The 72,089-nt window shown below is 44.6% G+C and overlaps 3 protein-coding genes across 3 annotated transcripts in view; 1 reads left to right on the forward strand and 2 right to left on the reverse strand.

Annotated features, from left to right (window-relative positions):
- LOC311148649 (tripartite motif-containing protein 16-like) overlaps nt 1–3,789 on the forward strand; it is a gene marked incomplete at its 3' end in the record, with an annotated part of 27,278 nt that extends 23,489 nt beyond the window's left edge. Inside the window, exons 2-5 of the mRNA XM_084185636.1 lie at nt 2,308–2,475; nt 2,680–2,839; nt 2,965–3,024; nt 3,266–3,789. Of these exons, the coding sequence (XP_084041762.1) occupies nt 2,308–2,475; nt 2,680–2,839; nt 2,965–3,024; nt 3,266–3,789 (912 nt within the window). The remainder of the gene's footprint in view (nt 1–2,307; nt 2,476–2,679; nt 2,840–2,964; nt 3,025–3,265) is intronic.
- Nucleotides 3,790–34,271: 30,482 nt separating this feature from the next.
- LOC311148650 (E3 ubiquitin-protein ligase TRIM47-like) lies at nt 34,272–49,372 on the reverse strand (the record flags this gene model as incomplete). Its single annotated transcript, XM_084185637.1, has 3 exons — nt 48,730–49,372; nt 48,209–48,304; nt 34,272–34,523 (listed from the first exon to the last, which is right to left on the reverse strand). The coding sequence occupies exons 1-3, from the start codon at nt 49,324–49,326 to the stop codon at nt 34,272–34,274; spliced, it is 945 nt and encodes a 314-aa protein (XP_084041763.1). The 5' UTR covers nt 49,327–49,372.
- A 19,097-nt stretch (nt 49,373–68,469) lies between these two features.
- The window catches only part of LOC311148959 (tripartite motif-containing protein 16-like), an 11,195-nt gene continuing 7,575 nt past the window's right edge, over nt 68,470–72,089 (reverse strand). The window contains exons 3-6 of the mRNA XM_084186009.1: nt 70,457–70,690; nt 70,086–70,245; nt 69,901–69,960; nt 68,470–69,664 (exon numbers count right to left, since the gene is read on the reverse strand). Coding sequence (XP_084042135.1) covers nt 69,150–69,664; nt 69,901–69,960; nt 70,086–70,245; nt 70,457–70,690 — 969 coding nt within the window. The 3' untranslated portion in view covers nt 68,470–69,149. The remainder of the gene's footprint in view (nt 69,665–69,900; nt 69,961–70,085; nt 70,246–70,456; nt 70,691–72,089) is intronic.

Below are 72,089 nucleotides of genomic sequence, written 5' to 3' on the forward strand. Positions count from 1 at the left end.
TGGAGTTGTACTCTGATTTATAGAGGGCATAACTCTGTGATCCTGGGTGTTCTCAGGTTCTGCTCACAGACCTTTCCAAACTCTCTCTGTCACAGAGAATTGACATTTCCCTGGCCTTTCACAAACTCTCAGCTGCCGTCTCTCAGACGGTCTGCCTCTGATGTTTTTTTTAAAAGGTCTGGGAAATTATTGGACAGGACGTGTGTTGCGTGAGTGCGTCGGGGTGGGGGATCTGTCGCTAAGCTGTAGACAGGAGGCTTTGACTCTCCTGCCCAAAAAAGGGGATTTGAGCGACATAAGGAACTGGAGGCCTGTGGCATTGCTCTGTGTGGACTATAAGATGGATGGGTAACTGTGTATCAGGACACCTAATCACAGACAATCTGTTCATAATCAGGAGAAAGCCTTTGATAGGGTGGACCATGAATATCTGTTCAATGTATTGTTTTGGTTGTGGGGAGAATTTTGTGGCCTGTGTTCAAATGTTGTACGCTGGGGCTTCATGTATGGTCAAGGTGTGGGGAGGGCTCAGTAGGACAGTCTGGGTAGGGAGGGGCATTCACCAGGGATGCCCTCTGTCAGGGCAGCTATACACTCTTGTTATTGAGCCCTTTCTGGGCCTGCTACGCAGGAGGCTACAGGGAGTGTGGGAGACAGGCATAGGGTTGGGGACAGGCATAGCAGTGTCAGCATACGCTGATGACGTCTGTGTTGGTTAGGGTTGAGCAGAACCTACAGGCCCTGGAGAATAGTTTGAGGGTGTACGAGGGGGCGTCTTCTGCTTAGGTAAACTGGGGCAACAGTGAGGCTCTGTTATGTGGGGCATGGAGGGACAGGGCACCTCCGCAGCTTCCAGTGGGGTTGCAGTGGGGCTGTGAGTGGCTCAAGATGCTTGGGGTGTATCTGGGCTCGGAGGGTTGGGATAGGAAGAACTGGGAAGGAGTGTCACAAGCGGTGGTGTCGAGGCTGACGAAGTGGAGGTGGCTCATCTCCCAAGTGGCATACAGAGGGACGGTGCTGATCATCAACAACTTGGTGGCATCCTCTCTATGGCTTAAATTGGCCATTCTCAACGCCCCCGGTGGTCTGCTTGTGGACCTGCAGCGCAAGTTAGTGAATTTTTTCTGGTCAGGGTGGCAGCGTTCTGACTCAGCAGCACAGAGGCTACTGTACCGTACAGAGGTGGGCTGGAGGGAACCAGCATGTGCTCTGTTGAGGAGGGCTGGTGGTTTGGGGCTGGATCAGCAGCTCTTCATCATGCGGCTGGAGAGACTCAATACAGCAGGGGTCTCTGATTTCTATGCTGCAGTACTGAGGGCTGGAGCAGCCTGAGGAGGGGCCACCACCGTTTTCACCAGGGACAGTTCCATCTATTGCAGGTATTCCTTAAAGAGGTGGGGTTTCAAGTGTCTCCGGAAGGTGGTCAGTGACTCCGCTGTCCTGGCGTCGTGGGGGAGCTTGTTCCACCATTGGGGTGCCAGAGCAGCGAATAGCTTTGACTGGGCTTAGCGGGAACTGTGCTTCCGTAGAGGTAGGGGGGCTAGCAGGCCAGAGGTGGATGAACGTAGTGCCCTCGTTTGGGTGTAGGGTCTGACCAGAGCCTGAAGGTAAGGAGGTGCCGTTCCCCTCACAGCTCCGTTGGCAAGCACCATGGTTTTGTAGTTGACGCGAGCTTCAACTGGAAGCCTGTGGAATGTGCAGAGGAGCGGGGTGACATGAGAGAACTTGGGAAGGTTGAACACCAGACGGGCTGCAGCGTTCTGGATAAGTTGCAGGGGTTTAATGGCACAGGCAGGGAGCCCAGCCAACAGCGAGTTGCAGTAATCCAGACGGGAGATGACAAGTGCCTGGATTAGGACCTGTGTCGCTTTCTGTGTAAGGTAGGGTCGTACTCTGTGAATGTTGTAGAGCATGTACCTGCAGGATCGGGTCACCGCTTTGATGTTAGCAGAGAATGACAGGGTGTTGTCCAGGGTCACGCCAAGGTTCTTTGCACTCTGGGAGGAGGACACAATGGAGTTGTCAACCGTGATGGCGAGATCATGTTGCGGGCAGTCCTTCCCCGGGAGGAAGAGCAGCTCCGTCTTGCCGAGGTTCAGCTTGAGGTGGGGATCCGACATCCACACTGATTTTGTGGAGGTTGTGGTGGCACACAATGTGTTTTTAGGAGGGGGGGGTGTTAGTGTAATGAGGATGGCTCATTAAAGTAAGACAAGTCAATCTCTCTCTCTCTCTTAACAGCGCTCTGCACAGGCAGCAGTGGAGAACAGTGATAAGATCTTTACTGAGCTGATCCGTTCCATTGAGAGTAGGCGCTCTGAGGTGAAGGACCTGATCAGAGCCCAAGAGAAGGCTCAAGTGAGTCAAGCTGAAGGACTCCTGGAGCAACTGGAGCAGGAGATAGCTGAGCTGAGGAAGAGAAGCACTGAGCTGGAGCAGCTCTCACACACAGAGGATCACATCCATTTCCTCCAGGTAACTAAACTGCCTTGATACATGTGATATGAAACTAAAACTCAAATTGAAACTCTCAATCATTTGGTTCTGTTCTCTCTCTCTCTCTCTCTCTCTCTCTCTCTCTCTCTCTCTCTCTCTCTCTCTCTCTCTCTCTCTCTCTCTCTCTCTCTCTCTCTCTCTCTCTCTCTCTCTCTCTCTCTCTCTCTCTCTCTCTCTCTCCAGAGTTATCAGTCTCTCTCCGGTACCAGTGTATCTTCAGACTTACCCAGCATCGTTGTCCGTCCTCTTCAGTACTTTGGAGATGTGAGTAAGACTGTGTCTGAACTGAGAGAGAAACTAGAAGACGTCCTTAAAGGAGAATGGACCAAGATCTCCACTACAGGTGTGTTGAAAATAATAAGAACATCAACTTTAGACCATTGAAAGTTCCCTACTAGTCATATACATGTGGAATATGGTATGATGATAACATTCCCTCTCTCTGTGAATGTGTTTGTGTGTCTGTAGTGAATATAGTGGATGTTGTACTGCCTCCAGAGCCCAAGACCAGAGAACAGTTCTTACAATGTGAGTGTCTTTATTCTGAAGTAACTAACATTCTCTTTTTACTGACACTCCTAACAATCCCTCTAGAAATATATAGCAATAGTAGATCTAATCAAAGACTGGGTATCTATCTGACTCCTCATATTTCTCTGATTTGATCTCTGCTGTGCTCTAATCAAAGACAGGGTAGATACAGTATCTGACTTAACTTATTGTTCTAACTCCCCTCATTGGTCTCTGCTCTGCTCTGCTCTTCTCCCAGATTCCTGTCAGCTCACACTGGACCCAAACACAGCAGACAAACGCCTCTCTCTGTCTAAAGGGAACAGAAAGGTGACCTATACAGACCAAGTCCAACCATATCCTGATCATCCAGACAGATTCACCGACTGCTGTATGGTTCTGTGTAGAGAGGGTCTGTCAGGATGCTGTTACTGGGAGGTGGAGTGGTGTGGGGGGGGTGTTGAAACAGCAGTGTCATATAAAGACATCAGCAGAACAGGGACAGATGGTGGATTTGGAGAGAATGACAAGTCCTGGAGTTTAGAGTACTTTATTGGTAGTTTTTGGTTCAGTCACAATAATGTTGAGACTGAAGTATCAGTCCGTCAGTCCTCCAGAGTAGGAGTGTACCTGGATCACAAGGCAGGTAGTCTGTCCTTCTACAGTGTCTCTGACACAATGACCCTCCTCCACAGAGTCCAGACCACATTCACTCAGCCCCTCTATCCTGGGTTTCGTTTACAATGTTTTTTCTCTGGGACTGCTGAGCTGGTTAAACTGTAGTAGGGTCCACATAGATACTAGTCATGCTGGTGTAGTCTATAGCTGAGCTGGTTAAACTGTAGTAGGGTCCACATAGATACTAGTCATGCTGGTGTAGTCTATAGCTGAGCTGGTTAAACTGTAGTAGGGTCCACATAGATACTAGTCATGCTGGTGTAGTCTATAGCTGAGCTGGTTAAACTGTAGTAGGGTCCACATAGATACTAGTCATGCTGGTGGTGATGGTCCCCAGATGTGATGATTCATTCTGCTCTGTTTTTATGTACAATGATTTGATTGATTTGATCTTCAGAAGATGTTATGAATTACAATTCAATGCATTCATATTGTTTGAAAGTGCAATGTTTTAATCTTATACATTTACATTAATCATGATGTATGCTGTTAATGTATGTTGGTTGTCATTCAGAACCATTGAAATGTTTTCTCAATTGGTTCTCTGTCTCAATGTAATTTTCCTCAGTATCATGGAACAGGTAGTGTTACTTACTTGCTAATTGAACTATATGGGCCGGTTTCCCGGACACAGATGAAGCCTCGTCCTAGACTAAAAAGCATGTTCAATGGAGATGTCCGGGAAACCGGCCCTAAGTTTGGTATAATTTATTCTCCCATACTGCTCAGTCAAGCAACATTAAACCTGTCCAGCAGGTGGTGCTGTTAACCCAACAATAAAAACAGCAGATATCTTGACTTGCCACTCAGTATATCAGTAATGTTCAGAATTGTACTTTAATATCATTGGAGATTGATGGTCTTTTTAATCCACTATCCAGAGTCAGGAACAGATGAAGTTAGGTCTGCTACTGTTCAGTTATTAAATATGATTCATGGTGATGGGAAATAAAAAATACATCTAGTAGTAGTTTTCCTTTGCTATTTATTCCAAGGTGTGTCTTTAACTTGTAAATGGATTGTGTTGAAGCTGGCATGTGGTGTGGATGATAGAATAGAGTGAATAGAGGAGAGAAGAGAGGAGGAGAGGAGAACATAATATAGAAGACAGATAAGATAGAGAGAGAATTCATACCCAGGGGAGTTACTGACTCTGTCCCAAATGACACCCTGTTCCCTATGTAGTGCACTAGGCTACTTCTGACCAGATCTAAAGTAGTGCACTACATAGGGAATAGGGTGGAGATTGGAGATTTGCTCACTGGCATTACAATATTAGACTATCATACTGTAATGTTAGTGGTTGCCTCATTAGAATATTATACTGTAATGTTAGTGGTTGCCTCATTAGAATATCATACTGGAATGTTAGTGGTTGCCTCGTTAGAATATCATACTAGAATGTTAGTGGTTGCCTCATTAGAATATCATACTGTAATGTTAGTGGTTGCCTCGTTAGAATATCATACTGTAATGTTAGTGGTTGCCTCATTAGAATATCATACTGTAATGTTAGTGGTTGCCTCGTTAGAATATTAGACTATCATACTGCAGTGTTAGTGGTTGCCTCATTAGAATATCATACTGGAATGTTAGTGGTTGCCTCATTAGAATATTATACTGTAATGTTAGTGGTTGCCTCATTAGAATATCATACTGGAATGTTAGTGGTTGCCTCGTTAGAATATCATAATGTAATGTTAGTGGTTGCCTCATTAGAATATTAGGAAATCATACTGTAATGTTAGTGGTTGCCTCATTAGAATATTAGAAAATCATACTGTAATGTTAGTGGTTGCTGCATTAGAATATCATAATGTAATGTTAGTGGTTGCCTCATTAGAATATTAGAAAATCATACTGTAATGTTAGTGGTTGCCGCATTAGAATATCATAATGTAATGTTAGTGGTTGCCTCATTAGAATATTAGAAAATCATACTGTAATGTTAGTGGTTATCTCGTTAGAATATTAGAACATCATACTGTAATGCTAGTGGTTGCCTCATTAGAATATCATACTGTAATGTTAGTGGTTGCCTCATTAGAATATTAGAATATCATACTGTAATGTTAGTGGTTGCCTCATTAGAATATCATAATGTAATGTTAGTAGTTGCCTCATTAGAATACCATACTGTAATGTTAGTGGTTGCCTCATTAGAATATTAGAAAATCATACTGTAATGTTATTGGTTGCCGCATTAGAATATCTTAATGTAATGTTAGTGGTTGCCTCATTAGAATAATTGAATATCATACTGTAATGTTAGTGGTTGCCTCATTAGAATATTAGAATATCATACTGTAATGTTAGTGGTTGCCTCATTAGAATATCATACTTTAATGTTAGGGGTTGCCTCATTAGAATAGTATACTGTAATGTTAGTGGTTGCCTCATTAGAATATCATACTGTAATGTTAGTGGTCGCCTCATTAGAATATCATACTGTAATGTTAGTGGTTGCCTCATTAGAATATCATACTGTAATGTTAGTGGTTGCCTCATTAGAAAACCATACTGTAATGTTAGTGGTTGCCTCATTAGAATATCATACTGTAATGTTAGTGGTTGCCTCATTAGAATATCATACTGTAATGTTAGTGGTTGCCTCATTAGAATATCATACTGTAATGTTAGTGGTTGCCTCATTAGAATATCATACTGTAATGTTAGTGGTCGCCTCATTAGAATATCATACTGTAATGTTAGTGGTTGCCTCATTAGAATATCATACTGTAATGTTAGTGGTTGCCTCATTAGAATATCATACTGTAATGTTAGTGGTTGCCTCATTAGAATATCATACTGTAATGTTAGTGGTTGCCTCATTAGAATACCATACTGTAATGTTAGTGGTTGCCTCATTAGAATACATACTGTAATGTTAGTGGTTGCCTCATTAGAATATCATACTGTAATGTTAGTGGTTGCCTCATTAGAATATCATACTGTAATGTTAGTGGTTGCCTCATTAGAATATCATACTGTAATGTTAGTGGTTGCCTCATTAGAATATCATACTGTAATGTTAGTGGTTGCCTCGTTAAAATGTTATACTGTAATGTTACAGTGAGGGAAAAAAGTATTTTTATCCCCTGCTGATTTTGTACGTTTGCAAACTGACAAAGAAATGATCAGTCTATAATTTTAATGGTAGGGTTATTTGAACAGTGAGAGACAGAATAACAAAACAAAAATCCAGAAAAACGCATTTCAAAAATGTTATAAATTGATTTGTATTTTAATGAGGGGAATAAGTATTTGACCCCTCTGCAAAACATGACTTAGTACTTAGTGGCAAAACCCTTGTTGGCAATCAGAGGTCAGACGTTTCTTGTAGTTGGCCTCCAGGTTTGCACACATCTCAGGAGGGATTTTGTCCCACTCCTCTTTGCAGATCTTCTCCAAGTCATTAAGGTTTCGAGGCTGACGTTTGGCAACTCGAACCTTCAGCTCCCTCCACAGATTTTCTATGGGATTAAGGTCTGGAGACTGGGTAGGCCACTCCAGGACCTTAATGTGCTTCTTCTTGAGCCACTCCTTTGTTGCCTTGGCCGTGTGTTTTGGGTCATTGTCATGCTGGAATACCCATCCACGACCCATTTTCAATGCCCTGGTTGAGGGAAGGAGGTTCTCACCCAAGATTTGACGGTACATGGCCCCGTCCATCGTCCCTTTGATGCGGTGAAGTTGTCCTGTCCCCTTAGCAGAAAAACACCCCCAAAGCATAATGTTTCCACCTCCATGTTTGACGGTGGGGATGGTGTTCTTGGGGTCATAGGCAGCATTCCTCCTCCAAACACGGCGAGTTGAGTTGATGCCAAAGAGCTCCATTTTGGTCTCATATGACCACAACACTTTCACCCAGTTCTCCTCTGAATCATTCAGATGTTCATTGGCAAACTTCAGACGGGCCTGTATATGTGCTTTCTTGAGCAGGGGGACCTTACAGGCGCTGCAGGATTTCAATCCTTCACGGCGTAGTGTGTTACCAATAGTTTTCTTGGTGACTATGGTCCCAGCTGCCTTGAGATCATTGACAAGATCCTCCCGTGTAGTTCTGGGCTGATTCCTCACCGTTCTCATGATCATTGCAACTCCACGAGGTGAGATCTTGCATGGAGCCCCAGGCCGAGGGAGATTGACAGTTATTTTGTGTTTCTTCCATTTGCGAATAATTGCACCAACTGTTGTCACCTTCTCACCAAGCTGCTTGGCGATGGTCTTGTAGCCCATTCCAGCCTTGTGTAGGTCTACAATCTTGTCCCTGACATCCTTGGAGAGCTCTTTGGTCTTGGCCATGGTGGAGAGTTTGGAATCTGATTGATTGTTTGCTTCTGTGGACAGGTGTCTTTTATACAGGTAACAAGCTGAGATTAGGAGCTCTCCCTTTAAGAGTGTGCTCCTAATCTCAACTCGTTACCTGTATAAAAGACACCTGGGAGCCAGAAATCTTTCTGATTGAGAGGGGGTCAAATACTTATTTCCCTCACTGTAGTGGTTGGGTCCCCCCTTTTTCTTCTGTTGTGTTTTCCCTCAGTGTTCCTTATTGAAAATTAATTAACAATTCATCCCCGCCCAAAAAATCCTATTACGGTTTCTTTTTAATCACTTTGGTACTATTTTCACAAGCAGGTGGTACATTTTCACAACTCTTAGTATAAAACTCCAAGCTGGTCACGCTTGTTAAGCAGCCAGTCTTTCATTCAAAACCTGTCATTGTCCATTCATTTGGATTGGAAACATCTCTCACCACACAACCATTGATTCAAAATATAAATGTAATGAGAGCATTGGTTTAATCACCAAAACAACTTAAAACTACTCAATTGAAAATATATCATTAACTACCAGTTAATCCAATAGCAATAACTGCAAGATAATTGTTTCAAATAACCCTTAGAAGTGCTGAAAGTAATATGCTACAGTACTGTAGATTACAGATTACATTAGGCAATACACTTACATTACCCAACAACATTGACAATCTATCATTTCCATGATATCTATCCAATGTGTAATCAAAGGTGTGATCAATGATGACATCCTCTACAATCATTCATGGGGAATTTTTTTTATTTTTCTGATATAATTGCAACATACAGTACTGTCTGTAATTAGATGTAAGACATTTAAATGAAACATTACATGAATGAAAATAAAATAATGTTTAGCACGCATTAATTAGCATCAAGCCTATCTAGAGCATTTGGCCATAAATTCTCATCCACATCAGTAAATGTCCTCATTGTTCATGCACCGCTGGAGAAACCTTTCGGCATGTTGAATCAAAGCTTGACATTGTTCTGCATTGATGTCATCACATGCCTCTTCCATGGCCAGAAGTTGTATGAAATTAAATCAGATGTGAAAAATAGGCTATGCCTCAGCCCAATAGGGAATGTCCTCTTGGTGTAACGGTCAAGCTGTTGCTTTCTCCCGCGGTAGACCTGGTTCATATCCCGTCGGTTACATTAAGCAGTCTATTCTCTGAAAATAGTCCAGACAGCATGTACCCAACAGTGAGGTCAGTGGGATTGGAGAGAGTCCCCTCTCCCTCTCTCTGTCTCCTCCCGAGTATCATTTCTTACTCGGCAGGATCCACCACGTTTTCGGAGGGCTCCTGGCAAGCGGGGAGTCGCCGACCCGCGTTCAATGTGCCGGTCCGCTTAGCGAGTGCGTCCCGCACGCCCCCATGTCTTCTTTTTTTTCATTTTCATATTTTTGAAAATCTCCAGGTCCAGCATAGCACAGAGCAGGAGGGGGAGCAGCCTGGAGTCCTGTCTTCTTCAGTTTCTCCACCAACTCAGCCAACATGTTATTTTTCCTCAGATTAGGCCTTGGAGTGAAGGTCTGTCTACACTGAGGACAGCTATAGACCCCTTTCAGAACATCCTGATCCCAGCAGCCCTCAATACAGCTCCTACAGTAAGTGTGTCCACAGGGAATAACCACCGGTTCCTTCAGTAGATCCAGACAGACAGAACAACAGAACTGGTCCTGGTCCAGCAGTACTCCCTGCTGAGCCATTTGGACGGTTGTTCACTCTCACACAGACAGACGACACAGAGACTCAGATCAGTTTCGTTTCCTCAGAAGAGAGTTTGTGGGAGGGGGAGGGACTTCCTGGTTCTGCCAGAGGGGTGGGGTTAGAAGGAGGGAGGGGTTAGAAGAAGGGAGGAAGAGAGAGAGGAACTGCATGCAACAGGAAGAGGGAGACAAATAGTTTTGTTCCTAGGTTACAGTCCTTAACATGGAACAAATGAAATAATGAATCTTAAAATGTGAGTTGTTAGAATATATAAAGGATAACAGTTTCTATGAAGTACATATGTATAATTATTTGAATGACCTTTATAATGCCTTATAATACATTAATGTTTTATACTTAAGCAATAAGGCCTGAGGAGGTGTGGTATATGGCCAATATACAGTACCACAGCTAAGGGCTGTTCTTAGCCACAACGCAACGTGGATTGAGAATGATGTAACACTTTCAAAAATCAAATCAAATTATTGGTCGCATACACATATTTAGCAGATGTTATTGCAGGTGTAGCGAAATGCTTGTGTTCCTGGCTCCAACAGTGCAGTAATAACTAACAATACACACATCTAAAAGTAAAGGAATGGAATTAAGAAATATATAAATATTAGGACGAGCAATGTAGGAGTCTGGAGTGTAAATATATTTATAAACTGGGTAGTTCAAGCCCTGAATGCTGATTGGCCAACAGCCGTGGTATATCAGACCGTATACAAAACATTTATTTTACTGCTCTAATTACGTTGGTATGTTAATAGCAATAAGGCAGTTTTAGAACACCTACTCATTCAAGGGTTTTTCTTTATTTGTACTATTTTCTACATTGTAGAATAACAGTGAAGACATCGAAACTATGAAATAACACATATGGAATCATGTAGTAACCAAATAAGTGTTAAACAAATCAAAATATATTTTATATTTGAGATTCTTCAAATAGCCACCCTTTGCCTTGATGATAGATTTGCACACTCTTGGCATTCTCTCAACCAGCTTCATGAGTTAGTCACCTGGAATGCATTTCAAATAACAGGTGTTCCTTCTTAAAAGTTAATTTGTGGAATTTCTTTCCTTCTTAATGCGTTTGAGCCAATCAGTTGTGTTGTGACAAGGGAGGGGTGGTATACAGAAGATAGCCCTATTTGGTAAAAGACCAAGTCCATATTATGGCAAGAAGAGCTCAAATAAGCAAAGAGCAACGACAGTCCATCATTACTTTAAGACATGGTCAGTCAATACGGAACATTTCAAGAACTTTGAAAGTTTCTTCAAGTGCAGTCGCAAAAACCATCAAGCGCTATGATGAAACTGGCTCTCATGAGGACCGCCAAAGGAAAGGAAGACCCAGAGTTACCTCTGCTGCGGAGGATAAGTTCATTAGAGTTAACTGCACCTCAGATTGCAGCCCAAATAAATGCTTCACAGAGTTCAAGTAACAGACACATCCCAACATCAACTGTTCAGAGGAGAATCAGGCCTTCATGGTCAAATTGCTGCAAAGAAACCACTACTAAAGGACACCAATAAGAAGAAGAGACTTGCTTGGGCCAAGAAACACAAGCAATGGACATTAGACCGGTGGAAATCTGTCCTTTGGTCTGATGAGTCCAAATTTGATATTTTGGGTTCCAACCGCAGTGTCTTTGTGAGACACAGAGTAGGTGAACGGATGATCTCCACATGTGTGGTTCCCACCGTGAAGCATGGAGTAAAAAAAAAAAAGGTATTCACTAACTATAAGTCGCTCTGGATAAGAGCGTCTGCTAAATGACTAAAATGTAAAAATGTAAATGTAGATGGTGTGATGGTGTGGGGGTACTTTACTTATGACACTGTCTGTGATTTCTTTAGAATTCAAGGCACACTTAACCAGCATGGCTACCACAGCATTCTGCAGCGATATGCCATCCCATCTGGTTTGCACTTAGTAGGACTATCATTTGTTTTTCAACAGGACAATGACCCAACACACCTCCAGGCTGTGTAAGGGCTATTTTACCAAGAAGGAGAGTGATTGAGTGCTGCATCAGATGACCTGGCCATAGTAACTTAAGGTTGATGATCTGTTTCAGCCCACACTGTTTTACCACAGATAAACACACTGCATTTCTCACATGCATATGACAGTGCCAATGCCTCTTTCTCAATCTGAGCATAGTTACACTCAGAAGTTGTCAGAGCCCTGGAGGCATATGCAACTGGGCGCCATCTAGTGCCATACTGCTGTAACGACACTGCACCTAAACCTGCTTTAGAGGCATCTGCTGAGATTGAGGTTTTGAGCTTTTTATCATAGAACCTCAGTAGTGGAGCATGCATGATGTAGTGGACATTCTAATCAATAATGAGGAGAGACAGGGTCAATCACCAATCAGGATATTACTTTATTCAAAACTTATCAATAAGGTAATAAGTTGAGGCTGGTCGACCCAACAGTCTTGACACAAAGAATACTAAATATCTTTTATAGCAAAGATACACCCTCTTAGTCTACATGACAAATAACAGATGTATGGAATGAGTCAAAAGGTGAAACTTGATATATGAGAAAGGAGTATGCCCAAGCCAGAAAGCATTTGCTATGAAGACTGTTCTTACTGTATGGAAATCAGAGTTTAGCCTCCAAAACAAGCTTCCTCTCATCATTATCCATAGCCCAGCCATCTCTCCCTGGTACCTCATTACACCAACTCATTCTATGGAATGCGTTCTGTAGGTTTTATCACCAAAGGCATCGTTAATCTACTGTCATTGTTAACACAGACACATGAGAGTTCTAAGAACCCTTTTCTACTGCAGAAAACAACCATTTGATGCAATAACAGTATTAGAACATCATCTAGTCATTGTTGTCCTCACAATGATCAATGCCTTGAGCTCCTCAAAACTCTTTCTGATGATTACTGTTCCAACACCACTCTGTAGTTTTACACAGTAGACTTCTCATCTGACTAGTGTGAGTTGCCAGATTAGGTACACATTAGCCCACATAGTTAACCATCCCTAAGAACCTTTGTACGTCCTCTTGATCGGTAGGCGGTGGCATGTTCTTGATGGCGGTCACTTTGCTCTGGTCTATCGGAACACCTTCACATGTTAGTTTTTCACCCAAGAAGGTTATTTCTGTCTTTCTGAACTCCCATTTGTCTGCATTTAGCTTTAGCCTATTATCTCTGACTAGATCAAGTGCTGCTTTCAACCTGGTGTTGTGCTCTTCAAGAGTCTGAGCCCATATTAGCACATCATCAATGGACACTGTGGTGCCTGACACACTCTCAGATATCTGTTGGACTGTCCTGTGAAAGTCTTCTGGTGCTGAAGTGAGACCAAACGGGAGCCTTTGAAATGACTACCTACCAAAAGGAGGCTTGAAAGTACAAAGCCTTGTACTCTCCTTGTCTAGCCTGATCTGCCAAAACCCTGATGAGGCGTCTAGCTTTGAGAAGTATTTAGCCCCTGCTATGTCCCTGAATATCTCCCCTCTGGTAGGCAGCTGAAAGTGTTCCCTTTTTACATGCTTGTTTAGCTCTTTTGGATCCATACACAGTCTGAGCGAGCTGTCTTCCTTCTCAACTATTACTAGTGAGTGGACCCATTCAGTAGGCTCTTCTACTTTGTCTAGGATATCTAAGGACTCTAGCCTCAGCAGCTCTGCTTTTAGCTAGTCTCTTGGTGATAATGGTACCTTTCTAGGTGCATGGATCACTGGTCTATTTGGCTGATCTAACACCATTTTGTACTGCACCTTGAGTTTTCCTATTCCCTGAAAAACATCAGCATATGCATCCTCAACATTAGTCATTTCACCATATGAACCCATTTCACTAGACCCTGTAAGTTACATGACTTTAACCCAATGATGGGTGTTGTTTCTCCCTTTACTATGACAAACGGAACCTTGTGAGATTCATCATCTACCTCCAGCACCAACCTGCATGTCCCTGAAGACCACTGGTTTTACCTGTAACCGTAACAATTCAGTCTCTGGAATGATGTTGACCTGTGCTCCAGTGTCAAGTTTGAACACAATATCAGTTCCATTAGTCTTGTAGGTAGCAGTCCTCGTCTAGTCCTGCAAGTGCGACTGTTCCCACAAAGAGGTCACCCAAAGACCCATCACTGTACTCATTGTCACCACTGTTGTCCTGGTCCTCGTTGACACAGTGTACTGTATTTTGTTGTCTCCGCTGCCTGCATTTGAGTGAGAAGGGGTTCTTCATGCCACAGTTGTAACACTCTTTTCTATATGCTGGGCACTGGCAAGGTCTGTGCTCTCCTCCACAGCTGCTGCAGGAACGCTGGTTCCCTGAAGTGGGCTGCTGTCCTTTGAAGTTAGCCGTTTAGCTGTAGCTCTTCCTTCGCTAACGTACTCCACTTTGCATACGGTGTCACTAAGAACACCGCTGTCCATTGGCCATATGCAACTCTGAGTCACCTCTCTAGCTTGACACATTTGTATCGCTCTTTCTAGTGTCAATTCATTCTCACCAAATAACTTCTCTCAGCCCCTTGTCTCTCACCCCCATGACAATTCTCTCATATCAGAAAGTCTGCAATTTGACTGAAATTACACCACTGACATTTCAGATTCAAGTCCATAATAATTTATTCTGGGAGTTCAAAAAGACAGAAATTTGACTTATACGAGTTCATAATCTGCTTGCTCTTCATCCATTAGCTGAAAGCTGTTGTAGACATCAATGGTGTCCTAGACTGTGAGAAACAGTGCGACCTTCTGTGCGTCGTCTTTTCCAGCCGCTCCTATCGCCGTCAGATAGAGGGTGAAACGCTGCTTGAACCGCTTCCATTGCTCTTCAACGTTGCCGTTCAGTTTCAGTTCTGTTGGAGGCTTTAGCTGCTCCATGTCGTTAGCCAGCTAGCACTGCAAAACGACTAGCTACATGCACTGCACGCTCCGTTAGCTCCGGCGTGGTTATTTTTTACTCAGTCTCATTAGCCCAGTGGGTAGTTAGCTAACGTTAGTCAAGTTAGCTAGCTAGTTGACGTGAAGCCTCTTGGCGGCGTTCAGCATTTTCGACCAAAACTCGATGATGGATGAGTCAAATCGAGTTATTTCACTCCTGGTACCATGTTGTATCTTCTTGTCTAAGAAATACTAAAGAAAACAACTGTTCTTTAAAACATAAGTACTTCTTTATTCAAGTTAACCGGAGCCGTACAAGTATCATGCATTAAGCTGAGATCTCCCACTCTTTGTTTGAATGTTAAATGGCGAGACAGAGACATTGATGCGAGTAACCAGTCTTGTTCAGTATATTGCAATACATCCGGGTATCTCAAGTACACCGGTAAAACACTGGAGTTACAGTAATTAACATTTACCAACAGATGGCATCATTGTGCCATCTGCCACCCATAACATCTTCCCTTTTATAAAATAGGACAGGAACTGTCAATTCACTAACAAAACAAACCTAGTAGTAATTTCCAACATGAACAGTTTAGTTTTTTAGTTTTTTTCAGTTAACCACAACACATTTTGATACTCACTTCACTTTTATCTCTGTCTGTCAACAATCCCTAATGGGAAACCTACAGATTAAGTATTTTTGGTGGCTGGGACAGACGCCCGCAGCGTGAAAAGACAGGGGACTTGTCTGCGTGGACTGCGGGCTCCCGCACAGGCGTGTCACCTGACTGTCTAAGGGGAGTATTGATGGGCGAGGGAGTGGCCGACCTGTGATCCCCTGGCACTTCGCCCAGTGCCTCAGGACCCATGTGACTTACTGGGGTTCCGTCTTTTGTCATCTATGACCATCAGAGTTCTGAGTAGATGCTGGCTCAGCAATCCGAAGGTCAACCCTGTTACGACGGTCCAGTGATCCATTCACTTCGACCAAGTAGGAGCGTGGTGCCACTTTCTGTACACAGGATCCGAGTCTCCAGAGGCCCGTCCGGTCGCCGGGTAGTGGCTTCATTTGCACCGTTTCACCCACCCTGAGCTCAGGTAAGTCTTTTGCTGATTTGTCATAGATAAACTTGGAGCCCTGTCTTCTGTGACGTAGCTTCACCAGCACGTCTGTCACCACACATGGCTCCAGGAGAGTGCTTGCTACTGGCAGAGCTGCTTTTAAACGCTGTGCCATGAGGCGCTGGGCCGGGCTGCTAATCATGCCTTCTGTCGGGGTATTGCGCCACTGCAGGATTGCTTTCCAGGCAATTTTCGGAACTCACTTCCTGAGAATTGGGGTCCATTATCTGAAATTACCCTATCTGGCTGGCCATAGCAGACAAACTGAGCCTTGCAGCGTTTGATCATTGTCTCTGCTGAGAGGTCGGGGAGGAGGTCAATCTCCCAGAAGTCTGAGTAATGATCAACTACCAGCAGAAAGTCTTTGCCACTGTGCTGGAAGAGATCTAGACTTACTATCTGCCAGGGGCGCATTGTTGCTCAATGGCATATTCATTGCAGATTGTGCATTTACTTACATAGTCTTTGATTTCACTCTGCATTCCTGGCCAATACAGTGTGTCACGTGCTTGTCTGTAACAGGCCTCACCTCCAATGTGACCTGAGTGCACGCGCGCCAACATCTCAGGGCGCAGAGACCGGGGAATAACGACTCTCTGACCCTTGAATATTACTCCGTTTTGAACACTGAGCTCTTCTTTGACTGGCCAATATTCTCTGGTGGCTAAAGCAGATTCTTCCTTGCAGTCAGGCCAGCCCATCAGAATCACAGACCTCAATGCCTGGAGTTTGCTCGTCCCTGTCTGTGTGCTGTCTGATTTGTATAAGGCGCTGGTCCGTAACATTGAGGTAGTCAGCCTGGTTGATGTGTTCAACATCCACTTGCTCTGTTTGTAAGCTGCACACTGCGTGTTGTTCATGCATGGAGCGTGTGTGAGTGCCTGATGCAGTAGCCCTGCTGAGCGTGTCACTCACATACATCTCTGGCCCTGGCTTATACACCACCTTGAGGTTGTAGTTTTGTAGGGCCAGTAGCATGCTCTGCAGTCGTTTCAGGGCATTCAGGAGAGGCTTGCTGAATATAGCAATAAGGGGCTTGTGATCTGTCTCTGCGGTAATATTGTCACGCCCGTACAGGTAGTGGTGGAAGCGTTGGCATGCAAACACAATGCTGAGGCACTCCTTCTCTGTCTGGGCATAGTTCTGCTCTGTTGGAGTGAGTGCCCTAGAGGCGAATGCCACAGGCTGGCCCTCTTGCATGAGGCAACAGACCCAGTCCATACTGGCTTGAGTCACTCTGAATCGTGACAGGTTTTGACACATGGTAGTATCGCAGTACAGGTGTCTGGGTGACCAGTTGTTTTATTTCCCTCACCGCTGTGTCATGTTTTGGGAGCCAATGCCAGATGGTGTCATTGTCCATGAGCCTCCTTAGTGGTTCACACACTTCAGAGAGCCGCGGTAGGAATGTAACCAAGAATAACAGTCACCCCTTTTAACTTTATTTTTCAGAAAGATTGTCTAATAGGCAGTCTAATAGATTGTCCTCCTTCCTATGATATTATCTTTTCAAGCAAATATGATTCCCCAAAACCCCTACTCCTTTATAATCTTCTACCAGACAGCCGTCTAGTGTACATCTTATTGTACAGTTCAACTTACACAATGCATCTCTTCCCAACAATGCAATAGGTTTATGTTCTGATACCAGTATGGGTATTTTAATTTTCTTTTCATAGCAGATCTCAATTGGTTCCTTAAGAGTAATCAACTGTTTTACTCCCTCAAATCCCTATCCTAATTAGTTAATTTTACATAGTGAGATGTGTAACCTCTTCAGGCTGAACACAGATAAAAGCTTTTCCACTATCCACCTCTCCATAGTCCTTTGTTTTCACTTCAATTGTTAGAATTTTTCCCTAATTGGTGCTACCAGCTGACACCCCCCTTCGGATCTTCTAGGCACTCTAGAATCCTTGCTCCTTTAAGGTTCACCTGTCCTCCAGATGATCTTCACTTGCTCCTGTATCTTCCTCTGAAATTCTCTCTCTCCAGAAACTATCTATGGATATGAAACAACTTTTACCACTAGTTGTGGCTGGTACAATTGCATTTGACCTTGTTCAGTTGAAGCTATGGCAGTGATTGTTGATTTGGTTCACCCTGATTCTTCATAACCAAAGCTTTTCTTCTCCTTCTTCTTCTCACCAGTTGTTTTTGATTTAGTTTTCTGAGAGTTTCTTGGTCCTGTTCTTTCTTGTTGTTGATATATCAGTATTCTTCAAAAGGTTATATTCTAAGTTCTGTCCTGGAAATATCATCTTCCATCATCTTCTTACTTTTCTCTCTTTCCTTGGCCTCAATGTATTCTTCTCCTCCAATTCTTGGGATCCTTTTCTCAGCAGTTTCTTCTTCTGTATCTTCAGCTTCTTGAGTTGTTCCTCCAGTTCTTTTACTTCTCCTAAATCATTCGCTTTATCCAGGCATGATACGCATCGATCTATCTCTCTTTCTATTTCTTCTTTGCTAGTCATTGTTGGATAAAATCCTCTTGAATTTGAAGCACCTTTAATCTCCAAGTCTTCATCTTTGTCTTCATCTTTCCGAACCTCATTCTTCTCTTAGTTTCCAGACATCTCAGTTTTTTCTTACTTCTGGAGTTTTGGATTAATCTTTCTGGTCGTCTCTGCTTCTCCTCTCTCTATTATTCTCTCTATCACTTTCATCATGTTGATGACGTCAGGGTTAAAATTCCCTCCACTGGCCATGGTTGTTCAATGTCAGGCCAACTTTTGTTCCCTTTTCCAGATAACCTTTAGTTAATAGTATTGCAATGTTTACTATTTTCAACTATATCAACAGGTGTAATTACTTTCATAGTCTTGATGTCCTTTTTCCCCATTGTAACAACTCTTTTATATTCCTTTATTGTGAATTATTTTATTTTAGACTATATAGCCTATGGCTTCCTCCCTATTTTCCTCTTAATTTTTTTTATCCCCCAAATTAATTAATTAATCAATTAATTTATTAATTTATTCATCAATTTATTTATTTATTTATTTTACTAATTTATCAAATTATTGATTAGTGGCAATCTTACCACATCCAATCAGGAAAGTAAATGCAAGTAATCAACTTCAGAGCAATCCAAAAATAAAATACCTATAATCCAGCAACACTACAATACTCATAAACCCCATTGCTTAATAAGCATCCAATTATCTTAATTTTACAGAATAATGTCAGTACTCGATTCCCAACACAACTCTAATCAAACCCACTCATGCACAAAAACTCCAAAATGCAATTTCATCAATTGATCAGTCTTTTGCCAAGTCCTTGTCAAATTGTCATAACATCAAATATCCTGTAGGGGAAGGTTTTGTAAACATAACAGCACTAGCCTGATTCTCTTTTGACTTGATCCTGTCGCAGCAGACTCTTGTCGCGTCACACCCTGTCACATGATGTACACGTCAGCACTTCCTCTCTTTTTCTCTCTCCTCCTACTCGTCTCTCATATGACAAAAGAACAAACAAACAGACAATAATTTAGCAGTTTATGCAGTCACTGAGTTATTTCAACCATTCAATATTCCTCTAGTCACATTCGCGCTAAGAAATAAGCAAAAACTTAACTCAGGAATATTATAAGTAACTCAATAACATTTTATTTTATTTATTTAATTATTTTTATTTTTAATCCGTCAACATCTCTCTCTCATTTATCAATTCAATAGGTAACAAGAAAACAGTTTCATCGTCAAACAGCAGCCGATGTAACAACCAAATTACACCATTAGACTCTAAATGTTCCCTTCTCTTTGTTCCTTCGTTCGTCTGCGCCTCCACGCAGAAGAGTATAGCAGAGGAGTGGCATATTTACCCCTACGTCACTCTAGTGTCGTAAAATCACACGCATGCGCAGTCCATTCATCACTACGATTTCACAGTGGAAGGAGCTCTCTCCCCCAGCTCTCTTCACTCCAGACAACAGAACGTTAGCAGTCCCGCTATACTTCCTCTCTTTTACCCTTATAGACAAACAATAACACTTAACAGAGCTCACAAAACATCAGGCACCAAGCCCAAACTATCTAAACACAATATTGGTGGCTCGACCCATTCCAATGGACCACCAAGGAAAAAATATCGAACATAACCCGCATCAAATTTGGCATGTAGCATGAATAAATTAGCATTAGCATTAGCATGTAGCATGAAGCATTATTAGCAGGCTACATTTAGCATTTCTCCCTCCGCCGTGCCGTAAAATTCTTTGTTAGCTAAATTTGTGCTACCACGAGGTCCCTCCGGAATTGTAATGAGCGGTTACATCAAACAAATGATTCGTCAACCACCAGCTGAGCGGTAACATACAATCACAATATACCACGGCCTCAAGCCCCCAGGACTCACCTGCTCCACCTAACGTGTTACAGGATTTCTTGGCCCACCTTAGAGGTCGCCTTTACGAAAAGGGCTTCCGTTGATCCACAGCGGTTCTAAGTTACATACATATGCCTAGGCCTTATTCCTCTCAATCGATTGTTCTTGAATTCTTATTCAAGCAAAATATCTCTATAGACACTCCCCCCTTTTTGCGCTGTTTACCAGTGCAAACAAATTTAGAATGGTTAGGCCAGACCCCTCGTTCGCAGCAATAAAAGCAACAGCAGCACACACCGGTCCTTTACGGTACATCTCCCCAGCGCACACACCCAAAAGCTGACGAACGAAATCACACACAAGACCGTGAGAAATCTCACCATATAAGCCGGCGTCTTGAGCGAGAGTCACCTCGTTGCTCATGAATGAAACACTGCAGAGACGCAGACCGCCTCATCCCATCCTCGTCGCCATTTGTAGTGTCGAGTCAATGTAGCTAATTATTGCTCTGAAACAAAGGAGTCCGCTGATACTGACCTTTGATCATAAGTTTTATTTATATCACAAGATTTCAGCATAAGTTTACAGATGTATATAGCATCCGGAGAACAGAGTCCCAAAAGAATAAGTCTGTTCTGATCTTCTTTGTTCAAACCCAGTACTTATAATCTTTCCCAAAATATGGGGGGTTCCCCATACTGACCAATCCCCTGTCTACAACACACAGACTCCCTCTGTTCTATGGGGTGTCCCTCTAAAACGGCTCCCTCTGAAACTGAATAAACATCCTCTCAGGTTCCACTTGAAAACATTAGCAAAGTCATAATTCATCATACACTACAAAGTGCTTCTGAAGAGCCGGGTAATTTCTCCTTTTCTGGGTCATTGTTTGGGCATGTTCAAAACCCTTTATTCTGAGGGCTCTTTGTTGCTTTTTTACCTCTGAGGCAGAACATGTTACTGTACATTCCACCCACTCCTTTGCTAGTTTCAACCCTCCAGTCTTTTCCGGGCCCAAGCTCCCTACCTTTTTGCATGTTGTACAGGCCAGCTTTGAATTTTGCTTGACAATTAGCTTGGTCTTGAACTGAGCCTCTGTCCAAATTGCACCTGCTCCGGGCACTGCCACCCCCAAGCTCCCTACCTTTTTGCATGTTGTACAGGCCAGCTTTGAATTTTGCTTGACAATTAGCTTGGTCTTGAACTGAGCCTCTGTCCAAATTGCACCTGCTCCGGGCACTGCCACCCCCAAGCTCCCTACCTTTTTGCATGTTGTACAGGCCAGCTTTGAATTTTGCTTGACAATTAGCTTGGTCTTGAACTGAGCCTCTGTCCAAATTGCACCTGCTCCGGGCACTGCCACCCCCCCCCCCCCCGTGCACTTCGTCGGTGGATGGACATATGTAGAAATAAGAGAGCAGGTCTGAAATCAGTGGGGAAGGATTAGGATGATTGCACAGAAGGATCACCGCGCTTTTACATGATGGTTTTTCTGGGAGGCTGGAGAAATAACCAGGAGGCAACTTGATTTAACTCTGATCGCTTTTTTAAATGTTTATAGTGCAAACAGTAAACCAATTGTATAAATAATGCGTGAGGTACCGGAGCCGGGCAAATAGGTGCTGGAACAAATGAGGTCAAATCTGAGAGGTGCCAGATCCGGCTCAAATTAAGCACTGGAACCCAGGTCTGGAGTGTATGACGTTGGTGTATTGGTACTGAATATACCAGAGATGGAGACAAGACTGATTGGAACAGAACCAGTGAGACCCAGACCAAGACTCAACCACTAGAGACCTCTAGACCCATGTGTCCAACCTGTAAGAAGACCTAGACCAGTTTAAATGTGTCTCACCTGTAAGGAGACCTAGACCAGTTTAAATGTGGACAAATGAGCCCCAGAGTGTGAACATGAATGCTAGTGTGATGATGATGCTGTCAGTACAGCATAGTGTGGTGAGTTTCAGAGTTGGTCATTAGTCCTCATAGGGGATGGTTTCATTCTATGGAGTAGCAGTGGTCTTCATGACATTGTGCATGTTTTAGATCAAATCCATTGCGGTGAACTGCACAGACTCACTAATCTACAAATCCACTTACATCTCAAATATTGACTCACTAAGTGGTCCAGATCAGTGATTCTGCGCCTCTCCTTGATCAGACTGATCCCCTCCAACACACTGATGACTGTTTCTCACTATAGAGCCGAGTCAAACCAAGCAGGGCCAAACTGGGCTGGCTAACACTACAGAGCTGAGTCAAGCAGGGCCAAACTGGGCTGGCTAACACTACAGAGCTGAGTCAAGCCAAGCAGGGCCAAACTGGGCTGGCTAACGCTACAGAGCTGAGTCAAGCAGGGCCAAACTGGGCTGGCTAACACTACAGAGCTGAGTCAAGCAGGGCCAAACTGGGCTGGCTAACACTACAGAGCTGAGTCAAGCAGGGCCAAACTGGGCTGGCTAACACTACAGAGCTGAGTCAAGCCAAGCAGGGCCAAACTGGGCTGGCTAACACTACAGAGCTTAGTCAAGCAGGGCCAAACTGGGCTGGCTAACACTACAGAGCTGAGTCAAGTATGGCCAAACTGGGCTGGCTAACACTACAGAGCTGAGTCAAGCCAAGCAGGGCCAAACTGGGCTGGCTAACGCTACAGAGCTGAGTCAAGCAGGGCCAAACTGGGCTGGCTAACACTACAGAGCTGAGTCAAGCCAAGCAGGGCCAAACTGGGCTGGCTAACACTACAGAGCTGAGTCAAGCAGGGCCAAACTGGGCTGGCTAACACTACAGAGCTGAGTCAAGCCAAGCAGGGCCAAACTGGGCTGGCTAACACTACAGAGCTGAGTCAAGCCAAGCAGGGCCAAACTGGGCTGGCTAACACTACAGAGCTGAGTCAAGCAGGGCCAAACTGGGCTGGCTAACACTACAGAGCTGAGTCAAGCCAAGCAGGGCCAAACTGGGCTGGCTAACACTACAGAGCTGAGTCAAGCAGGGCCAAACTGGGCTGGCTAACGCTACAGAGCTGAGTCAAGCCAATCAGGGCCAAACTGGGCTGGCTAACACTACAGAGCTGAGTCAAGCAGGGCCAAACTGGGCTGGCTAACGCTACAGAGCTGAGTCAAGCAGGGCCAAACTGGGCTGGCTAACACTACAGAGCTGAGTCAAGCAGGGCCAAACTGGGCTGGCTAACACTACAGAGCTGAGTCAAGCCAAGCAGGGCCAAACTGGGCTGGCTAACACTACAGAGCTTAGTCAAGCAGGGCCAAACTGGGCTGGCTAACACTACAGAGCTTAGTCAAGCAGGGCCAAACTGGGCTGGCTAACACTACAGAGCTGAGTCAAGCCAAGCAGGGCCAAACTGGGCTGGCTAACACTACAGAGCTGAGTCAAGCCAAGCAGGGCCAAACTGGGCTGGCTAACACTACAGAGCTGAGTCAAGCAGGGCCAAACTGGGCTGGCTAACACTACAGAGCTGAGTCAAGCAGGGCCAAACTGGGCTGGCTAATGCTACAGAGCTGAGTCAAGCAGGGACAAACTGGGCTGGCTAACGCTACAGAGCTGAGTCAAGCAGGGCCAAACTGGGCTGGCTAACGCTACAGAGCTGAGTCAAGCCAAGCAGGGCCAAACTGGGCTGGCTAACACTACAGAGCTGAGTCAAGCAGGGCCAAACTGGGCTGGCTAACACTACAGAGCTGAGTCAAGCCAAGCAGTGCCAAACTGGGCTGGCTAACACTACAGAGCTGAGTCAAGCAGGGCCAAACTGGGCTGGCTAACACTACAGAGCTGAGTCAAGCCAAGCAGGGCCAAACTGGGCTGGCTAACACTACAGAGCTGAGTCAAGCCAAGCAGGGCCAAACTGGGCTGGCTAACACTACAGAGCTCAGTCAAGCAGGGCCAAACTGGGCTGGCTAACACTACAGAGCTGAGTCAAGCCAAGCAGGGCCAAACTGGGCTGGCTAACACTACAGAGCTGAGTCAAGCAGGGCCAAACTGGGCTGGCTAACACTACAGAGCTGAGTCAAGCAGGGCAAAACTGGGCTGGCTAACACTACAGAGCTGAGTCAAGCCAAGCAGGGTCAAACTGGGCTGGCTAACGCTACAGAGCTGAGTCAAGCAGGGCCAAACTGGGCTGGCTAACACTACAGAGCTGAGTCAAGCCAAGCAGGGCCAAACTGGGCTGGCTAACGCTACAGAGCTGAGTCAAGCAGGGCCAAACTGGGCTGGCTAACGCTACAGAGCTGAGTCAAGCAGTGCCAAACTGGGCTGGCTAACACTACAGAGCTGAGTCAAGCAGGGCCAAACTGGGCTGGCTAACACTACAGAGCTGAGTCAAGCCAAGCAGGGCCAAACTGGGCTGGCTAACACTACAGAGCTGAGTCAAGCAGGGCCAAACTGGGCTGGCTAACGCTACAGAGCTGAGTCAAGCAGGGCCAAACTGGGCTGGCTAACGCTACAGAGCTGAGTCAAGCATGGCCAAACTGGGCTGGCTAACGCTACAGAGCTGAGTCATGCCAAGCAGGGCCAAACTGGGCTGGCTAACACTACAGCGCTGAGTCAAGCAGGGCCAAACTGGGCTGGCTAACGCTACAGAGCTGAGTCAAGCAGGGCCAAAAACTGGGCTGGCTAACACTACAGAGCTGAGTCAAGCCAAGCAGGGCCAAACTGGGCTGGCTAACACTACAGAGCTGAGTCAAGCAGGGCCAAACTGGGCTGGCTAACACTACAGAGCTGAGTCAAGCCAAGCAGGGCCAAACTGGGCTGGCTAACACTACAGAGCTGAGTCAAGCAGGGCCAAACTGGGCTGGCTAACACTACAGAGCTGAGTCAAGCCAAGCAGGGCAAAACTGGGCTGGCTAACACTACAGAGCTGAGTCAAGCAGGGCCAAACTGGGCTGGCTAACGCTACAGAGCTGAGTCAAGCAGGGCCAAACTGGGCTGGCTAACACTACAGAGCTGAGTCAAGCAGGGCCAAACTGGGCTGGCTAACAATACAGAGCTGAGTCAAGCCAAGCAGGGCCAAACTGGGCTGGCTAACACTACAGAGCTGAGTCAAGCAGGGCCAATCTGGGCTGGCTAACGCTACAGAGCTGAGTCAAGCAGGGCCAAACTGGGCTGGCTAACACTACAGAGCTGAGTCAAGCAGGGCCAAACTGGGCTGGCTAACACTACAGAGCTGAGTCAAGCCAAGCAGGGCCAAACTGGGCTGGCTAACACTACAGAGCTTAGTCAAGCAGGGCCAAACTGGGCTGGCTAACACTACAGAGCTGAGTCAAGCAGGGCCAAACTGGGCTGGCTAACACTACAGAGCTGAGTCAAGCAGGGCCAAACTGGGCTGGCTAACACTACAGAGCTGAGTCAATCAGGGCCAAACTGGGCTGGCTAACACTACAGAGCTGAGTCAAGTCAAGCAGGGCCAAACTGGGCTGGCTAACACTACAGAGCTGAGTCAAGCAGGGCCAAACTGGGCTGGCTAACGCTACAGAGCTGAGTCAAGCAGGGCCAAACTGGGCTGGCTAACACTACAGAGCTGAGTCAAGCAGGGCCAAACTGGGCTGGCTAATGCTACAGAGCTGAGTCAAGCAGGGCCAAACTGGGCTGGCTAACGCTACAGAGCTGAGTCAAGCAGGGCCAAACTGGGCTGGCTAACGCTACAGAGCTGAGTCAAGCCAAGCAGGGCCAAACTGGGCTGGCTAACACTACAGAGCTGAGTCAAGCAGGGCCAAACAGGGCTGGCTAACACTACAGACCTGAGTCAAGCCAAGCAGTGCCAAACTGGGCTGGCTAACACTACAGAGCTGAGTCAAGCAGGGCCAAACTGGGCTGGCTAACACTACAGAGCTGAGTCAAGCAGGGCAAAACTGGGCTGGCTAACACTACAGAGCTGAGTCAAGCCAATCAGGGTCAAACTGGGCTGGGTAACGCTACAGAGCTGAGTCAAGCAGGGCCAAACTGGGCTGGCTAACACTACAGAGCTGAGTCAAGCCAAGCAGGGCCAAACTGGGCTGGCTAACGCTACAGAGCTGAGTCAAGCAGGGCCAAACTGGGCTGGCTAACACTACAGAGCTGAGTCAAGCAGGGCCAAACTGGGCTGGCTAACACTACAGAGCTGAGTCAAGCCAAGCAGGGCCAAACTGGGCTGGCTAACGCTACAGAGCTGAGTCAAGCAGGGCCAAACTGGGCTGGCTAACGCTACAGAGCTGAGTCAAGCAGGGCCAAACTGGGCTGGCTAACACTACAGAGCTGAGTCAAGCCAAGCAGGGCCAAACTGGGCTGGCTAACGCTACAGAGCTGAGTCAAGCAGGGCCAAACTGGGCTGGCTAACGCTACAGAGCTGAGTCAAGCAGGGCCAAACTGGGCTGGCTAACGCTACAGAGCTGAGTCAAGCCAATCAGGGCCAAAATGGGATGGCTAACACTACAGAGCTGAGTCAAGCAGGGCCAAACTGGGCTGGCTAACACTACAGAGCTGAGTCAAGCCAAGTTCTGGAACCATCCTTGAAAGGACAATGTGTGGCCATTTCCGGGTGGCCATTTCATTAATTCTTCCCCCATTCGTTTGGGATTGAGACCTGCAGTCACCTTGATTTAAGACCACTTTTGAGAAGTGTTCCACAGGCAGTAAATCTATTGTAGAATAAATGGAACCTGGATCCATTTCATTCTATTAACATGGCTTGTGTGTGTTATAGCAGTAATGGGGTTAAACTGATATTAAAATGACAACTCCATAGGTGGGTACCAGGTCAGGGGAGTTCATCTCTGCTCCCAGCATCCCTGGGACAGTACTGATCAACATACCTGACCTGATGCAGAGGTGGACCAGTGATGTTTTCCTCTCAGTGGTGAGACTTGGCCTTCCATTTGACACACTGTTAACTCATAAGATCATACATGATGTTACAGGCTTATTGCATGTGGAAACAGACCTGCATTCAATTACTATTTAAAATCATGTTGAATACTTAATAAGCAGTGCTTGATTGAGTTTGCCTGTTGTAATGGAACCAATAGAAAAGTCCCAAAAGTACAAACATCAAAAACTTTTCTCGTTCAGTTAGTCCCTCCCTGTTTCAGCTAATTATCTTCAGTTTGGTGCCTAGTGAATACGACTCAGGTCTCTATGGAAACATCAATGTAAATTCACCTTAGGTTTTTACTCCTCACTTTCCCTTTCAGGTCTATAGGGTTTTGCTGCCCCCTGCTGGAGACTGGAGCACAAGGCAGTCCCTGGCTTTCTTTGGGCAGCTGGAGGATGAGGCCCTCCTCACCTGTTGTGACGGGTCCAACAAATATCCCCTGGTGAAGGCAGGGTCCTATCTCATCCAACGCTTCAATGACTCTTATGGGAGGCAGTGAGCATTTCCCATGTTAAGCTATGGAATTAATTGTACAGCATTGGATTGGTGTTGGCATGGGGTAGAGGGAGTTTACATATACCAGTCATTTCCTTTTAAATCCATGAAGGGAAGTGGACAAGTTCACACTTAGAAAGGAGATAATAGTTCCACACCCCATGTGTCCTGATAACTCCAGGAATGGAACCATATTGAGGTTGTCTGCTTTCTATACGGTTTGATGGGAGAGAGAGAGACAGAGAGACAGAGACAGAGACAGAGACAGAGACAGAGACAGAGACAGAGAGAGAGAGAGAGAGAGAGAGAGAGAGAGAGAGAGAGAGAGAGAGAGAGAGAGAGAGGGGACATCAGGTAAAGTTCTGGAGATGAGGGAATATGTGTGCAGAAAGAAACCCTCCAGTATGGTTAACCCCAGTTAGGCCCAGTATGGACTATCAATACAAGTGACCATTTAGAATGTGACCCAGTTCAATGGGTCTTAACAGAACTGGGGGATGTCAGCCATGAAGTTGTCTAAACACAACTGGAATATAATTTGTTTCTGATTCATTGTTAATGGATTTTCCATTAGGAACACAGGGGGAAAACCTAACACAACAACACACATAACACACAACCAATAAAAACAAAGGGGGAGGAAACCACTAAAGTCATTACCATATTGTCATTTTCTAACGACAGGGAGAAAACATGTAAAATCTAGAAGACTACTTTAGATCTGGTCAAAAGAAGCCTAGTGCACTACGTAGGGAACAGGGTGTCATTTGGGCCAGAGTCAGTAACTCCCCTGGGTATGAATTGTCTCTCTATCTTATCTGTCTTCTATATGATGTTCTCCTCTCCTCCTCTCTTCTCTCCTCTATTCACTCAATTCTATCATCCACACCACATGCCAGCTTCAACACAATCCATTTACAAGTTAAAGACACACCTTGGAATAAATAGCAAAGGAAAACTACTTCTAGATGGATTTTTTATTTCCCATCACCATGAATCATATTTAATAACTGAACAGTAGCAGACCTAACTTCATCTGTTCCTGACTCTGGGTAGTGGATTAAAAATACCATCAATCTCCAATGATATTAAAGTACAATTCTGAACATTACTGATATAACCTCCTGAGTGGCGCAGTGGTCTAAGGCACTGCTTTGCAGTGCTAACTGTGTCACTAGAGATCCTGGTTCGAATCCAGGCTCTGTCGCAGCCGGCCGCGACCGGGAGACTCATGGACGGCGCACAATTGGCCCAGCGTCGTCCAGGGTAGGGAAGGGAATGGCCGGCAGGGATGTAGCTCAGTTGATAGAGCACGGCGTTTGCAACGCCAGGGTTGTGGGTTCGATTCCCACGGGGGGCCAGTATAAAAAAAATAAAAAGTATTCACTAACTGTAAGTCGCTCTGGATAAGAGCGTCTGCTAAATGACTAAAATGTAAATGTAAAAATGATATACTGAGTGACAAGTCAAGATAGCTGATGTTTTTATTGTTTGGTTAATAGCACCACCTGCTGGACAGGTTTAATGTTGCTTGACTGAGCAGTATGGGAGAATAAAAGATGCCAAACTTAGGGCCGGTTTCCCGGACATCTCCATTGAACATGCTTTTTAGTCTAGGACTAGGCTTCATCTGTGTCCGGGAAACCGGCCCATATAGTTCAATTAGCAAGTAAGTAACACTACCTGTTCCATGATACTGAGGAAAATGACATTGAGACAGAGAACCAATTGAGAAAACATTTCAATGGTTCTGAATGACAACCAACATACATTAACAGCATACATCATGATTAATGTGAATATATAAGATTAAAACATTGCACTTAAAAAAATATGAATGCATTGAATTGTAATTCATAACATATTCTGAAGATCAAATCAATCAAATCATTGTACATAAAAACAGAGCAGAATGAATCATCACATCTGGGGACCATCACCACCAGCATGACTAGTATCTATGTGGACCCTACTACAGTTTAACCAGCTCAGCTATAGACTACACCAGCATGACTAGTATCTATGTGGACCCTACTACAGTTTAACCAGCTCAGCTATAGACTACACCAGCATGACTAGTATCTATGTGGACCCTACTACAGTTTAACCAGCTCAGCTATAGACTACACCAGCATGACTAGTATCTATGTGGACCCTACTACAGTTTAACCAGCTCAGCTATAGACTACACCAGCATGAATAGTATCTATGTGGACCCTACTACAGTTTAACCAGCTCAGCTATAGACTACACCAGCATGACTAGTATCTATGTGGACCCTACTACAGTTTAACCAGCTCAGCTATAGACTACACCAGCATGACTAGTATCTATGTGGACCCTACTACAGTTTAACCAGCTCAGCTATAGACTACACCAGCATGACTAGTATCTATGTGGACCCTACTACAGTTTAACCAGCTCAGCTATAGACTACACCAGCATGACTAGTATCTATGTGGACCCTACTACAGTTTAACCAGCTCAGCTATAGACTACACCAGCATGACTAGTATCTATGTGGACCCTACTACAGTTTAACCAGCTCAGCTATAGACTACACCAGCATGACTAGTATCTATGTGGACCCTACTACAGTTTAACCAGCTCAGCTATAGACTACACCAGCATGACTAGTATCTATGTGGACCCTACTACAGTTTAACCAGCTCAGCTATAGACTACACCAGCATGACTAGTATCTATGTGGACCCTACTACAGTTTAACCAGCTCAGCTATAGACTACACCAGCATGACTAGTATCTATGTGGACCCTACTACAGTTTAACCAGCTCAGCTATAGACTACACCAGCATGACTAGTATCTATGTGGACCCTACTACAGTTTAACCAGCTCAGCTATAGACTACACCAGCATGACTAGTATCTATGTGGACCCTACTACAGTTTAACCAGCTCAGCTATAGACTACACCAGCATGACTAGTATCTATGTGGACCCTACTACAGTTTAACCAGCTCAGCTATAGACTACACCAGCATGACTAGTATCTATGTGGACCCTACAATACAGTTTAACCAGCTCAGCTATAGACTACACCAGCATGACTAGTATCTATGTGGACATACTACAGTTTAAACCAGCTCAGCTATAGACTACACCAGCATGACTAGTATCTATGTGGACCCTACTACCGTTTAACCAGCTCAGCTATAGACTACACCAGCATGACTAGTATCTATGTGGACCCTACTACAGTTTAACCAGCTCAGCTATAGACTACACCAGCATGACTAGTATCTATGTGGACCCTACTACAGTTTAACCAGCTCAGCTATAGACTACACCAGCATGACTAGTATCTATGTGGACCCTACTACAGTTAACCAGCTCAGCTATAGACTACACCAGCATGACTAGTATCTATGTGGACCCTACTACAGTTTAACCAGCTCAGCTATAGACTACACCAGCATGACTAGTATCTATGTGGACCCTACTACAGTTTAACCAGCTCAGCTATAGACTACACCAGCATGACTAGTATCTATGTGGACCCTACTACAGTTTAACCAGCTCAGCTATAGACTACACCAGCATGACTAGTATCTATGTGGACCCTACTACAGTTTAACCAGCTCAGCTATAGACTACACCAGCATGACTAGTATCTATGTGGACCCTACTACAGTTTAACCAGCTCAGCTATAGACTACACCAGCATGACTAGTATCTATGTGGACCCTACTACAGTTTAACCAGCTCAGCTATAGACTACACCAGCATGACTAGTATCTATGTGGACCCTACTACAGTTTAACCAGCTCAGCTATAGACTACACCAGCATGACTAGTATCTATGTGGACCCTACTACAGTTTAACCAGCTCAGCTATAGACTACACCAGCATGACTATATCTATGTGGACCCTACTACAGTTTAACCAGCTCAGCTATAGACTACACCAGCATGACTAGTATCTATGTGGACCCTACTACAGTTTAACCAGCTCAGCTATAGACTACACCAGCATGACTAGTATCTATGTGGACCCTACTACAGTTTAACCAGCTCAGCTATAGACTACACCAGCATGACTAGTATCTATGTGGACCCTACTACAGTTTAACCAGCTCAGCTATAGACTACACCAGCATGACTAGTATCTATGTGGACCCTACTACAGTTTAACCAGCTCAGCTATAGACTACACCAGCATGACTAGTATCTATGTGGACCCTAATACAGTTTAACCAGCTCAGCTATAGACTACACCAGCATGACTAGTATCTATGTGGACCCTACTACAGTTTAACCAGCTCAGCTATAGACTACACCAGCATGACTAGTATCTATGTGGACCCTACTACAGTTTAACCAGCTCAGCTATAGACTACACCAGCATGACTAGTATCTATGTGGACCCTACTACAGTTTAACCAGCTCAGCTATAGACTACACCAGCATGACTAGTATCTATGTGGACCCTACTACAGTTTAACCAGCTCAGCTATAGACTACACCAGCATGACTAGTATCTATGTGGACCCTACTACAGTTTAACCAGCTCAGCTATAGACTACACCAGCATGACTAGTATCTATGTGGACCCTACTACAGTTTAACCAGCTCAGCTATAGACTACACCAGCATGACTAGTATCTATGTGGACCCTACTACAGTTTAACCAGCTCAGCTATAGACTACACCAGTATGACTAGTATCTATGTGGACCCTACTACAGTTTAACCAGCTCAGCTATAGACTACACCAGCATGACTAGTATCTATGTGGACCCTACTACAGTTTAACCAGCTCAGCTATAGACTACACCAGCATGACTAGTATCTATGTGGACCCTACTACAGTTTAACCAGCTCAGCTATAGACTAAACCAGCATGACTAGTATCTATGTGGACCCTACTACAGTTTAACCAGCTCAGCTATAGACTACACCAGCATGACTAGTATCTATGTGGACCCTACTACAGTTTAACCAGCTCAGCTATAGACTACACCAGCATGACTAGTATCTATGTGGACCCTACTACAGTTTAACCAGCTCAGCTATAGACTACACCAGCATGACTAGTATCTATGTGGACCGTACTACAGTTTAACCAGCTCAGCTATAGACTACACCAGCATGACTAGTATCTATGTGGACCCTACTACAGTTTAACCAGCTCAGCTATAGACTACACCAGCATGACTAGTATCTATGTGGACCCTACTACAGTTTAACCAGCTCAGCTATAGACTACACCAGCATTACTAGTATCTATGTGGACCCTACTACAGTTTAACCAGCTCAGCTATAGACTACACCAGCATGACTAGTATCTATGTGGACCCTACTACAGTTTAACCAGCTCAGCTATAGACTACACCAGCATGACTAGTATCTATGTGGACCCTACTACAGTTTAACCAGCTCAGCTATAGACTACACCAGCATTACTAGTATCTATGTGGACCCTACTACAGTTTAACCAGCTCAGCTATAGACTACACCAGCATGACTAGTATATATGTGGACCCTACTACAGTTTAACCAGCTCAGCTATAGACTACACCAGCATGACTAGTATCTATGTGGACCCTACTACAGTTTAACCAGCTCAGCTATAGACTACACCAGCATGACTAGTATCTATGTGAACCCTACTACAGTTTAACCAGCTCAGCTATAGACTACACCAGCATGACTAGTATCTATGTGGACCCTACTACAGTTTAACCAGCTCAGCAGTACCATAGACCCTAAACCCAGGATAGAGGGGCTGAGTGAATGTGGTCTGGACTCTGTGGAGGAGGGTCATTGTGTCAGAGACACTGTAGAAGGACAGAGTACCTGCCTTGTGATCCAGGTCCACTCCTACTCTGGAGGACTGAGGGCCTGATACTTTAGTCACAACTTTATTGTGTCTGAAACAATAACCACCTCTATAACACTCTAAACTCCAGGACTTGTTATTGTATCCAAATCCACCATCTCTCCCTTTTCTGCTGATGTCTTTATATGAGACTGCTGTAACACACTCCTCACTCCACTCCACCTCCCAGTAACAGCGTCCAGACAGACCCTCTCTACACAGAACCATCAAGTTGTTTGTGAATCTGTCTGGATGAACAGGATATGGTTGGACTTGGCCTGTACGTTTCACCTTTCTGTTCCCTTCAGACAGAGAGAGGAGTGTGTCGGCTGTGTTTGGGTCCAGTGTGAGCTGACTGGAATCTGGGAGAAGAGCAGAGCAGAGACCAATGAGAGGAGTTAGAACAATAAGTGAAGTCAGATACTGTATCTACCCTGTCTTTGATTAGAGCACAGCAGAGATCAAATCAGAGAAATATGAGGAGTCAGATAGATACCCAGTCTTTGATTAGATCTACTATTGCTATATATTTCTAGAGGGATTGTTAGGAGTGTCAGTAAAAAGAGACTGTTAGTTACTTCAGAATAAAGAGACTCACATTGTAAGAACTGTTCTCTGGTCTTGGGAACTGGAGGCAGTACAACATCCACTATATTCACTACAGACACACAAACACATTCACAGAGAGAGGGAATGTTATCATCACACCATATTCCACATGTATATGACTAGTAGGGAACTTTCAATGGTCTAAAGTTGATGTTCTTATTATTTTCAACACACCTGTAGTGGAGATCTTGGTCCATTCTCCTTTAAGGACGTCTTCTAGTTTCTCTCTCAGTTCAGACACAGTCTTACTCACATCTCCAAAGTACTGAAGAGGACGGACAACGATGCTGGGTAAGTCTGAAGATACACTGGTACTGGAGAGAGACTGATAACTCTGGAGAGAGAGAGAGAGAGAGGGAGAGAGAGCAGAACCAAATGATTGAGAGTTTCACATTAAGTTAATTTCATATCACATGTATCAAGGCAGTTGAGTTACCTGGAGGAAATGGATGTGATCCTCTGTGTGTGAGAGCTGCTCCAGCTCAGTGCTTCTCTTCCTCAGCTCAGCTATCTCCTGCTCCAGTTGCTCCAGGAGTCCTTCAGCTTGACTCACTTGAGCCTTCTCTTGGGCTCTGATCAGATCCTTCACCTCAGAGCGTCTTCTCTCAATGGAGCGGATCAGCTCAGTAAAGATCTTATCACTGTCCTCCACTGCTGCCTGTGCAGAGCGCTGTTAAGAGAGAGAGAGAGAGACTTGTCTTACTTTAATGAGCCATCCTCATTACACTAACACCCCCACCCCTAAAAGCACATTGCGTGCCACCACAACCTCCACACAATCACATTATCCAGTACCCAACACCACAGTACAATACACCAACCAGCACCACATTCCAACCGTCCATCCAACCCCTCCTCTCCAGCCGTACAGACAGCCCCCCTGAGCCCCCATACCTCCTGAAACATCTCCACACTGTTGATCATTTTGTACAACTCAAACTCAACCCTAAGGCGTCAACAGTAATGGCATTACCCTGGCAACACAGAAAAAACATGATGAACAGTCTGTCATTGCAGAAAACGGACACCCCTCCCCAACTCCCAGGTCAACCCGAGCCAACCAGCTATTGGTGTCCAGGGCTCCATGTAATACCCTCCACTGGACGACCCCTGACCTTTCCAGCACTGGGAGCTTATAGAGCCCCTCCACCTATACCCTGCCATGCTCTCAGCCCCCACAACCCCCTGCCACTGATGCCCCTTCACTCCCACTAAGCTCAGAGTGTTAAAAGTCAGTAAGTCCTCCGGACTCTCCTGCCAGTCCCCAGTCTCTGCTGTCACTTGCAGTGGTGGAAACGGTGGTGGCCCCTCCTCAGGCTGCTCCAGCCCTCAGTACTGCAGCATAGAAATCAGAGACCCCTGCTGTATGGAGTCTCTCCTGCCGCATGATGAAGAGCTGCTGATCCAGCCCCAAACCACCAGCCCTCCTCAACAGAGCACATGCTGGTTCCCTCCAGCCCACCTCCGTACGGTACAGTAGCCTCTGTGCTGCTGAGTCAGAACGCTGCCACCCCGACCAGAAAAAATTCACTAACTTGCGCTGCAGGTCCACAAGCAGACCACCGGGGGGCGTTGAGAATGGCCAATTTAAGCCATAGAGAGGATGCCACCAAGTTGTTGATGATCAGCACCGCCCCTCTGTATGCCACTTGGGAGATGAGCCACCTCCACTTCGTCAGCCTCGACACCACCGCTTGTGACACTCCTTCCCAGTTCTTCCTATCCCAACCCTCCGAGCCCAGATACACCCCAAGCATCTTGAGCCACTCACTGCCCCACTGCAACCCCCCTGGAAGCTGCGGAGGTGCCCTGTCCCTCCATGCCCCACATAACAGAGCCTCACTCTTGCCCCAGTTTACCTAAGCAGAAGACGCCCCCTCGTACACCCTCAAACTATTCTCCAGGGCCTGTAGGTTCTGCTCATCCCTAACCAACACAGACGTCATCAGCGTATGCTGCCACTGCTATGCCTGTCCCCAACCCTATGCCTGGCTCCCACACTCCCTGTAGCCTCCTGCGTAGCAGGCCCAGAAAGGGCTCAATAACAAGAGTGTATAGCTGCCCTGACAGAGGGCATCCCTGGTGAATGCCCCTCCCTACCCAGACTGGCCTACTGAGCCCTCCCCACACCTTGACCATACATGAAGCCCCAGCGTACAGCATTTGAACACAGGCCACAAAATTCTCCCCACAACCAAAACAACACATTGAACAGATATTCATGGTCCACCCTATCAAATGCTTTCTCCTGATTATGAACAGATTGTCTGTGATTGAGCGTCCTGGTCCACAGTACGTTTGGTCCTTGTGTACAATAGAGTCCAGGTGGGACTTCAGTCTGTTAACGAGGACCTTGGTAAAGACCTTATAGTCCAAACAGAGCAATGCCACAGGCCTCCAGTTCTTTATGTCGCTCAAATCCCCTATTTTGGGCAGGAGAGTCAAAGCCTCCCGTCTACAGCTTAGAGACAGCTCCCCCACCCCGACGCACTCACGCAACACACGTTCTGTTCAATAATTCCCCAGAACTTTTTATAAAAATCCACAGGCAGACCGTCTGTGAGATAGCAGCTGAGAGTTTGTAAAAGGCCAGGGAAATGTCTATTTGATTTCTCTGTGACAGAGAGAGTTTGGAAAGGTCTGTGAGCAGAACCTGAGAAAACCCAGGATCACAGAGTTCTGCCCTCTATAAATCAGAGTACAACTCCACAGCCGCAGCCTCATCTCCTCACAACAGAAGTTACCCACCCATCAGGCTCCCTCATCTCCCCACAACAGAAGTTACCCAGCCATCAGGCTCCCTCATCTCCCCACAACAGAAGTTACCCACCCATCAGGCTCCCTCATCTCCCCACAACAGAAGTTACCCGCCCATCAGGCTCCCTCATCTCCCCCACAACAGAAGTTACCCACCCATCAGGCTCCCTCATCTCCCCACAACAGAAGTTACCCACCCATCAGGTTCCCTCATCTCCCCCACAACAGAAGTTACCCACCCATCAGGCTCCCTCATCTCCCCACAACAGAAGTTACCCACCCATCAGGCTCCCTCATCTCCCCACAACAGAAGTTACCCACCCATCAGGCTCCCTCATCTCCCCACAACAGAAGTTACCCACCCATCAGGCTCCCTCATCTCCCCCACAACAGAAGTTACCCACCCATCAGGCTCCCTCATCTCCCCCACAACAGAAGTTACCCACCCATCAGGCTCCCTCATCTCCCCCACAACAGAAGTTACCCACCCATCAGGCTCCCTCATCTCCCCACAACAGAAGTTACCCACCCATCAGGCTCCCTCATCTCCCCACAACAGAAGTTACCCACCCATCAGGCTCCCTCATCTCCCCACAACAGAAGTTACCCACCCATCAGGCTCCCTCATCTCCCCACAACAGAAGTTACCCACCAATCAGGCTCCCTCATCTCCCCACAACAGAAGTTACCCACCCATCAGGCTCCCTCATCTCCCCACAACAGAAGTTACCCACCCATCAGGCTCCCTCATCTCCCCACAACAGAAGTTACCCACCCATCAGGCTCCCTCCTCTCCCCCACAACAGAAGTTACCCACCCATCAGGCTCCCTCATCTCCCCACAACAGAAGTTACCCACATATCAGGCTCCCTCATCTCCCCACAACAGAAGTTACACACCCAGCAGGTTCCCTCATCTCCCCACAACAGAAGTTACCCACCCATCAGGCTCCCTCCTCTCCCCCACAACAGAAGTTACCCACCTATCAGGCTCCCTCATCTCCCCACAACAGAAGTTACCCACCCATCAGGCTCCCTCATCTCCCCACAACAGAAGTTACCCACCCATCAGGCTCCCTCATCTCCCCACAACAGAAGTTACCCACCCATCAGGCTCCCTCCTCTCCCCACAACAGAAGTTACCCACCCATCAGGCTCCCTCATCTCCCCCACAACAGAAGTTACCCACCCATCAGGCTCCCTCCTCTCCCCCACAACAGAAGTTACCCACCCATCAGGCTCCCTCATCTCCCCACAACAGAAGTTACCCACCCATCAGGCTCCCTCCTCTCCCCACAACAGAAGTTACCCACCCATCAGGCTCCCTCATCTCCCCACAACGGAAGTTACCCACCCATCAGGCTCCCTCATCTCCCCACAACAGAAGTTACCCACCCATCAGGCTCCCTCATCTCCCCACAACAGAAGTTACCCACCCATCAGGCTCCCTCATCTCCCCACAACAGAAGTTACCCACCCATCAGGCTCCCTCATCTCCCTCACAACAGAAGTTACCCACCCATCAGGCTCCCTCATCTCCCCCACAACAGAAGTTACCCACCCATCAGGCTCCCTCATCTCCCCACAACAGAAGTTACGCACCCATCAGGCTCCCTCATCTCCCCACAACAGAAGTTACCCACCCATCAGGCTCCCTCATCTCCCCACAACAGAAGTTACCCACCCATCAGGCTCCCTCATCTCCCCACAACAGAAGTTACCCACCCATCAGGCTCCCTCTTCTCCCCACAACAGAAGTTACCCACCCATCAGGATCCCTCATCTCCCCACAACAGAAGTTACCCACCCATCAGGCTCCCTCATCTCCCCACAACAGAAGTTACCCACCCATCAGGCTCCCTCCTCTCCCCACAACAGAAGTTACCCACCCATCAGGCTCCCTTATCTACTCCACAACAGAAGTTACCCACCCATCAGGCTCCCTCATCTCCCCCACAACAGAAGTTACCCACCCATCAGGCTCCCTCATCTTCCCCACAACAGAAGTTACCCACCCATCAGGCTCCCTCATCTCCCCACAACAGAAGTTACCCACCCATCAGGCTCCCTCCTCTCCCCCACAACAGAAGTTACCCACCCATCAGGCTCCCTCATCTCCCCACAACAGAAGTTACCCACCCATCAGGCTCCCTCATCTCCCACACAACAGAAGTTACCCACCCATCAGGCTCCCTCCTCTCCCCCACAACAGAAGTTACCCACCCATCAGGCTCCCTCATCTCCCCACAACAGAAGTTACCCACCCATCAGGCTCCCTCATCTCCCCACAACAGAAGTTACCCACCCATCAGGCTCCCTCATCTCCCCACAACAGAAGTTACCCACCCATCAGGCTCCCTCATCTCCCCCACAACAGAAGTTACCCACCCATCAGGCTCCCTTATCTCCCCACAACAGAAGTTACCCACCCATCAGGCTCCCTCCTCTCCCCCACAACAGAAGTTACCCACCCATCAGGCTCCCTCATCTCCCCACAACAGAAGTTACCCACCCATCAGGCTCCCTCATCTCCCCACAACAGAAGTTACCCACCCATCAGGCTCCCTCATCTCCCCCACAACAGAAGTTACCCACCCATCAGGCTCCCTCCTCTCCCCCACAACAGAAGTTACCCACCCATCAGGCTCCCTCATCTCCCCACAACAGAAGTTACCCACCCATCAGGCTCCCTCATCTCCCCACAACAGAAGTTACCCACCCATCAGGCTCCCTCATCTCCCCACAACAGAAGTTACCCACCCATCAGGCTCCCTCATCTCCCCACAACAGAAGTTACCCACCCATCAGGCTCCCTCATCTCCCCACAACAGAAGTTACCCACCCATCAGGCTCCCTCATCTCCCCCACAACAGAAGTTACCCGCCCATCAGACCAACGTAAACAATGGATTTTCTTGGTTTCCCCAGTCTGTTTCTCCAAACCTAAAGAGCTGGGAGCATCCATCTCTCTCAACATGGAAAAACTAGCTCTTACAAGTGATCCTTTTGCTTTCTCTGAAAAGAAAGCCACAAGGTCCCTGCGTAGTTCAGATAGATTATCTTGTAGCCCCACCCTACCTTGCCCCACCAGCTCAGCCTCCACCTCACTTATGAACCACTCAAGCTCCCCCAGTACTCTCCTGGCCTCTGAAGAGGAAAAATCTGTATACTGCTGACAGAAAACCTGAATATGTGCTTTCCCTACGTCCCACCACTGACTGAGAGACTCAAACTCCCCCTTCTGCTGTCCCCACCTCTCCCAAAAGCCTTGGAAGCTTGAGCAAAAAGTGGCATTTTGTAAGAGCTTTACATTGAATTTGGTGAAACAGAGAACTGAGCCCTGTACTAGGTACATACACATTTATGAAAGTAAAGACAAGGTCATTATTTGGGCTCTAACCACTAACAACCTACCCTTACACACCTCTTTTGACATTTTAATGTTTTTGTTTGACATATTCCCCCAGTCTCTGCTGCCGTTCATGTTAAGGAAGTCTAACCGTGAAATCTCCATAAGAGGTGGGAGGGAAATCACCACAATCAGAAACCAGTAGAGAAGCCCATAAAGCCGCCATGCCAGAAAAAACCATCCATTTAAGCAGATTCTGAAGACATGCCCTTAAGAACCCATGAGCCATTTTCTCAGCCTATACCGCTTCCTGGGTGAGAGGACACTAAACCCCTCATTCTTCATCACGTGTTGTACGGACCTTACAAACCTTCCAGGATCAATAAAATAAGACTCCAGCAGAACCTTCTTTTTCCCCTTTAGTCTCCATCAGGAACCTAGAAAGTTCTCTCAACGTATATACTGGGCCCTCAGCCTGACTGTCTGTCAGCTCTGGATCCAATGAGCCGTCTGAAAACGAGACCGCCTTGTCCTCCGCTCCCGCAGACTCACCTCCCCCCTCTTCCTCCTCCTCCATTGGCACGGTACCGTCCTCCTCCTCCCCAGTCTCTGCCCCCCTGCACTTCCCCCCTGATCAGAGCCTCTTCCCCAATTACAGGCAATATTTCCTGGGATGAGCCCACCAAGCCTTCGCCCACCGGAGTCTCTGTTACTACAGAAACCTGCCTCAGCTCATGTAGCCCAGCTGCAACCTCCCCACCACCGCTTTCTCCACGGCCTGCGCACCATAACTTGACCCTGCTCTACTCTCCTCCCTCCTGGTACCACCACCACTTGACCCTGGTCTACTCTCCTCCCTCCTGGACCACCACCACTTGACCCTGGTCTACTCTCCTCCCTTCCTGGTACCACCACCACTTGACCCTGCTCTACTCTCCTCCCTCCTGGTACCACCACCACTTGGCCCTGCTCTACTCTCCTCCCTCCTGGTACCACCACCACTTGACCCTGCTCTACTCTCCTTCCTCCTGGTACCTCCACCACTTGACCCTGCTCTACTCTCCTCCTTCCTGGTACCACCACCACTTGACCCTGCTCTACTCTCCTCCTTCCTGGTACCACCACCACTTGACCCTGCTCTACTCTCCTCCCTCCTGGTACCACCACCACTTGACCCTGCTCTACTCTCCTCCTTCCTGGTACAAACCACCACTTGACCCTGCTCTACTCTCCTCCCTCCTGGTACCACCACCACTTGACCCTGCTCTACTCTCCTCCTTCCTGGTACCACCACCACTTGACCCTGCTCTACTCTCCTCCCTCCTGGTACCACCACCACTTGACCCTGCTCTACTCTCCTCCCAGCCTCTGCCCCCTGAGTCCTAGTAGGCTGGACAACAGAACAAGTCAAAATTCACTGAAGGTTGTAAAACAGCCAAAGAGCATTGGCTGAGATGGAACACTAGCCTGAGGCCAAAGCAAATGAATTGAAGCGAACCATCACTGAGCCTCTTCTGACTGGAATGATCCTTAGAATTCAATTTTCCCTAAATGGCACCAAAAAATGTCTACCTTTTTATTTCAACACTACAATCTGTTTTTAGGACGAAACAGAAAAACATAAGTAATAAATAACAACTGGTGTAGAAAGTAAACATCCTCACCTCGATGGTGCCAAGTGTGCTTATATCTGCATTACCAGGAAGTAGGAATTTTTTTTAACTTCTGACTATTTCTGGTCTAGCGATCGATGACAGCAGAGTACACTGCCCAACCTGATGTCATTAGAAAGAGGAGATTATCCTGATTAAAATGGAGTCTGACTTGAAATATACAATTGTGAGATATTTTGTGAAATAAAGAGACATACCTATATTTCCCCTAAAGGAAACAATGGGACGACCTCAGAGCTCCAGGAGTACATGTTTTTTTTGGGACGTTTTAACTACCAGCAATACGCTGCCCAAACTTACATCATTAGACATAATAGGTTATCTTGATTAAAATGATGTAGAACTTCAAACCGTTAAAATTAATACATATATTTGACATAATTGGTGAAATAGACAGACATGTCCCTATTTCCCCAAAACAATGGCAGTCTGAAAGTTCTAAGAGCAGTCTTTTATTTAACCAGTTGACCATTTATCTACGACCATTTGCCTTTTTGTGGATTGTTTACCTTTAGTTTACATGTGAGTCATTTAGCAGACACTCTTAATCTAGCGGTTAAGAGCGTTGGGCAGTAATCGAAAGGTGGCTGGTTCGAATCCCCGAGCCGACTAGGTGAGAAATCTGTACCCTTGTACATTGACAGATTTAGGCACTTAACCCTAGTCGTTCTGAATAAGAGCGTCTGCTAAATGACTCACATGTAAATGTAAACTAGGCCTCTGTGAAAGCGTGGCAATAACTTATTAAGTGCATGCCGCCACCTACTGTGCTGGAGTGTGTGGTCAATCACGGTTTCCAACATTTCTAAATCCTCCTACCTAACTCAGTACTTCTGAGAAAATAAAGAAGAGCCCTACTAACTTCTAATAGACCCTCCCCCATCCCCAAAATCCCTTCCAAACCCCCCCAACCCCGTCCAACCTCAATGACCCTACACTTCAATCTTTCCCTCTCTTCAACATACTAACAACAATATAACAACACATGCTCCACCGTTTCATCGACGTACCCTCCAGACACAAACCATTCCCATGCTTGCCAACCAGATGTAATGACGAGTTCAATGTACAATGTCCTAAGCGCAATCAAGTAAACACCACCTCTTCCTTCCTAATCTGACTTTTGAATCTTGGTCCATCGACCTTTCTGTAAAACTGTAAACTATTCATATAAATGCCGGCCCTTGTGCTCAGAGTACCATCTCTTCTGCCACACATCTATCAAAATGGCTCTGATCTTACATTTGGCCTCACCTCTACCCAGTGGAACATTAATATCAATTATATCTTGTTTCAAAGATCTTTTAGCTAACTGGTCTACAATTTCATTCCCTTCCACACCGGAATGTGCTGGGACCCAGCAGAATGTCACTACTACACCCATTCTCTCAATTCTCCATAATAACATTAATACCTCCAATAGCAGGTCACTCCTATTATATTTACCAGATGATAAACTATTAAATACAGACAAATCTGAGTATACTATAATTCTAACAGGTTGTACGTCCTCCAACCACTGGAGGGCAACTATTATCACCAACAGTTCAACTGAGTATACTGACAGTTCATCTGTTAGTCTTCTACATATCTGCACATCAAATTCAGGAACGTAAATGCCTGCTCCTGTGAGCCCACTATCTGGGTCCTTGGATCCGTCTGTGAAAAGCAGTAAAAATGCATAAAAACCTCTACCAATGTAATTGTCAACCAGTTTCACTATATCACTGACTTCTGACCAATCTTTCCGTTTCTCTACCAAGGTTAGATCAACAACAGGGTCTGGGAGTAACCATGGAGGAACATCCCCTATCACCACAGAAGGGCCAACCTCCAACTCCCTCAAACCACTCTCATCAGCAAGCTTTCCAACTGTCCAACCAAAACCACTGCCTTGTCTACTAGTATATTCCCAACAGTCATCTAGAACAGTAGCAGTGGGATGCTCAACCTCACAGCCTTTCAACCCAATAAGATAATGACAATTTTTTACGCTGTATATCCAAAGGCATCTCACCTGCCTCCACCAGTAAGGCACATACAGATGTTGATTTAAAAGCACCAATACATATCCATAAAACTTTATTCTGGATTCTGTCTTTGCCGCTGTTCCATAAAATATACACTCATAATCAATTGTCGTCCTGATCAGAGCTCTATAAATATCCATCAATGATTATCTGTCAGCACCCCATTCATAACCAGAGACCCACACAACCAAGTACCGCGAAAGTGATGGAATGAGAGAGACAGAGTCATCGTTACAACACTGTACATAGCGTAACATAACATTTCTTCTTCTTTGGAGTTTAACGGCGGTTGGTATCCAATATGTTGCATTACCGCCCCCAACTGGACCATAATATCAATCCATTTTACTATGTGATACAAAATGGGAAAAGGGGAAATTAAAATAATTTTAAAAAACACCCTTCCAACTAACCCTACACTCATTAAATACCCACTACCCCATTCCACTACTTTGACCCTATCTGCTCCTGCACCATGCCAACGGCCTGGGAGGACGGGACAACACCACTCAACACACCCTGTAACTCTTCTGAAGTCAAATCTTGTATGCCCAAATACTTCTCTGCAGCTGCCACCACAATATCTATTTTCTGTGATTTACGTTCCATTTCTGCGGTACAGTTGATAACCATTGCTATGAACTCTAAGAAGCTAACTTTACTGAAGCATATATCACTCGTTGGCCTATCCCTCTGTGCTGGCACAGATCTACTACTCACAGGGATCCTCTCAGGATCTCTCACCCTTGACCCATCCTCCTCTACTTTCTTCACTGTCTCAGCATACGACACCTTCTGCACTACTCTGACTCTAGCCACCTCAACCTGCCTCTCTCGCACCGGACACTTCAGATCCCCAGCAACATGGGCATCCCAACAGTTGACACACACAACTTTATCCACCGAAACTACACAATCCTCTATCCCATGCCCTCCTGCACACTTCCCACATCTTGGAATCTCCCTCCTACAAACTGCTGCAACATGACCATAAACGTTGCACCTGAATCAGCACAGTGGATTCGGCACAAAGCTCTAACAGGATAACTGATATATCCTACCATGACTTTGTCGGGTAAAGACTCAAACCTCAAAAGGACTGACAGTGACTCCTCTGTTTCACCACGCTCACCACCGGGTCTGTGTTGCACCAAACGGCGGGCATCACAAACACCAGGAAGCTTAAACTTGAATTGCTCCACCTCCACACTTAACGCTACCCCAGAAATCACTCCTTTCAATGGTGTCCTGTTCCTAAGAGCAAAGCAAGAAACAGATCTTGACCCAAGTTGCGTGACACGGAGCGCCCACTCCCTCTGGTCAGAAGAAACACAAACAAATATCACAAGTCCACTACAGGTTACCTTCACTGATTCAACTGCACCCAACTCCTTTCCCACCCACCCTGAAACCACAAATGGATCTGTCAAAAGGTATGGATCCACTTTCTCCAACAATGTAACTCCTACTGCACCAGATTCTTCTTTATCATGTCCATTGATGCCAGGCTCTGGTTCTGAGCTCTTCACCACACCTTCTACCTCACTTAACTCTCCCTCATTCATTTCCATTTCACCTCCAGAACTCAGTCTGGCGAATGGCTCACTCTGTTTGCACTTGAATTATAACATTTGAAATGTCTATTCCTTTAAAACTTTTGTGAGTGAAATGATTGTTTATTTCACTTTTGTTTATTATCTATTTCACTTGCTTTGGCAATGTGAATTTTTGAATTGTGAATGTTTGAATTGAGAAAGAGAGCGAGCGAGAGAGTGCCTTGCAAAAGTATTCATCCCCCTTGGCGTTGTTCCTATTTTGTTGCATTACAACATGTAACTTAAATTGATTTTTATTTGGATTTCATGAAATGGACATACACAAAATAGTCCAAATTGGTGAAGTGAAATGACAAAAATAACTTGTTTCAAAAAAATTCAAAAACATTAATAACGGAAAAGTGGTGTGTGCATATGCATTCACCCCCTTTGCTATGAAGCCCCTAAATAAGATCTGGTGCAACCAATTACCTTCAGAAGTCACATAATTAGTTAAATAAAGTCCACCTGTGTGCAATCTAAGTGTCACATGATGTGTCACATGATCTGTCACATGATCTCAGTATATATACAGTGGGGGGAAAAAGTATTTAGTCAGCCACCAATTGTGCAAGTTCTCCCACTTAAAAAGATGAGAGAGGCCTGTAATTTTCATCATAGGTATACGTCAACTATGACAGACAAATTGAGAAAAAAAATCCAGAAAAACATATTGTAGGATTTTTAATGACTTTATTTGCAAATTATGGTGGAAAATAAGTATTTGGTCACCTACAAACAAACAAGATTTCTGGCTCTAACAGACCTGTAACTTCTTCTTTAAGAGGCTCCTCTGTCCTCCACTCGTTACCTGTATTAATGGCACCTGTTTGAACTTGTTATCAGTATAAAAGACACCTGTCCACAACCTCAAACAGTCACACTCCAAACTCCACTATGGCCAAGACCAAAGAGCTGTCAAAGGACACCAGAAACAAAATTGTAGACCTGCACCAGGCTGGGAAGACTGAATCTGCAATAGGTAAGCAGCTTGGTTTGAAGAAATCAACTGTGGAAGCAATTATTAGGAAATGGAAGACATACAAGACCACTGATAATCTCCCTCGATCTGGGGCTCCACGCAAGATCTCACCCCGTGGGGTCAAAATGATCACAAGAACGGTGAGCAAAAATCCCAGAACCACACAGGGGGACCTAGTGAATGACCTGCAGAGAGCTGGGACCAAAGTAACAAAGCCTACAATCAGTAACACACTACGCCAGGGACTCAAATCCTGCAGTGCCAGACGTGTCCCCCTGCTTAAGCCAGTACTTGTCCAGGCACGTCTGAAGTTTGCTAGAGTGCATTTGGATGATCCAGAAGAGGATTGGAAGAATGTCATATGGTCAGATGAAACCAAAATAGAACTTTTTGGTAAAAACTCAACTCGTCGTGTTTGGAGGACAAAGAATGCTGAGTTGCATCCAAAGAACACCATACCTACTGTGAAGCATGGGGTGGAAACATCATGCTTTGGGGCTGTTTTTCTGCAAAGGGACCAGGACGACTGATCCGTGTAAAGGAAAGAATGAATGGGGCCATGTATCGTGAGATTTTGAGTGAAAACCTCCTTCCATCAGCAAGGGCATTGAAGATGAAACGTGGCTGGGTCTTTCAGCATGACAATGATCCCAAACACATCGCCCGGGCAACGAAGGAGTGGCTTAGAAGGAGTGGCATTTCAAGGTCCTGGAGTGGCCTAGACAGTCTCCAGATCTCAACCCCATAGAAAATCTTTGGAGGGAGTTGAAAGTCTGTGTTGCCCAGCGACAGCCCCAAAACATCACTGCTCTAGAGGAGATCTGCATGGAGGAATGGGCCAAAATACCAGCAACAGTGTGTGAAAACCTTGTGAAGACTTACAGAAAACGTTTGACCTGTGTCGTTGCCAACAAAGGGTATATAACAAAGTATTGAGAAACTTTTGTTATTGACCAAATACTTATTTTCCACCATAATTTGCAAATAAATTCATTAAAAATCCTACAATGTGATTTTCTGGATTTTTTTTCTCTCATTTTGTCTGTCATAGTTGACGTGTACCTATGATGAAAATTACAGGCCTCTCTCATCTTTTTAAGTGGGAGAACTTGCACAATTGGTGGCTGACTAAATACTTTTTTCCCCCACTGTACACCTGTTCTGAAAGGCCCAAGAGTCTGCAACACCACTAAGCAAGGGGCACCATCAAGCAAGCAGCACCATGAAGACCAAGGAGCTCTCCAAACAGGTCAGGGACAATGTTGTGGAGAAGTACAGATCAGGGTTGGGTTATAAAAAAATATCAGAAACTTTCAACATCCCACGGAGCACCATTAAATCCATTATTAAAAAATTGAAAGAATATGGCACCACAACAAACCTGCCAAAAGAGGCCGCCCACCAAAACTCATGGACCAGGCAAGGAGGGCAACAAACAGACCAAAGATAACCCTGAAGGAGCAGTTATGCATGTGAATAGTAATGCACGCTCAAGTGTTGTGTTTTTTTATCTTATTTCTTGTTTGTTTCACACAATAAAAAATATTTTGCATCTTCAAAGTGTTAGGCATGTTGTGTAAATCAAATGATACAAACCCCCCAAAAAATCCATTTTAATTCCAGGTTGTAAGGCAAGAAAATAGGAAAAATGCCAAGGGGGAGAATACTTTTGCAAGCCGCTGTATGTATAGGGGACATGAGTCAGTCATGGTTACTTAAAGTCATGTGATGAGGTAGCCCTGCCTGCGACTTCAAAATCAGTGTCGGCCCACGGCCCAATGGGGAATGTCCTCTTGGTGTAATGATCAAGACCCAGGTTCATATCCCATCAGTTACATTAAGCAGTCTATTCTCTGAAAGGGGTTCAGACAGCCTGTTCCCAACAGTGGGATTGGATAGGGGCCTCTCTCTCTCTCTCTGACTGGAGGAGAGAAGTGAAATGGTGTGTCTCCTCTGGTCAACAATACTCACCTTGAGAGACTTCACAGCTTTTTGGAGCTTCTTCAGCTCCTTCTCTCTCTCCTGGAATCTCTGCTGGACCTTCTGCTGACTCATCCCCAGCTGCCTCTGTGGAGAATCACTCTTCAATGAGCTATCAAGCTTTATTTGTCCAGTAGATCAATAGTATAGTAATGGGACATAGGGCCCATAGAGAGGAAGGTCTAAAATCTTGAGGTAGTCCCTTTACCATATGACATTTTCTATGTTGCTATGTTAATGATTATAGTTTTTATGGTAGGTGTACATGTATCAAGGGGTTGAAACTCAACTTTGGACTCATAACAGGGCATTCGGAATGATAATAGTGTTTGACTTTAGAAAATGGTGATACATTTGGAGCAAACTCAATATACACCAAAGTTTGTGTTCATATTTCTTCTGCCGTGGATCGATTTCATTTGAATTATCTCATATTCAAACAGCCTCAGATCCTACTGTATCTTTAATTCTTTATTTATCAGACAGTCACCAACAAGTAGTTCTGGTCTTACCTGTTTCTCAGTCCTCTCTGCTGCAGCTGACACTGTATTATGGCCTTTATGTTCATCCATTGTACACAGCAGACAGATACACTGCTGATCGGTAAGACAGTAAACCTCCAGCAGTTTGTCATGATGAGAGCAGATCTTCTCCTGTAGTTGTGCGGTGGCTTTGACCAGCTTGTGCTTCTTCAAAGCAGGAGATTCATAGTGAGGTTGGAGGTGAGTCTCACAGTAAGAGGCCAGACACGCCAGACAGGACATGAGGGCTTTCTGCTTTCTGGTCCCAGTGCAGACATCACACGCCACATCTCCAGGTCCAGCATAGCACAGAGCAGGAGGGGGAGCAGCCTGGAGTCCTGTCTTCTTCAGTTTCTCCACCATCTCAGCCAAAATGGTATTTTTCCTCAGATTAGGCCTTGGAGTGAAGGTCTCTCTGCACTGAGGACAGCTATAGACCCCTTTCAGAACATCCTGATCCCAGCAGCCCTCAATACAGCGCCTACAGTAACTGTGTCCACAGGCAGTAGTGACCGGCTCCTTCAGTAGATCCAGACAGACAGAACAACAGAACTGGTCCTGGTCCAGCAGATCTCCGTGCTGAGCCATTTGGACGGTTGTTCACTCTCACACAGACAGACGACACAGAGACTCAGATCAGTTTCGTTTCCACATAAGTTAGTTTTTGGGAGGGCGTGGACTTTCTGGATCTGCCAGATAGGTGAGGTTAGAGGGAGGGAGGGAGGGAGGGAGGGATAGAGAGAGAACTGCGTTCAACATGGAGAGGGAGACAAATATTTTAGTTTCTAGGTTAGGGCCCTTCATTTGGAATAAATCTAACAAATATGAGTTGTTAGAATATATAAAGGGTAACAGTTCCTATGAAGTACATATTATAATTATTTTAATAAGCTTCATAATGCCTTATAATACACTTATGTGTTATAACACTGATTATAAGTGTCTATAATAATTAATAAGTGGTTGTAATGGGGGGGCTTGATATTGATACAATATACTGTAGTTTAAATGAATACTGTATGTATTGACTGATCATTGAGAATGAGGTAATACTTTACATTACAGTGTGGTTATTACTGTTAGGCCTAGGGTCAGGGTTAGAGTTACTACATTCAGCAGTAACCCTAACCCTAGCCATATCTAGGACTAAAAAGAGAAGACGTTTTATAATCAGAGTTCTTTGTATCTCTTCTTAGTCAGACAGAAACCCCCCACATCTTATAGGTGGACGGGGTTATGAACATATCCAATGAATTGTTTTCTGCAACCAGATGAAATGAAACTGCCTTTCAGCAGGAAAAGCTTCTCTAATAATCCTAACCATTGCTGGGTGTCTTCAGAGACTGAGGTATAGAGACACACTGTCATTATGTGGTATTGTGGGTAGAGTGATGAGGAAAATGTTTTATTAATTTTAGAATAAGGCTGTAACGTAATAAAATGTTGAAAAAGTCAAAGGGTCTGAATACTCTCCGAATGCACTGTATGGCAGCTAGAAATCAAAACTGGATGGTCTTCAGAGATAGATGGGAGGGGCTGAGGGTAGCTGAAGGCGGGGACTAAAAACAAACAAAAGATAACTAATGTAAAATGTAGTGTCTGTGAAATGTATGTAGTATGTACATTTATAAGCTGGAAGTGGAAGCCTAAGTATTGTTTGTCCATTAGTTTAGGAGGGGTGGTAGGGTTAGGGGAAAATAATAAAGAAGGAAAATATATTTAAAATAATATTTACAAAACATATATATATATGGGGGATTGGAAATGATGCAGACAATTCCACAGATAGAAACTCCAATATATCTGCAATGTTAAAGCTGGTCCTATAGCTGTACGGTGGCTTTGACCAGCTGGTGCTTCTTCAAAGCAGGAGATTCATAGTGAGGTTGGAGGTGAGTCTCACAGTAAGAGGCCAGACACACCAGACAGGACATGAGGGCTTTCTGCTTTCTGGTCCCAGTGCAGAAATCACACGCCACATCTCCAGGTCCAGCATAGCACAGAGCAGGAGGGGGAGCAGCCTAAAGTCCTGTCTTCTTCAGTTTCTCCACCAACTCAGCCAACATGTTATTTATCCTCAGATTAGGCCTTGGAGTGAAGGTCTGTCTGCACTGAGGATGTCACACCCCACATCTAAAGGTCCAGCATGACAGTGAGCAGGAGGAGCAGCCTGGAGTCCTGTCTTCTTCAGTTTCTCCACCACTTAGGCGAGCACAGCACTCCTGTTCAGAATAGGTATTGGGGTGAAGGTATGTCTGCACTGCACTCAATCTGGTTTATTTAGTACCCCAGCGCAGGTTAAGTAGTGGAAAGAACATGTTGGGTTATTTTGACCCAGACAGTTTGGTTGCGTGAATAACCCAATATGTTGGGTTGTTAGTATTAACAGAACACGGGTTAATTTAACCATCAGTTGGGTATTTTTTACTCTCATGCTTGGTTGACCTAGCAACTGGGTCTGTTTTAATGTCATGCTTGGTTGACCTAGCAACTGGGTCTGTTTTAATGTCATGCTTGGTTGACCTAGCAACTGGGTCTATTTTAATGTCATGCTTGGTTGACCTAGCAACTGGGTCTGTTTTAATGTCATGCTTGGTTGACCTAGCAACTGGGTCTGTTTTAATGTCATGCTTGGTTGCCCTAGCAACTGGGTCTGTTTTAATGTCATGCTTGGTTGCCCTAGCAACTGGGTCTGTTTTAATGTCATCCTTACTGTAGGTTATTTTAAGGCGTTTACATACTGTAAACTCAATGTTTCCTTATTAAATTATTCTATAATATGTAGAGTATTTATTACATATTATAATAAGGTATACCACTGTATTATAGCCCAACAATGAGACATACGTGGACTTTTAGAAAACTCTATAAGCATAATTGAAGCTACAAAAATGTCAATGTTCAACCTTAACATGTGCTAACTACGCAACAGACCAGATGAACAGGAAATATATTTACTCTCATGGGTGGCTAAAAATAACTATCTGAAAGCCACACCCCTACTAAACTATGCCTACAGTCTTCTGATCTGACCTGCTGGGTCATATCTCAATAACCAAGCAACAATAACCCAACACCCAGCATCCATAACCCAGCAGTTTTTAAAGAAAACAACCCAACTAAGTGACCCAACGCCTGCAACCCAACATTTGGGTCAACCAAACAACCCAGTATTGTTTAGAGTGTGGGGACAGGTGTAGACCCCTTTCAGATCATCCTGATCCCAGCTTTCTTTAATACAGCCCATACAGTAGCTGTGTCCACAGGCAGTAGTCACCGGATCCTTCAGTGGATCCAGACAGACGGAGCAACAGAACAGTTCTAGATTGTCAGCCATTTTAGTGCTTTCACCTGAAGGTTGAGCAACAGGGTGTCAAAGATAACTTTCTGTTTCATGGAACTCTACACCGGAGGACAGGGAGTGGCGTCCTCTTGACTGTGTACTCTGTATCTACAGGTTTTTGGGGGATGGAAGTCAAGCTAAGAAGATGACGTTGCATACAGCTGTGTCCACAGGCAGTAGTGACCGGCTCCTTCACTGGATCCAGACAGACAGAACAACAGAACTGGTCTTGGTCCAGCAGAACTCCCTGCTGAGCCATTTGGACGGTTGTTCACTCTCACACAGACAGACGACACAGAGACTCAGATCAGTTTCGTTTCCTCAGAAGTGAGTTTTTGGGAGGGCGAGGACTTTCTGGATCTGCCAGATAGGTGAGGTTAGAGGGAGGGAGGGAGGGAGGGAGGGATAGATAGAGAGAGAACTGCGTTCAACGTGGAGAGGGAGACAAATATTTTAGTTTCTAGGTTAGGGCCCTTCATTTGGAATAAATCTAACAAATATGAGTTGTTAGAATATATAAAGGGTAACAGTTCCTATGAAGTACATATTATAATTATTTTAATAAGCTTCATAATGCCATATAATACACTTATGTGTTATAACACTGATTATAAGTGTCTATAATAATTAATAAGTGGTTGTAATGGGGGGGCTTGATATTGATACAATATACTGTAGTTTAAATGAATACTGTATGTATTGACTGATCATTGAGAATGAGGTAATACTTTACATTACAGTGTGGGTATTACTGTTAGGCCTAGGGTCAGGGTTAGAGTTACTACATTCAGCAGTAACCCTAACCCTAGCCATATCTAGGACTAAAAAGAGAAGACGTTTTATAATCAGAGTTCTTTGTATCTCTTCTTAGTCAGACAGAAACCCCCCACATCTTATAGGTGGACGGGGTTATGAACATATCCAATGAATTGTTTTCTGCAACCAGATGAAATGAAACTGCCTTTCAGCAGGAAAAGCTTCTCTAATAATCCTAACCATTGCTGGGTGTCTTCAGAGACTGAGGTATAGAGACACACTGTCAAGTCAAATCATCTGGCTGTGCTTTCATGTCAAAACATTTATTATTTTCTATTCCTAAAATTCTATTGTATTATATTCTTTGATAACATATTCTATCCATAGGCTCCACTCTGTATAGTGTTAATGATGACTGTTTGTTCTGTACATTGATTGAATGGTTAGGACTGTCTCACTGTATTCACTGTTTAAATCCCAAGAGACCAGGAGACCTAAAGGAAGCCTTCAACACTGTATCCCTTCATCCAGTCATAGTAAACAACCTCTGTCTGTCTGTACGTCTGTCTGTCTGTAAACACAGCCAACTTTTCTACGGTGGTTGTTGTTGCTATCAGTGCTGCACAGCTATTTTCAGGTCTCTCCAGAGATGGTCGATCGGGTTCAACTCCAGGATCTGGCTGGACCACTCAAGGACATTCAGAGACTTGTCCCCAAGCCACTCCTGCGTATTGGCTGTGTGCTTAGGGTTGTTGTCTTGTTGGAAGTTGAACCTTCGCCCCAGTCTGAGATCCTGAGCGCTCTGAAGCAGGTTTTCATCAAGGATCTCTCTGTACTTTGCTCTGTTCATTTTTCCCTCGATCCTGGCTATTCTCCCAGTCCGTGCCTCTGAAAAACATCCCCACAGCCTGATGCTGCCACCACCATGCTTCACCATAGGGATGGTGCCATGTTTTCTACAGACGTGACGCTTGGCATTCAGGCCAAAGAGTTCAATCTTGGTTTCATCAGACCAGAGAATCTTCTTTCTCATGGTCTGAGAGTACTTTAGGATCCTTTTGGCAAACTCCAATCGGGCTGTCATGTGTCTTTTACTGAGGAGTGGCTTCCGTCTGGCCACTCTACCATAAAGGCCTAATTGGTGGAGTGCTGCAGAGGTGGTTGTCCTTCTGGAAGGTTCTCCCATCTCCACAGAGGAACTCTGGAGCTCTGTCAGAGTTACCATCGGGTTCTTGGTCACTTCCCTGACCAAGGCCCTTCTCCCCCGATGCTCAGTTTGGCCAGGCGGCCAGCTCTAGGAAGAGTCTTGGTGGTTACAAACTTCTTCCATTTAAGAATGATGGAGGCCATTGTGATCTTGGGGACCTTCAATGTTGCAGAAATGTTTTGGGACCCTTCCCCAGATCTGTGCCTCAACACAATCCTGTCTCAGAGCTCTACGGACAATTCCTTCACCCTCATGGCTTGGTTTTTGCTCTGACATGCACTGTCAACTGTGGGACCTTATATAGACAGCTGTGTGCCTTTACAAATCATGTCCAATCAATTGAATTTAGCACAGGTGGACTCCAATCAAGTTGTAGAAACATCTCAAGGATGATCAATGGAAACAGGATGCACCTGAGCTCAATTCTGAGTCTCATAGCAAAGGGTCTGAATACTTATGTAAATAAGGTATTTCTGTCTTGTATTTTCAATAAGTGTGTACAAATAAAAACCTGTTTTCGCTTTGTCATTATGTGGTATTGTGGGTAGAGTGATGAGGAAAATGTTTTATTTAATCAATTTTAGAATAAGGCTGTAACGTAATAAAATGTTGAAAAAGTCAAAGGGTCTGAATACTTTCCGAATGCACTGTATGGCAGCTAGAAATCAAAACTGGATGGTCTTCAGAGATAGATGGGAGGGGCTTCGGGTAGCTGAAGGCGGGGACTAAAAACAAACAAAAGATAACTAATGTAAAATGTAGTGTCTGTGAAATGTATGTAGTATGTACATTTATAAGCTGGAAGTGGAAGCCTAAGTATTGTTGTCCATTAGTTTAGGAGGGGTGGTAGGGTTAGGGGAAAATAATAAAGAAGGAAAATATATTTAAAATAATATTTACAAAACATATATATATATGGGGGATTGGAAATGATGCAGACAATTCCACAGATAGAAACTCCAATATATCTGCAATGTTAAAGCTGGTCCTATAGCTGTACGGTGGCTTTGACCAGCTGGTGCTTCTTCAAAGCAGGAGATTCATAGTGAGGTTGGAGGTGAGTCTCACAGTAAGAGGCCAGACACACCAGACAGGACATGAGGGCTTTCTGCTTTCTGGTCCCAGTGCAGAAATCACACGCCACATCTCCAGGTCCAGCATAGCACAGAGCAGGAGGGGGAGCAGCCTAAAGTCCTGTCTTCTTCAGTTTCTCCACCAACTCAGCCAACATGTTATTTATCCTCAGATTAGGCCTTGGAGTGAAGGTCTGTCTGCACTGAGGATGTCACACCCCACATCTAAAGGTCCAGCATGACAGTGAGCAGGAGGAGCAGCTTGGAGTCCTGTCTTCTTCAGTTTCTCCACCACTTAGGCGAGCACAGCACTCCTGTTCAGAATAGGCCTTGGGGTGAAGGTATGTCTGCACTGCACTCAATCTGGTTTATTTAGTACCCCAGCGCAGGTTAAGTAGTGGAAAGAACATGTTGGGTTATTTTGACCCAGACAGTTTGGTTGCGTGAATAACCCAATATGTTGGGTTGTTAGTATTAACAGAACACGGGTTAATTTAACCATCAGTTGGGTCTGTTTTAATGTCATGCTTGGTTGACCTAGCAACTGGGTCTGTTTTAATGTCATGCTTGGTTGACCTAGCAACTGGGTCTGTTTTAATGTCATGCTTGGTTGACCTAGCAACTGGGTCTGTTTTAATGTCATGCTTGGTTGACCTAGCAACTGGGTCTGTTTTAATGTCATGCTTGGTTGACCTAGCAACTGGGTCTGTTTTAATGTCATGCTCGGTTGACCTAGCAACTGGGTCTGTTTTAATGTCATGCTTGGTTGACCTAGCAACTGGGTCTGTTTTAATGTCATGCTTGGTTGACCTAGCAACTGGGTCTGTTTTAATGTCATGCTTGGTTGACCTAGCAACTGGGTCTGTTTTAATGTCATGCTTGGTTGACCTAGCAACTGGGTCTGTTTTAATGTCATGCTTGGTTGACCTAGCAACTGGGTCTGTTTTAATGTCATGCTTGGTTGACCTAGCAACTGGGTCTGTTTTAATGTCATGCTCGGTTGACCTAGCAACTGGGTCTGTTTTAATGTCATGCTTGGTTGACCTAGCAACTGGGTCTGTTTTAATGTCATGCTTTGTTGCCCTAGCAACTGGGTCTGTTTTAATGTCATCCTTACTGTAGGTTATTTTAAGGCGTTTACATACTGTAAACTCAATGTTTCCTTATTAAATTCTTCTATAATATGTAGAGTATTTATTACATATTATAATAAGGTATACCACTGTATCATAGCCCAACAATGAGACATACGTGGACTTTTAGGAAACTCTATAAGCATAATTTAAGCTACAAAAATGTCAATGTTCAACCTTAACATGTGCTAACTACGCAACAGACCAGATGAACAGGAAATATATTTACTCTCATGGGTGGCTAAAAATAACTATCTGAAAGCCACACCCCTACTAAACTATGCTTACAGTCTTCTGATCTGACCTGATGGGTCATATCTCAATAACCAAGCAACAATAACCCAACACCCAGCATCCATAACCCAGCAGTTTTTAAAGAAAACAACCCAACTAAGTGACCCAACGCCTGCAACCCAACATTTGGGTCAACCAAACAACCCAGTATTGTTTAGAGTGTGGGGACAGGTGTAGACACCTTTCAGATCATCCTGATCCCAGCTTTCTTTAATACAGCCCATACAGTAGCTGTGTCCACAGGCAGTAGTCACCGGATCCTTCAGTGGATCCAGACAGACGGAGCAACAGAACAGTTCTAGATTGTCAGCCATTTTAGTGCTTTCACCTGAAGGTTGAGCAACAGGGTGTCAAAAATGACTTTCTGTTTCATGGAACTCTACACCAGAGGACAGGGAGTGGCTTCCTCTTGACTGTGTACTCTGTATCTACAGGTTTTTGGGGGATGGAAGTCAAGCTAAGAAGATGACGTTGCATACAGCTCTGTCCACAGGGAATAGTAACTGGATCCTTTGGTAGATCCAGACAGCAGAGTGGATATTTTAAAAGGGCCTCTGCAATGTGCATACAACAAACTGCACAGCAGAGTATCAGAGATAACTTTAATTTCTTTGAAAGTCTGAGTGGTGGGGGAGGCCTTTTAGATCTGTTTGGAGACATTAGTCCTGGATGGATGCACTGAGGTATATAGGGATGGAAGCCATAGTGACGTGTAACCAAATATAAGGTTGTGGTAAAACATTACAACGTTTTAAAGGTTCCATAAATGTACAGTGACCTATTCAGAAGCCACAGTGGTGACTTATGAATATGTCAAATCAAAAGTTTTCTTTCATTTTCAGTCATGTAAAATGATCATAAATTGTAAAGAAACATGTGGATGCAGTGGGGTGCAAATACCTCTGTAGAATTAATTAAGCAAGAAATGGCGGTGGAAACGGCTTTATGCACAAATATTGATAAAATAACCATCATATTGAAGTAAACTTGGAGTCACACGATGATATGTGGTGTGGTCCTCCCACTACGACTCAGGAAACCATGCAGTTTATTAAGCTACAGATGAAATAAGTTATGATGAACTTCACAGGGTGGTGAAAGTTCACAGTGATGAGCTTGATGCTCCTTTCCAGTAAATATCGAGGGTCTTTTTGTCCATAATAATGTCATCATGTAGGTAGCCTGTCCAGAGTGGGCACGTTCGCTATATAATGCACAACCAAATCTGACAAAACCATCAGTAGAGTTGAAAATGTGATGGAAACCCATTTAACAGAACGTTTTTAACCGGTACATGGGAATTTAACTGCAAAAATATATTAGTATTTTCTAAAATATATATTTGTATGTGCATTACATCATCACATGGTCCTCTGTAGCTCAGCTGGTAGAGCACGGCGCTTGTAACGCCAAGGTAGTGGGTTCGATCCCCGGGACCACCCATACACAAAAAAAATTTATGCACGCATGACTGTAAGTCGCTTTGGATAAAAGCGTCTGCTAAATGGCATATTATATTATATTATCACGCACAGCCATTTATCTTCAACACGTCAATTTGATGGAAACATCTTTGCTGGTAAAATTCACGTTTTTATGAAGATTTTACAATATTCACATGAAAATCTGTCGCCAGTCGAATGGAAACAGATTTTCATGCGAATTTTCAAAAATCTGCATAAAAACAATATCCTCATCTATAAACAATATCCCAATATATTTGAATGGTAAATTACGTATTGAGTCAGTTTGGAAATAAGAACATAATATGTTTAAGCGACTCCAAAATGACACAATACATTATTTACTGATGCAAAATAAAAATAAAAAAAAATAAAAAATTATTCAGTCTGGCCACTCTACCATAAAGGCCTAATTGGTGGAGTGCTGCAGAGGTGGTTTTCCTTCTGGAAGTTTCTCCCATCTCCACAGAGGAACTCTGGAGCTCTGTCAGAGTTACCATCGGGTTCTTGGTCACTTACCTGACCAAGGCCCTTCTCCCCCGATGCTCAGTTTGGCCAGGCGGCCAGCTCTAGGAAGAGTCTTGGTGGTTACAAACTTCTTCCATTTAAGAATGATGGAGGCCATTGTGATCTTGGGGACCTTCAATGTTGCAGAAATGTTTTGGGACCCTTCCCCAGATCTGTGCCTCAACACAATCCTGTCTCAGAGCTCTACGGACAATTCCTTCACCCTCATGGCTTGGTTTTTGCTCTGACATGCACTGTCAACTGTGGGACCTTATATAGACAGCTGTGTGCCTTTACAAATCATGTCCAATCAATTGAATTTACCACAGGTGGACTCCAATCAAGTTGTAGAAACATCTCAAGGATGATCAATGGAAACAGGATGCACCTGAGCTCAATTTTGAGTCTCATAGCAAAGGGTCTGAATACTTATGTAAGTAATGTATTTCTGTCTTGTATTTTCAATAAGTGTGTAAAAATAAAAACCTGTTTTCGCTTTGTCATTATGTGGTATTGTGGGTAGAGTGATGAGGAAAATGTTTTATTTAATCAATTTTAGAATAAGGCTGTAACGTAATAAAATTTTGAAAAAGTCAAAGGGTCTGAATACTTTCCGAATGCACTGTATGGCAGCTAGAAATCAAAACTGGATGGTCTTCAGAGATAGATGGGAGGGGCTGAGGGTAGCTGAAGGCGGGGACTAAAAACAAACAAAAGATAACTAATGTAAAATGTAGTGTCTGTGAAATGTATGTAGTATGTACATTTATAAGCTGGAAGTGGAAGCCTAAGTATGGTTTGTCAATTAGTTTAGGAGGGGTGGTAGGGTTAGGGGAAAATAATAAAGAAGGAAAATATATTTAAAATAATATTTACAAAACATATATATGGGGGATTGGAAATGATGCAGACAATTACACAGATAGAAGCCTCAATATATCTGCAATGTTAAAGCTGATCCCATAGCTGTACAGTGGCTTTTACCAGCTTGTGCTTCTTGAAAGCAGGAAATTCATAGTGAGGTTGGAGGTGAGTCTCACAGTAAGAGGCCAGACACACCAGACAGGACATGAGGGCTTTCTGCTTTCTGGTCCCAGTGCAGAAATCACACGCCACATCTCCAGGTCCAGCATAGCACAGAGCAGGAGGGGGAGCAGCCTGGAGTCCTGTCTTCTTCAGTTTCTCCACCAACTCAGCCAACATGTTATTTATCCTCAGATTAGGCCTTGGAGTGAAGGTCTGTCTGCACTGAGGATGTCACACCCCACATCTAAAGGTCCAGCATGACAGTGAGCAGGAGGAGCAGCTTGGAGTCCTGTCTTCTTCAGTTTCTCCACCACTTAGGCGAGCACAGCACTCCTGTTCAGAATAGGTCTTGGGGTGAAGGTATGTATGCACTGCACTCAATCTGGTTTATTTAGTACCCCAGCGCAGTTTAAGTAGTGGAAAGAACATGTTGGGTTATTTTGACCCAGACAGTTTGGTTGCGTGAATAACCCAATATGTTGGGTTGTTAGTATTAACAGAACACGGGTTAATTTAACTATCAGTTGGGTATTTTTTACTCTCATGTTTGGTTGACCTAGAAACTGGGTCTGTTTTAATATCATGCTTGGTTGACCTAGCAACTGGGTCTGTTTTAATGTCATGCTTGGTTGACCTAGCAACTGGGTCTGTTTTAATGTCATACTTGGTTGACCTAGCAACTGGGTCTGTTTTAATGTCATGCTTGGTTGACCTAGCAACTGGGTCTGTTTTAATGTCATGCTCGGTTGACCTAGCAACTGGGTCTGTTTTAATGTCATGCTCGGTTGACCTAGCAACTGGGTCTGTTTTAATGTCATGCTCGGTTGACCTAGCAACTGGGTCTGTTTTAATGTCATGCTTGGTTGACCTAGCAACTGGGTCTGTTTTAATGTCATGCTTGGTTGACCTAGCAACTGGGTCTGTTTTAATGTCATGCTTGGTTGACCTAGCAACTGGGTCTGTTTTAATGTCATGCTTGGTTGACCTAGCAACTGGGTCTGTTTTAATGTCATGCTTGGTTGACCTAGCAACTGGGTCTGTTTTAATGTCATGCTTGGTTGCCTTAGCAACTGGGTCTGTTTTAATGTCATCCTTACTGTAGGTTATTTTAAGGCGTTTACATACTGTAAACTCAATTTTTCCTTATTAAATTCTTCTATAATATGTAGAGTATTTATTACATATTATAATAAGGTATACCACTGTATTATAGCCCAACAATGAGACATACGTGGACTTTTAGGAAACTCTATAAGCATCATTGAAGCCAAAAAAATGTCAATGTTCAACCTTAACATGTGCTAACTACGCAACAGACCAGATGAACAGGAATTATATTTACTCTCATGGGTGGCTAAAAATAACTATCTGAAAGCCACACCCCTACTAAACTATGCCTACAGTCTTCTGATCTGACCTGCTGGGTCATATCTCAATAACCAAGCAACAATAACCCAACACCCAGCATCCATAACCCAGCAGTTTTTAAAGAAAACAACCCAACTAAGTGACCCAACGCCTGCAACCCAACATTTGGGTCAACCAAACAACCCAGTATTGTTTAGAGTGTGGGGACAGGTGTAGACACCTTTCAGATCATCCTGATCCCAGCTTTCTTTAATACAGCCCATACAGTAGCTGTGTCCACAGGCAGTAGTCACCGGATCCTTCAGTGGATCCAGACAGACGGAGCAACAGAACAGTTCTAGATTGTCAGCCATTTTAGTGCTTTCACCTGAAGGTTGAGCAACAGGGTGTCAAAAATGACTTTCTGTTTCATGGAACTCTACACCAGAGGACAGGGTGTGCCTTCCTGTATCTACAGGTTTTTGGGGGATGGAAGTCAAGCTAAGAAGATGACGTTGCATACAGCTGTGTCCACAGGGAATAGTAACTGGATCCTTTGGTAGATCCAGACAGCAGAGTGAATATTTTAAAAGGGCCTCTGCAATGTCCATACAACAAACTGCACAGCAGAGTATCAGAGATAACTTTTAATTTCTTTGAAAGTCTGAGTGGTGGGGGAGGCCTTTTAGATCTGTTTGGAGACGTTAGTCCTGGATGGATACACTGAGGTATATAGGGATGGAAGCCATAGTGACGTGTAACCAAATATAAGGTTGTGGTAAAACATTACAACGTTTTAAAGGTTCCATAAATGTACAGTGACCTATTCAGAAGCCACAGTGGTGAATGATGAATATGTCAAATCAAAAGTTCTCTTTCATTTTCAGTCATGTAAAATGATCATAAATTGTAAAGAAACATGTGGATGCAGTGGGGTGCAAATACCTCTGTAGAATTAATTAAGCGAGAAATGGCGGTGGAAACGGCTTTATGCACAAATATTGATATAATAACCATCATATTGAAGTAAACTTGGAGTCACACGATGATATGTGGTGTGGTCCTCCCACTACGACTCAGGAAACCATGCAGTTTATTAAGCTACAGATTAAATAAGTTATGCTGAACTTCACAGGGTGGTGAAAGTGCACGGTGATGAGCTTGATGCTCCTTTCCAATAAATATCGAGGGTCTTTTTGTCCATAATAATGTCATCATGTAGGTAGCCTGTCCAGAGTGGGCACGTTCACTATATAATGCACAACCAAATCGGACAAAACCATCAGTAGAGTTGAAAATATGATGGAAACCCATTTAACAGAACGTTTTTAACCGGTACATGGGAATTTAACTGCAAAAATATATTAGTATTTTCTAAAATATATATTTGTATGTGCATTACGTCATCACGCACAGCCATTTATCTTCAACACGTCAATTTGATGGAAACATCTCTGCTGGTAAAATGACCATGTTTTTATGAAAATTTTACAATGTTCACATGAAAATCTGTCGCCAGTCGAATGGAAACAGATTTTCATGCGAATATTCAAAAATCTGCATAAAAACAAAATCCCAATAGAATTGAATGGTAAATTACATATCGAGTCATTTTGGAGTCACTTGTATTGTAAATAAGAACATAATATGTTTAAGTGACTCCAAAATGACACCATACATTATTTACCATTCAATTCTATTGCGACCAAGCTTTAACTTCCTGACTGATGTCTTGAGATGTTGCTTCAATACATCCACATAATTTTCCTTCCTCATGATGCCAATTCTTTTGTGAAGCGCACGAGTCCCTCCTGCAGCAAAGCACCCCCACAGCATGATGCTGCCGCCCCTGTGCTTCACGGTTGGGATGGTGTTCTTCGGCTTGCAAGCGACCCCCTTTTTCCTCCAAACATAACGATGGTCATTATGGCCAAACAGTTCTATTTTTGTTTCATCAGACCAGAGGAAATTTCTCCAAAATGTATGATCTTTATCCCCATGTGCAGTTGCAAACCGTAGTCTGGCTTTTTGGAGCAGTGGCTTCTTCCTTGCTGAGCGGCCTTTCAGGTTATGTCGATATAGGACTCATTTTACTGTGGATATAGATACTTTTGTACCTGTTTCCTCCAGCATATTCACAAGGTCCTTTGCTGTTGTTCTGGGATTGATTTGCACTTTTCGCACCAAAGTACGTTCATCTCTCTCTCATCTCCTTCCTGAGCGGTATGACGGCTGCGTGGTCCCATGGTGTTTATACTTGCGTACTATTTGTACAGATGAACGTGGTACATTCAGACGTTTGGAAATTGCTCCCAAGGATGAACCAGACTTGTGGAGGTCTACAATTGTTTTTCTGAGGTCTTGGCTGATTTCTTTTGATTTTCCCATGATGTCAAGCAAAGAGGCACTGAGTTTGAAGGTAGGCCTTGAAATACATCCACAGGTACACCTCCAATTGACTAAAATGATGTCAATTAGCCTATCAGAAGCTTCTAAAGCCATAACATCATTTTTTGGAATTTTCCAAGCTGTTTAAAGGCACAGTCAACTTAGTGTATGTAAACTTCTGACCCACTGGAATTGTGATTAAATGTAGTAATCTGTCTGTAAACAATTGTTGGAAAAATTACTTGTCTCATGCACAAAGTAGATGTCCTAAGCGACTTGCCAAAACTATAGTTTGTTAACAAGAAATTTGTGGAGTGGTTGAAAAACTAGTTTTAATGACTCCTAAGTGTATGTAAACTTCCGACTTCCGACTTCAACTGTAAATAAAGTATATTTATTTCTAAACAGTAAAACAGATAGGTATGAAAATACCCTCAAATAAAAGGTGACATTCTGTACTGTCGCCTCATATAAAACATTTAATATCAATTCTAAAATGCTGGAGTATAGAGCCAAATTCAAAGTTTAATAAATTAAAAAACCAAGGGTGGGTCAAACTTATTCCCATAATGTAGAAGTTTCAGTAGATTAGGAACTGCTTCCTATAAAGCTATGTGTAGTATAATGTAGCTGGACATTGTCAAGTCTGCTTCCTATAAAGCTGTGTGGAGTATAATGTAGCTGGACATTGTAAAGTCTGCTTCCTATAAAGCTATGTGGAGTATAATGTAGCTGGACATTGTAAAGTCTGCTTCCTATAAAGCTATGTGGTGTATAATGTAGCTGGACATTGTAAAGTCTGCTTCCTATAAAGCTATGTGGAGTATAATGTAGCTGGACATTGTAAAGTCTGCTTCCTATAAAGCAATGTGGTGTATAATGTAGCTGGACATTGTAAAGTCTGCTTCCTATAAAGCTATGTGGAGTACAATGTAGCTGGACATTGTAAAGTCTGCTTCCTATAAAGGTATGTGTAGTATAATGTAGCTGGACATTGTCAAGTCTGCTTCCTATAAAGCTATGTGGAGTATAATGTAGCTGGACATTGTCAAGTCTGCTTCCTATAAAGCTATGTGGAATATATTAATGTAGTGATGTTACCTAGTGTAATATATTAATGTAGTGATGCTACTTTTTTATTTATTTTCCCCACCAAGATTTACATGCTAAAATCGCAACTGCAGGTGTCACATGATGGATTAAACATGTTTGGAGAATTTGACATAGTGGTTCCAGACTTGACTTCTTTGACACATGCTATACATAATGAGAAAAATGCAGTTTAAAGACATTCACCTTTGGATAAAAGTGTCCTACATCAGTCTACAAGGTTTTCATTGTAATCCATTAGGGAGTCACATGATGACTGTGACCCTATGAATAAACCTGCTATTCAACATGTTTGGCTTGCAGTATGTTTGGCTTAGAGTCTTGCATAGGCAGTTATCTGGCTGCTGTGGTGATGGTAGTAATACTGGAGGATGTCCTGGGTAAACCCCAGGATGTAGACCACAGTTATCTAGCTGCTGTGGTGATGGTAGTAATACTGGAGGATGTCCTGGGTAAACCCCAGGATGTAGACCACAGTTATCTAGCCTCTGTGGTGATGGTAGTAATACTGGAGGATGTCCTGGGTAAACCCCAGGATGTAGACCACAGTTATCTAGCTGCTGTGGTGATGGTAGTAATACTGGAGGATGTCCTGGGTAAACCCCAGGATGTAGACCACAGTTATCTAGCTGCTGTGGTGATGGTAGTAATACTGGAGGATGTCCTGGGTAAACCCCAGGATGTAGACCACAGTTATCTAGCTGCTGTGGTGATGGTAATAATACTGGAGGATGTCCTGGGTAAACCCCAGGATGTAGACCACAGTTATCTAGCTGATGTGGTGATGGTAGTAATACTGGAGGATGTCCTGGGTAAACCCCAGGATGTAGACCACAGTTATCTGGCTGCTGTGGTGATGGTAATAATACTGGAGGATGTCCTGGGTAAACCCCAGGATGTAGACCACAGTTATCTAGCTGCTGTGGTGATGGTAGTAATACTGGAGGATGTCCTGGGTAAACCCCAGGATGTAGACCACAGTTATCTAGCTGCTGTGGTGATGGTAGTAATACTGGAGGATGTCCTGGGTAAACCCCAGGATGTAGACCACAGTTATCTGGCTGCTGTGGTGATGGTAGTAATACTGGAGGATGTCCTGGGTAAACCCCAGGATGTAGACCACAGTTATCTAGCTGCTGTGGTGATGGTAATAATACTGGAGGATGTCCTGGGTAAACCCCAGGATGTAGACCACAGTTATCTAGCTGCTGTGGTGATGGTAGTAATACTGGAGGATGTCCTGGGTAAACCCCAGGATGTAGACCACAGTTATCTAGCTGCTGTGGTGATGGTAGTAATACTGGAGGATGTCCTGGGTAAACCCCAGGATGTAGACCACAGTTATCTGGCTGCTGTGGTGATGGTAGTAATACTGGAGGATGTCCTGGGTAAACCCCAGGATGTAGACCACAGTTATCTGGCTGCTGTGGTGATGGTAGTAATACTGGAGGATGTCCTGGGTAAACCCCAGGATGTAGACCACAGTTATCTAGCTGCTGTGGTGATGGTAGTAATACTGGAGGATGTCCTGGGTAAACCCCAGGATGTAGACCACAGTTATCTAGCTGCTGTGGTGATGGTAGTAATACTGGAGGATGTCCTGGGTAAACCCTAGGATGTAGATCACAGTTATCTAGCTGCTGTGGTGATGGTAGTAATACTGGAGGATGTCCTGGGTAAACCCCAGGATGTAGACCACAGTTATCTAGCTGCTGTGGTGATGGTAGTAATACTGGAGGATGTCCTGGGTAAACCCCAGGATGTAGACCACAGTTATCTAGCTGCTGTGGTGATGGTAGTAATACTGGAGGATGTCCTGGGTAAACCCCAGGATGTAGACCACAGTTATCTAGCTGCTGTGGTGATGGTAGTAATACTGGAGGATGTCCTGGGTAAACCCCAGGATGTAGACCACAGTTATCTAGCTGCTGTGGTGATGGTAGTAATACTGGAGGATGTCCTGGGTAAACCCCAGGATGTAGACCACAGCATATAGAGTTAGTATTTTTTAGGCCTTATCTATTCAGATTCACCAATGTCCCCCTTTCTGAGAATATGAAGACACCAACAAAAGGTTGGTTGAACCTCACAAAGCAGTCGGTCTATGAAGGAACAATATGTTTCTCTCATGATATTTTGACTATCAGGGAGGGATTCAACAGTCTTAGTCAAGGGTTTCATTAAATGTGTTTTTATTTAAATCAGGTACTTTTTCATATAGTACATTAACTGTTCTCACACACACACACACACACACACACACACACACACACACACACACACACACACACATATAGTTGTTAATATGGTTTATGAGGACAATCAGTTTATAACATGGTTTATGGGGACACACCTTTCCCATGGTCCTATCAATGAAATGTAATGTTTTACGTAGAAGACACATCTGACTTCCGATTGGTTCATAGGATCATACTGAAGTAACATGTCTGTAAACACATGAGTTGATAGAATTCTCCTCACTCCTACTCTTGAGGGCGGCTGGATGGAGGGCAACTTCAACCTGAAAACAAACAAATATTGTCCACATACCCTCTCAGGTTGTACAACGCATTTAACACAACAGTTGTTTGGAACAAAATATTGACCCAACCGTTGTGTCAAATGCTTTGTATATCAGTGGTACAACCTGAGTCTGTATGGGGCCATTAAGGGGAAAATGACACTGAGTTTACAAGCTGTAATTTCAATCAAATTGAGATGTATAAAGTCACACATGATACAGCAGCTATGCATCAGCACACTGAACCCTCAACCTCTGACCCCTGATTGAGAGAAGAACCCAACAGTCTGCCTCCAGTTTGACCATCATCTCCTCCAGTCTGACAACAGGAACTTCCTACCACAACCAATCATCACAACCTCTGAAAGAAAAACACGCCCCTCACACAAACTCAGACCCGTCAGAGCAAGAACTGAACGATGTCCAAGATCATCCATCCCCTACATGACTCAATTACTGAACGATGTCCAAGATCATCCATCCCCTACATGACTCAATTACTGAACGATGTCCAAGATCATCCATCCCCTACATGACTCAATTACTGAACGATATCCAAGATCATTTGTATTATATTATATGATAATATATTATATCCATAGGCTACACTCAGTATAGTGTTAATGATGACTTTCAGCTAATTATCTTCAGTTTGGTGCATAGTGAATACGACTCAGGTCTCTATGGAAACATCAATGTAAATTCACCTTAGGTTTTTACTCCTCACTTTCCCTTTCAGGTCTATAGGGTTTTGCTGCCCCCTGCTGGAGACTGGAGCACAAGGCAGTCCCTGGCTTTCTTTGGGCAGCTGGAGGATGAGGCCCTCCTCACCTGTTGTGACGGGTCCAACAAATATCCCCTGGTGAAGGCAGGGTCCTATCTCATCCAACGCTTCAATGACTCTTATGGGAGGCAGTGAGCATTTCCCATGTTAAGCTATGGAATTAATTGTACAGCATTGGATTGATGTTGGCATGGGGTAGAGGGAGTTTACATATACCAGTCATTTCCTTTTAAATACATGAAGGGAAGTGGACAAGTTCACACTTAGAAAGGAGATAATAGTTCCACACCCCATGTGTCCTGATAACTACAGGAATGGAACCATATTGAGGTTGTCTGCTTTCTATACGGTTTGATGGGAGAGAGAGAGAGAGAGAGAGAGAGAGAGAGAGAGAGAGAGAGAGAGAGAGAGAGAGAGAGAGAGAGAGAGAGAGAGAGAGAGAGAGAGAGAGAGAGAGAGAGAGAGACAGAGTCAGAGACAGAGTCAGAGAGAGAGAGAGAGAGAGAGAGAGAGAGAGAGAGAGAGAGAGAGAGAGAGAGAGAGAGAGATAGAGACACACACAGAGAGAGAGAGAGAGAGAGAGAGAGAAAGAGAGAGAGAGAGAGAGAGAGAGAGAGAGAGAGAGGACATCAGGTAAAGTTCTGGAGATGAGGGAATATGTGTGCAGAAAGAAACCCTCCAGTATGGTTAACCCCAGTTAGGCCCAGTATGGACTATCAATACAAGTGACCATTTAGAATGTGACCCAGTTCAATGGGTCTTAACAAAAAAAAAAAAAGACCATCAATCTCCAATGATATTAAAGTACAATTCTGAACATTACTGATATACTGAGTGACAAGTCAAGATATCTGCTGTTTTTATTGTTTGGTTAATAGCACCACCTGCTGGACACGTTTAATGTTGCTTGACTGAGCAGTATGGGAGAATAAAAGATGCCAAACTTAGGGTCGGTTTCCCGGACATCTCCATTGAACATGCTTTTTAGTCTAGGACTAGGCTTCATCTGTGTCCGGGAAACCGGCCCATATAGTTCAATTAGCAAGTAAGTAACACTACCTGTTCCATGATACTGAGGAAAATTACATTGAGACAGAGAACCAATTGAGAAAACATGTCAATGGTTCTGAATGACAACCAACATACATTAACAGCATACATCATGATTAATGTAAATGTAGCCAATTAAAACATTGCATTTGATAAAAATATGTTATTACGTTTTAATTACACTCTGAAGATTAAATCAGTCAGACAAAAATAATTGTACAGAAATTCAGCATTTTTATCTGCGGACCATCACCACCAGCATGACTAGTATCTATGTGGACCCTACTACAGTTTAACCAGCTCAGCTATAGACTACACCAGCATGACTAGTATCTATGTGGACCCTACTACAGTTTAACCAGCTCAGCTATAGACTACACCAGCATGACTAGTATCTATGTGGACCCTACTACAGTTTAACCAGCTCAGCAGTACCATTATAGAGATAAAACCCAGGATAGAGGGGCTGAGCGAATGTGGTCTGGACTCTGTGGAGGAGGGTCATTGTGTCTGAGACACTGTAGAAGGACAGAGTACCTGCCTTGTGATCCAGGTACACTCCTACTCTGGAGGACTGAGGGCCTGATACTTTAGTCACAACATTATTGTGTCTGAAACAATAACCACCTCTATAGTACTGTAAACTCCAGGACTTGTTATTGTGTCCAAATCTACCATCTGTCTCTGTTCTGCTGATGTCTTTATATGAGACTGCTGTATTAACACACTCCCCACTCCACTCCACCTCCCAGTAACAGCGTCCAGACAGACCCTCTCTACACAGAACCTGGCACCACTTGGTGAATCTGTCTGGATTAACAGGATATGGTTGGACTTGGCCTGTACGTGTCACCTTTCTGTTCCCTTCAGACAGAGAGAGGCGTTTGCCTGCTGTGTTTGGGTCCAGTGTGAGCTGACAGGAATCTGGGAGAAGAGCAGAGCAGAGACCAATGAGGGGAGTTAGAACAATAAGTGAAGTCAGATACTGTATCTACCCTGTCTTTGATTAGAGCACAGCAGAGATCAAATCAGAGAAATATGAGGAGTCAGATAGATACCCAGTCTTTGATTAGATCTACTATTGCTATATATTTCTAGAGGGATTGTTAGGAGTGTCAGTAAAAAGAGACTGTTAGTTACTTCAGAATAAAGAGACTCACATTGTAAGAACTGTTCTCTGGTCTTGGGCTCTGGAGGCAGTACAACATCCACTATATTCACTACAGACACACAAACACATTCACAGAGAGAGGGAATGTTATCATCATACCATATTCCACATGTATATGACTAGTAGGGAACTTTCAATGGTCTAAAGTTGATGTTCTTATTATTTTCAACACACCTGTAGTGGAGATCTTGGTCCATTCTCCTTTAAGGACGTCTTCTAGTTTCTCTCTCAGTTCAGACACAGTCTTACTCACATCTCCAAAGTACTGAAGAGGACGGACAACGATGCTGGGTAAGTCTGAAGATACACTGGTACTGGAGAGAGACTGATAACTCTGGAGAGAGAGAGAGAGAGAGAGAGAGAGAGAGAGAGAGAGAGAGAGGGAGTGAGAGAGAGAGAGAGAGAGAGAGAGAGAGAGAGAGAGAGAGAGGGAGAGAGAGAGAGAGACTGATAACTCTGGAGAGAGAGAGAACAGAACCAAATGATTGAGAGTTTCACATTGAGTTTTAATTTTCATATCACATGTATCAAGGCAGTTTAGTTACCTGGAGGAAATGTATATGATCCTCTGTGTGTGAGAGCTGCTCCAGCTCAGTGCTTCTCTTCCTCAGCTCAGCTATCTCCTGCTCCAGTTGCTCCAGGAGTCCTTCAGCTTGACTCACTTGAGCCTTCTCTTGGGCTCTGATCAGCTCCTTCACCTTAGAGCGCCTTCTCTCAATGGAGCGGATCAGCTCAGTAAAGATCTTATCACTGTCCTCCACTGCTGCCTGTGCAGAGCGCTGTTAAGAGAGAGAGAGAGAGAGAGACTTGTCTTACTTTAATGAGCCATCCTCATTACACTAACACCCCCACCCCTAAAAGCACATTGCGTGACACCACAACCTCCACACAATCACATTATCCAGTACCCAACACCACAGTACAATACACCATCCAGCACCACATTCCAACCGTCCATCCAACCCCTCCTCTCCAGCCGTACAGACAGCCCCCCTGAGCCCCCATACCTCCTGAAACATCTCCACACTGTTGATCATTTTGTACAACTCAAACTCAACCCTAAGGCGTCAACAGTAATGGCATTACCCTGGCAACACAGAAAAAACATGATGAACAGTCTGTCATTGCAGAAAACGGACACCCCTCCCCAACTCCCAGCACTGGGAGCTTATAGAGCACCCTCCACCTATACCCTGCCATGCTCTCAGCCCCCACAACCCCCTGCCACTGATGCCCCTTCACTCCCACTAAGCTCAGAGTGTTAAAAGTCAGTAAGTCCTCCAGACTCTCCTGCCAGTCCCCAGTCTCTGCTGTCACTTGCAGTGGTGGAAACGGTGGTGGCCCCTCCTCAGGCTGCTCCAGCCCTCAGTACTGCAGCATAGAAATCAGAGACCCCTGCTGTATTGAGTCTCTCCTGCCGCATGATGAAGAGCTGCTGATCCAGCCCCAAACCACCAGCCCTCCTCAACAGAGCACATGCTGGTTCCCTCCAGCCCACCTCCGTACGGTACAGTATCCTCTGCACCGCTTTGAGTCAGAACGATGGAACTGTCCCTGGTGAATGCCCCTCCCTACCCAGACTGGCCTACTGAGCCCTCCCCCCACCTTGACCATACGTGAAGCCCCAAGCGTACAACATTTGAACACAGGCCACAATATTCTCCCCACAACCAAAACTACACATTGAACAGATATTCATGGTCCACCCTATCAAAGGCTTTCTCCTGATTATGAACAGATTGTCTGTGTTTGAGCGTCCTGGTCCACAGTACGTTTGGTCCTTGTGTACAATAGAGTCCAGGTGGGAATTCAGTCTGTTAACGAGGACCTTGGTAAAGACCTTATAGTCCAAACAGAGCAATGCCACAGGCCTCCAGTTCTTTAAGTCGCTCAAATCTACTTGTTTGGGCAGGAGAGTCAAAGCCTCCCGTCTACAGCTTAGCGACAGCTCCCCCACCCCGACACACTCACGCAACACACGTCCTGTAAAATAATTCCCCAGAACTTTTTATATAAATCCACAGGCAGACCGTCTGAGAGACAGCAGCTGAGAGTTTGTGAAAGGCCAGGGAAATGTCTATTTGATTTATCTGTGACAGAGAGAGTTTGGAAAGGTCTGTGAGCAGAACCTGAGAACACCCAGGATAATAATAATAATAATAATAATATGCCATTTAG

Source organism: Coregonus lavaretus, assembly GCF_964263955.1.
Source record: "Coregonus lavaretus genome assembly, chromosome: 21".
NCBI classification, from domain to species: domain Eukaryota; kingdom Metazoa; phylum Chordata; class Actinopteri; order Salmoniformes; family Salmonidae; genus Coregonus; species Coregonus lavaretus.